The sequence below is a fragment of the Canis lupus genome, chromosome 8, assembly GCF_003254725.2.
Source record: "Canis lupus dingo isolate Sandy chromosome 8, ASM325472v2, whole genome shotgun sequence".
NCBI lineage: Eukaryota > Metazoa > Chordata > Mammalia > Carnivora > Canidae > Canis > Canis lupus.
In genome coordinates this window covers 21,167,727-21,239,815 of record NC_064250.1, presented here as the reverse complement: position 1 = coordinate 21,239,815, position 72,089 = coordinate 21,167,727, and positions in this window count along the sequence as shown.

Genomic DNA, 72,089 nt, shown 5'->3' with positions numbered 1-72,089 from the left:
GGATTAAAGACCAAAATGTGATTAAAGACATACAAATCCTAAGAGAACACACTAATTTATCTGACATTTGCTGTGGTAACATTTTTCTAGATCAGTTTTCTAAGGCAAGGGAAAAAAAAATACTTGAAACTACATCAAAATAAAAGGAGTTGTACAGCTAACAAAAACATCAACAAAACAGAAAAGCAACCTATTCAATGGGAGAAGATATTTGCAAATGATATATTTCATAAGGGATTAATATCTAAACTATATAAAGAATTGTACAATTCAACACACACACAAAAAATATTTCAGTTTAAAAACAGGCAGAGGGGACATCCGGGTGGCTTAGTGGTTGAGCATCTGCCTTTGGCTCAGGGCATGATCCCGGGATCCTAGGATAGAGTCCCACATCAGGCTTCCCGCAAGGAGCCTCCTTCTTCCTCTGCCTATGTCTCTGCTTCTCTCTCCATGTCTCTCATGAATAAATAAAAATCTTTAAGGAAAAAAAAAATCAGGTGGAAGACTTGAATAGACACTTTTCTACTGAAGACATATATATGGCCAACAGACACATGAGAAGATGCCCAATATCACTAATCATCAAAGAAATGCAAGTCAAAACCACAATAGGATATGACCTCTCACCTGTCAGATGACTAAAATAAAAAAAAAATAAGGAATAATTACTAGCAAGGATGTATAGAAAAAGGAACCTTCATGCACTTTTGGTGAAAATATAAGTTGGTGCAGCCATTGTGGAAAAGAGTATGGAAGTTCTTTTAAAAAATCAAAATAGGGACACCTGGGTAGCTCAGCAGTTAAGTATCTGCCTTTGGCTCAGGGCCTGATCCTGGAGTTCTGGGATGGAGTACTGCATCAGGCTCCCTGCATGGAGCCTGCTTCTCCCTCTGCCTATGTCCCTGCCTCTCTCTCTCTCTCTCTCTCTCTCTCTGTCTCTCTCTGTCTCTCTTGAATAGATACATAAAATCTTTTGAAATAATCAAAATACTCTAGATCCAGTAATTCCACTATTGTTATTTACCCAAAGAGAATAAAAACACTAATTTGAAAAGATATATGCATCCTTATGTTTATTACAGGATCACTTATAATAGCCAAGATATGGAAACAACCAAAGTCTATCCATTGATGAATGAATAAGGAAGATGTAATATGTGTATGTATGTATTACCCTCATATATAATAGAATACTACTAAACCACCAAAACGGATTGGATCTTGACATTGCAACAATATGGATGAACAGAAGGCATTGTGCTAAGTGAAATAAGTCAGGCTGAGGAAAATAAATACCATATGATTTCACTCACGTATGGAATCTAAAAAATAAATGAATAAGCAAAAGGCAGAATGAGATCAATAAATACAGAGAGGAAACTGGTGTTGCCTGGGTGGGGTAGGGGAGGGGAATGGGCAAAAAGGGTGAAAAGGAAAGTGAGATTCAAGATTCCAGTATGGAATGAATGTCACAGGATTAAAAGGCATAGAATAGGGAATATAGGCAATTATAACAGCGTTGTATGGTGACAGATGGTAGCTATGCTTGTAGTGACATAACACAATGTATAAAGAAGTTGAATCACAATGTTGTGCACCTGAAACTAATGTAACATTGTGTGTCAACTATACTTAAGAAATAATTCTAAAATGATTATATAACCTGTTGTCAAATTATCATCTTTTATTTAAAAGAAGATTTCATGGGAACTCTCCTTGCAAATAATTGAAAAGTGGTTGAATTTAACAAAATTTTACAACAATACCAGTAAAGTATACTGATATACCAATAGTTTTGAAATATTGTTAAGCATCAGAATAATTTGAGGACTCGGTTAAAAAAAAATCTAAGGTCTCTAACACCTGTTAAATAAATACCTCCAAACAAAAGTCCAGTACATCAATATTTTATGTAATACAAATTCCATGTGATTCTAATACCCAGTATAATTTGGAAATTACTACTATAGAAAATATATTTATCCTGCATGGATTTAGGACTATACTGAAGCTTGCCAATTGTATTATTCAAATAGCTAAACTGCATGCAAGTTATCTTTTTTTTCATGATAGCTCAGCCTTAAGTTTCATACTTTCTCTCTTTAAACTGAGCTTCTTCAGAAAATGCAGTTAGATAGGACATTTGGGTGGCTCAGTAGTTGAGCGTCTGCCTTTGGCACAGGGCATGATATCAGGGTCTGGGATCAAGTCCCACATCAGGCTCCTTGCAGGAGAGCCTGCTACTCCCTCTGCCTATGTCTCTGCATTTCTCTCTCTCTCTCTCTCTCTCTCTCTGTGTCTCATGAAAAAATAATTGAAATATTTTTAAAAAATGCAGTTAGGTAGAAATGATGTATACCACTTTTTCCTACATTGGAATAATAGGTTTTATTTTTTTAAATTTTTATTTATTTATGATAGTCACAGAGAGAGAAAGAGAGAGAGGCAGAGACATAGACAGAGGGAGAAGCAGGCTCCACGCACCGGGAGCCCGATGTGGGACTCGATCCGGGGTCTCCAGGATCGTGCCCTGGGCCAAAGGCAGGCGCCAAACCGCTGCACCACCCAGGGATCCCTGGAATAATATTGGAAGTGTTATCATCCCCATTTTTTCCCCTCTCCCTAAATCTATAGTATTTGCCATGTGACTTTTGTGGTTCCTTTCACTGGGGGTAGTGTACGTGTCTCGGCTTTACTAATTTGGGACTTGGTCATGTGATTTACTTGAGCAGATAGAATGTGGTCAGAAGCGATGGCAGGCCAATTCCCAGCCTGGGTCTTTTTAGAGACATTGTGTGTTCCACCTGTTATAGGTGCACTTCTGTCTCTTCCATGAGAAGATGTTAATCCTAGCAGATTCTGCTTCTTCAGTCTAGGCCCTAGAATGACATGTAAAGCAGAGCCACTCTAGTCAACACACAGTGCCATGAAGGTGCACAGAAGTACTGTTGTACACAACTGAGATTTTGTATGGTTCATTATGCAGCATGATAATGGCCAGAAATAATCAATGTATGTGTCTGGAATAGCATATTTAGGGGCTAATATTCACTATTTTATTCAAGAGCTGAATGATCCCACCAAGACAACTTAATTGACATTATTTACACTTTTCTAAGTGTATTAATATTGGCAAATATGTTAAATATAAACAGGGTTAGAGATCTTTATAATTTAAAATAAGTCATCTTTACCATTTCTTATTTATCCTTAATCTCTGACAACTAGCATAGGATTGGAACAAGGTTAGCAGTTAAATATGTGTAGAATTATTGTATGAAATAGACATAAATTTACATACAGTAAATATTGCATGAAATACAGACATAAGTTAATGAATTCGCCTTATATTTTATTACTGAATAGTACTAAATGTATCTATGTTTTTAAATAAAAGTTTATACTACTTATGATAATTCTTTTTTCATTCTCAGAAGTAAATATATAACAAGGTTACTTAAGATTCTACTATAACCTACTACTTTCAGAATTAAATAAGTACATGCCATTTTTAATTAAGCCTTTTTTTCTAGCATACTAAGTATTGTATTAGGATTCATAATTAATAATCACAGTAATATTTTATTTTTGTCATTTTGACAGTGAACCACAAGTTCCAGTTGAATGGCATTTGAAGTTTATGTAACAGTATACTGAATGTGATTACTTCTGTTAATGACTCACATGGACTTGAATGTAAATACCTCATAAAAACAAGATTTAGGTCTTTGTGATTCCAGGCAGGTTTTATCCACAAACCTCAATAACAATCATGTATTACTTTTTGCAGATCCTTGAATTTATTTGAGTGTGTTTGAATTTTTACTATGCCAGTGGCAAGGTTCAAATAATTGCTAGACATTATAAAATCATGATAGAATACTATGTCTTTATTAACTTTGAATGAAAAAAATAAATACATGTGTTGCATAGAAAATTGCTAAATTTTAATGGCTCTTTGTTTTGAGGTACAAAATCAAAGTCTAAATATAAAGTGTATTAAAACATGATCCTCTTATATTTAAGTTTTGGAATCATTCTCTTATAATATCTTTATCATGAACAAACTCCCTCATCACTTTGACTTTTCTATTCATATACAATTGCTCATTAATTGAATATTTTTGGTAGTTGTATTATACGTTTTGAGATGTTCTCCAAAGTAAGCCACATTTTCTTCTAATATCTTTTTAATACTTAATGGCTTTGGCAAAGGAACTGAATATGCTTTGGTTCTCTCTTCCATCAAATTCCTCTATCTTCCAATAATCCTTTTCCATGCCATTTGGGTCCTGATAACACTTTTACCATCTTTCTCACAGGGGCTGTCTACTAAACTCCAAGACACTCATCCACTTCCTTCAATGATTCGTGCTCATGGATCACAATCTTCTTATTTGAACTCATCCTTTATCATCATTTTGAAATCTTAAAAATGCAAAGATTCTTCTCATATTTTGGTTTCACCATTTTTGAAAAATTTTTGTTACAATAATCTTCACTGTATTTTAGACAACCAACAAACAACATTAAAATGTGTATTTATCAGAAATGCCCTATTTATTCTATTTTCAATTCTGAAATAATTTTCCTCACTACTTACACATCTTTCTATCCCTCTCTTTCCAATTAATTTTACTCATAGTGACTCCTGCTTAACTTATCTGTCACAGACGTGTTAGTAATCCTCAGCTTTGTTGTAGCTTCATTCATACTTTATCCAACCTAATCATAGTCTTTCACAGTAAGGTACACATAACTGTAGATATTTTTCTTTTCTTTTTCTTGTACTTCCTACTTTTCAATTACTGGACTTCAGTGAGTCCATTATCTATTATCTGCACTATCTGTTTCATCCTTTGAATCATATTATCTGAAATCAGAGCTATGTGATACAATGTGATCTAATCTCTCACCATGATTTAGCAAGTTTTAGTTATCATCTAATGTTAAGTACCATTTACTGACTAGTCATCCTCAATAAAGCAAGAATAGTTTCCTCACTCGTGTTTTGTTACATCATCGAACATACACGTAGTTTTCTAGGTCAACCAAGCAGCATATCACTTATCTGAAAAAGAGCCCTGACAGGATATCAGATCTGTGTGACTCTCACCCTGCACTTTGACCCTCACTCTTATTTTTCTCCAAATTCTGACTGTCCCAAACCAATAAGGCAAATCTAGATAGAGACATGATGAGGATGCATTTATTTCCAACACATTTAATACAGGATGAAGGTACCAGGATAGTGCTCTCCTCTGAAGGAGAAGCCCTATAGTCTGTAAGACAAGCTCAGGTGATTTTTTAAAAATCGTCAGTATGAATAGACACTGACAAATCAGAAAAAACAATTTACCATCTCTGGAGATAGCTGTGTCATTGGAACACATTTTATAAAATGTTCATTTATGAAATATTTTATAAAGTCCTCAATTTTGTTACCTCACTCTACATCTGAAATAGAGACAATATGTGTCATGTGCATTGCTTCTTCACTCGCACCTTCTTTTCTTCTTTCTTTTTCTGTTATTTTTATTTTCTTTATAATAATTATTGACTCTAAATATATTGAATTTTATTTATTTTGTCAGAGTTATACATGTATACAATTTAAGCATCAGCTGGCTTTACAAAGTATGATCTGGGATAGGCAAATGCCCTGAGAACAGCTTTAACTTTAGCTATACTCTCTGTGACTTCACATGTTGGCCCCTGAGATCATCTTTATTTTGTAGGGAACTTACTCATGCAATAAAAGGATATATATTTTTTATCATCAGTGTTTCTAGGTATTTGGTAACAAAAGAGTTTTCATTTGTTGTACAGTGTCATATTGCTAATGTTTGAATTAAATAGTCTTGCTAGAAATTCCAGGTTTAATGTGAATTCAATTTATTTGAAGTTTTTAATCTGAAAGTTGGACAGATATAAAAGTCAATTATGTTGACCAGAAATATTAATACTCATTTATTTATTTAAATACTTATGTATAATTTGGTATGTACCATGTATTCAGCCTGATTGTAATTGTGGGATGTGCAGTAATGTATAAAATAGATGAACAACAAAGACAAAGTTATCCTATTTAACTGCCATGCTAGTGATACTATGTGTATATCTGACTACATGCTGTTTGGAATCTTATATTTTCAATGCAGAATAGAACATTTTGAGACTTAATTTAAAAACATGCAGAAAAAAAACTTTATCATTATTTCAGCTAAAACACTAAAATCATTCACATTTATTCATGATTTTATTTCCGGTTGGTGATAATTTATTGGTATATGATTTATTTAAAATATTCCTATATATATTTTTATAGTATGAAAATCAATACTGAATAGATTTTCTTTCAAAAATTAATTTTAAATAATAAAACAGAAATAATGAGTGTAGATACCACTCTATTTTTAACAATAAAAACATTCAATTGTCAATATTGACATAATCATTTGGCTTTATGTTGACGTTATCTCAGTGTCATTTAGCCTGGGATATTTACTTCTTTGAATTTTGAAGTAGATGGGATGCTGGGAAGCTCAGCAGTTAAGCCTCTGCCTTCTGCTCAGGGAGTGATCCTGGAGTCCTGAGATCGAGTCCCACATTGGGCTCCATGCATGGAGCCTGCTTCTCCCTTTGCCTATGTCTCTGCCTCTCTCTCTCTCTCTCTCTCTGTCTCTCATGAATAAACAAATAAAATCTTGAAAAAAAGAATCTTGAAATAGACCTGCCTAATTCTTAAGAAAGAAAGACATTGTTTTAAAAATAATTTAATTAAGGACACCTGGGTGGCTCAGTGGTTGAGCATCTGCCTTCAGCTCAGGTCATGATCCTGGGGTCTTGGGATGGAGTTCCGCATTAGGGTCCCCGAAGGGAGCCTTCTTCTTCCACAGCCTGTGTCTCTGCCTCTCTGTCTCTCTCATGATTTAATAAATAAAATCTTAAAAATAAATCAAATTGAAATTTTTGATATTTGATTTTACTAACTGGATCTAATAATTATAACATATAATTTCATATTTAAATAAGAACTAATGAAGAATATAGTGTTTCTTTGCTTCACAGCTAACATATTGAGAAATTTAAGAATGAATGCAGTCATAGGAGAAATATATATTAATTAATCCAATATATTTCTTATATCTGAATGCTTTATTTAGACATAAAATGTTAGCTGAAAAATTTTATATTGGTACTTATGTGCTGAGACTCAAAAGTTCCTTGTTTTAATAAATAAATATTTAAATATTCTAATAAATATTTAAAATTTGACTTAAATGAGTTTTGTCAATCATTTTTTTTCCTTTTCTTAAAACTTTTTAAGACTTCATTTTTTAGAGCACCTTTAGGTTTATAGCAAAATTGAGGAGCAAGTGTCATATTCCCCCGGTCTTGTACTTGCACAACCTCTCCACTATTAACATCTGCACCAGAGTAGTACACTTGTAACATATACTGACACATCATTATCACTCAAAGTCCATTCTTTACATTAGGATTCACTGTTGGTGTTGTACAACCTATGGATTTGGACAAATGTATAATGACATATATCCACCATTACAGTATGACACAGAATAGTTTCACCATCCTATAAATCCTTTGTGCTTTGTTTATTCTTCCTTCCCTCTCTCTCCGCCCTTGCCACCCCCCCTTTTTTTTTTACTGTGTCCATAGTTTTGCCTTTTCCAGAATATCAAACAATTGGAATCATACAGTATGTAGACCTCTCACGTTAGCTTCTTCACGTAATAATATGCATTTAAAGTCCCTTCGTGTCTTTTCATGACTTGATAGCTCATTTCTGTTTAGTGCTGAATAATATTTCACTGTCTGGGTGTACCACATTTTATGTATACATTCACCTACTCAAGGGTATCCTGGTTACCTCTAAGTTTTGGCAATTATGAATGAAGTTGCCATAAACATGCATGTGCAAGTTATTGTATAAATGTTTTCAACCCATTAACTAAACAAATACCAAGTTATTGCTGCTGGATCATAGGAAAAGAGAATGTTTAATTTTGAAACTGCTAGATTGTCTTCCAGAGTAGTTGTACAACTTTGCATTCCCACCAGCATTGAATTCATGAGAGAGAATTCATGTTGCTTCATAGCCTCTCCAGTATTTGGTGTTGTCAGTGTTTTCAATTCTAATAGGTGTATAGTGGTCACTCATTTTTGTTTTAATTTACATTTTCCTAATGAGCATCTTTTTATATGCTTATTCTCCATCTATATATTTCTTTGATGAGGTATTTTTTCACATCCTTTACCCCCCCATTTTATTTATTTATTTATTTATTTATTTATTTATTTATTTATTTATTTATTCCTTTGCCCTTTTTAACTGGACCTTAATTTGGTTGTCCATTTTCTTATTTTTGAATTTTAAGATAATTATTTTTTGCATGTTTTGGATAACAGTCCTTTATTGGATATGTCTTTTGAAAATATTTTCTCCTGGTCTGTAGCTTATCTTACTCTCTTGACAGTATCTTTCACAAACAGAAGTTTTTAATTTTAATGAAGTCCAGCTTATCAATTATTTCTTTCATGGGTTGAGTTTTTGTTATTTTATCTAAGGAATCGTTGCCATACCCAAGGTCATCTAGATATTTTTTTTTCTATGTTATCCTCTAAGAATTTTACAGTGTTGTGTTTTACATTTACATATGATTCATTTCAAGTTAATATTTGTAAAGGATATAAAGACTATACATAGATTCATTATTTTGCATGAATGTCCCGTTGTTTCAGCATTAATTGTTGAAAAGACTATCTTTTCCTGATTGCAAATTCCTTTGCTACTTTGTCAAAGATCAATTGGCAATATTTATGTGAAACTATATAAATCATTCTTAACTCTGGTATTTAATACTTCCAATATTGTTTTGTAAACATTATTGGTATTCACTCCTATTACATTGTCTGAAAAAAATACATTTTTCTTTTTCATATTACCATTCCTATTTCAAATGACATTCACATTTTTAAACTAATATTCTTAGGTGAGTTATTAGAATTATTGGTTCAGGCAAGCAGTTTATATATCTTCATAGTATTAATTAACACCTTGTGACAGCTTAGGTATTTTTCAGAAAATGCAGAATACTTATAGATCACTACTAGTGATCTATTCATTTATTCCATTTTGTGAATGATTCTGATTTTAGCAAACATGATAAGGCTTTACCAAGCTTCAAAGACAAGCACGTTATTAAGTGTAGGTAAATTTTAGTTTGTGATGGTTAAAGCAAAAAGTTAATATTTTCTTTTTGAATAATGATTCATTAGATATCAGTTATTGTTTATTAGGGATATTTGGTTAGGAATACATTAATAGCAATTTTGGAAGGAGTTTCATATGGGAATCATTTATTTTCACAAAACAGACTCCAATAATACTACCATTTATATTTTCTTTTCTAGTAAAAGCGCTTATTTTATTTAATAATTTTCAAATGTCCTGTAAAAAATCATGAATAGAAATTAAGAAATGGTGTGCATATTCCATAAATATTAGAACTTCCGTTTTTAAGATTCAAAAACGTTTTTTTAATTTATGATAAAATATAATAGTCCAAAGCTTGAAGAGAAATAATATGTTTGGTTATGGTTAGAGAATTCAAAACTGCACAGGAACTACCCAGGATTAAATGATTTACTAATGGCTGCTTTTTAGCATGCAATGTAGCATATGTATTTAAAATTTTTTAAAATTTCAATATTTTTCTTCCAGGAACATGAAATAAGAAACGAAAGTATACATTTTTCACCGATAGTATGTTGAGCTTAGAGTTTTGGCATTCTGAAATTTTGTAAGTGAAGAAACTTATTTCTCAAGATGTTATATTAAATGTACTGGGAATGGGAGAGGTCCACTGTGCTGCCATGAACAATTCTGTAATTCCACCTCCTTCCACAGTCCTGGTAGGACTTTCATTGACTACCAGTTGGATGAGACAGGGCTACTATGATTCCCCTCCCTGAGAAAAGGAATAAGAACTGAAGAGAGAACATTCTTTCACCATATAAATGGACATATTACATACAAACTTGAGAGCTGTTAATCATCATATTTTCCAAAATGTGGATGGGAGAAACAGAATTCTCAAATCTAGAGTGGCAAGAAAGTAAATAAACCAAAAACAAAGGGCAAACAATGAAGTCCTGGATTTCACCTGGTTGATCTGAAAAGTAAACATGCTTTTAAGACAAAATTATGCAACAATCTCAACATTTCTTATTCTTGATAACCAAAGATTGATTTGGGTATGTATATTGCATTTATAGTTACTAATTTTCTAACACATCTTTTTCTTTTTTCTTCTAAGATTGGAAGGGAAACTTTCTACATACTTTTTCATACTCTTCACTTATTTTAGTACATAGCAATTTTCATTGCAAAAAAATGAGTATCTGCTGAAACTAGCTTAAGAAAAAAAGGTATTAATTCTAATAAATATGCAATTTACATCAAAAACAAAACAAAAGCAAACAGTGGAATTTCAAAGGCTTTTTCTCCCTCTGGCCTTTTTCTGCTTTATTCTTTGCATTATTTCAACTGTGTTAACCATTTCTATGCCTTCTTTGGAAAAGTGCCTGTTCATGTCTTCTGCCTATTTCTCAACTGGATTTTTTGATTTTTGAGTGTTGCGTTTGAGAACTCCTTTATAGATATTGGATACTAGCCCTTTATCTGATTTGGCATTTGTGAATATTTTCTCCCATTCTAGGTTGCCTTTTAGTTTTATTGATTGTTTCCTTTACTGTGCAAAAGCTTTTTATCCTGCTAAAGTCCCAATAGTCCATTTTTGCTTTTGTTTCCCTTGCCTCTGGAGACATGTCTAGCAAGAAGTTGCTACAGCTAAGGTCAAAGAAGTTGCTGCCTGTGTTCTCTTCTAGGATTCTGATGGATTCTTGTCTCATATGTAGGTCTTTCTGGTGTAAAAAAGAGGTCCAGTTTCATTCTTCTGCATGTGTCTGTCCAATTTTCCCAACACTATTTGTTGAAGAAACTGATTTTCATGCTCAGTGAAGTTTTCTAATGTCAATTGTATATAAAATATTTTACTTAAAATAACTAAAAAAACTTCAAAACAATGTATCATAATTTTGTAACACATAATATAGATTTAAGTAATACAATAATATTTTGTTTTATTTAATTTATCATCACAAAAAATAGTATTTGGGGAGTATGCTTTCTTTTTCTTCTAAAATCAATGAAATTATGTTATTATTTTAAAATATATGTCATTTGTATTTTAATTTTAAAGAATAACTTAGTGGTCACTATTCCTTGTTTATATTCTGGGTCACACTACTTCCTGAAATTGGACCAAATACATTATCCTACTGTTTATATATACTGAGCTTTGGAAAGAGAAAAGTAGAGAGGGCACTTGGGGGTACTTTCTCATCTTCCCTACCTTGACTTTATTTCCTGCTCAGTCTTCCTCTATCCCTTTCCTTCCTGTCCATCTTTCCTTCCTCCCTTCCTTTCTTTCTAACTTCCTCCCCACCTCCCCCTTTTCTTTCTTCTTTTTTTCTCTCTTTCTCATTCTCCTCCTTGCTTTTGTTCTTTCATTTGTTCCTTTGTTTGTCTTTCTTTCTGCCTCTATTCTACTTATAATTATTATGCTTGGCCCATTGAAAAATAACCTCTCCTGTAATCATTACCTCTTGCAGTCATCTTTTCTGGTCACAGAGTGCTCAGAGAGGGGCAAGGAAATCAAGAATTGGGCTACTGTAGTTCTGGTGGAAGAGAGCAAGAGAATTTTTTTTGTATCATAATTTCTACATATGCAAAGTACATTTTCACTATAAAAATGAGTCTAATGGTGACAATACATTAATTATGGAACATAACATATTTGATAGAGAAGTAGTAATTATTATTTGCTATGATAGTGATTTTGAAATAGCAAAACAGAGAAAAAATAAAAATTGTACTTGCAAGTTAGTGTGTTATTTTGAATAGTCATGAACTCTGTAAATCACGATAGTACAGAAGATAAAAAGATTCTTCAAGAAATGCTGGATAATTATGAGATTAAAAATAAGAAATCTCTTTATCTCATCCCAAATTGCAAGTAAACATAACCTGAGTTTGTATATTAGAGCTTAGATATTGCAGTTAAGAGTTTTTAGCAAAAAAATTATCATTTTAATATACCTTCAGGAAAATAATTTTATTACTATCAGACTAAATATTTCTAGACACCAAGGTATTTTGCCTATTGTAACAAGAATTGTTTTGATAATGTAATGTTTTTTAGGAATATATGTGAAAACTAAAAGGTATTGCTAATTTATGCTATGTCAAATTTAACGTTTATGTAATTTTGTTTCTCATATTGAAAGCAAAACTGTTATAATATATTTTGAGTATTTTTCTTTTATTTCCTTTATTAATCTATTTTATGTTTCCCATGCTGTGTTTTCATTGTATGAGGCTTATGCTTCTCAATTCCAGAGCTCTCTCCACATTGGAAAATAAAGTTGTATTGCATCCGGTTTTCTTTTACTCATATTTCTGCATTAGCAGGTTTCTAAAAATTAACCTTGCTCAGTCTATGGATTTCTGCTGACACATAATGGCACTGCTGCAGAAACAAAGCTAAACTAAAAAGAAATCTGCTTGTCTGTGCACTAATAGCATTTCCTACAGGGTTTTTCATAAAGACATTTCCAGAAGAAAGCTAAAAGTGAGAATATTGTTATGATAAAATAATGACAAAGGTTTCTTTGTTTCTTTTTTTTTTTCTTTTTAGGTTGTAAGCACTCCCTAAGGTCAGAGTTGGCCTTAGCAAATTTTGAAAGAAAATAAAAAAGACCAGATTTTTTTTGGATCTTCTCAGCCTTAATATCCTTTTTTTTTCTTTCTACCTGAACTTCTTTTACCAGTTGCATTTCATTTCTCTCCCTGTACTTCCTTTAACCTAGTTGTCCAGTTCTTTCCTACAAAGAGAAAAACAACTAGTAAATCCTGACACCCTCCTTCTTTGAATCTAGAAAGCTCCAGTCCTTTCACTGAGAAATGTGTTCTCAGTGCAATTTCTGAGGTTCCACAATACCTAATGTGTTAGCAGAAATCACAGTGGACATATTGGAGATCTTCCTTATAAGACAAGGTTTGCAAAACCAGGGTGGAAGTGAAACTATAACAGATATTAGAAGGTTTCTGGTGGTCAATAAAATAATACAAATGTCACACCAAATTTAATGAAAATATACTTTAGACAAAAATAATAACACCTCTCTATATAATTTCTGGGTACCCTGCCTTAATCTATAGAAAATTGTCAGCATATACTTCTACTACATTTTTGTAAGACATACGATGATAAATTTTGTTTTGTTATAGGAACTGATTTTTGTGTTTGTACCTGGTGTTCCATACAAATAAAATTTAATATTAGGAATCAAAGTTTTGACTCACATATCTTGTCTTTTTAACTTTGCAAAGTCCCCATAGTTGCAGGTTAGCATGAATGTTTGAAACTAAACAAATAAGTGAAAATTTGAAAGAGATTAAAGCTTTGGTTGCCACTTCACCAGGACCCAGGTTTTTATGGGATTATTTCTGTCTAATAAAGCCTCATGTCAAAGCACATGTCCTAAGATACTATCACATTCTGTGTCATCTGGTTTCCTTCTTTCAAATGCCACCTGAACACAATCTTTAAATCTGTGTTCACTTTTCCTATTTTTCACATTTTCCATCCATGCTTATTTGAAGGGGGGAAAAAAGCTCTAATTTATGTTACATTAGGGAATGAAACAAAGCTTAAGCTTCTAGGAGTATGATCAGATTTTGAAGGAGCGATGTTCATAATTTCATAATATTGCTCCTTAAGTCACTTAAGTGAATTTTGAACATAGACAAAAAATCCCTCCTCTCATCTCAAAACTCATAGTCATGCTTGGTTACTTGATGTACTTATTATCTTACTTAGGCAAAGAAAGGGCAAAAACTATAAAAGTTTGGTAAAAAGCACATAATGAATACTGACAATAATACTCCTTCCTTTCATTTACTCCTCAATATTAAGTCTTTATGCACAGATTTGGCTGTGCCTAGAAGTTGTAGTATAGAAAGAATGCCACTAAAACATTTTTTTTATAGGAGATAGCATTTGTATGAGTTAAATTCCAATTAAAATTGTACCCACGCCATGGGACCCCTGGGTGGCTCAGTGGTTGAGCGTCTGCCTTTGGCTCAGGGCGTGATGCTGGTTCTGGGATCAACTTCCACATCCCGCTCCCTGCGAGTAGCCTGCTTCTGACTATGGCTCTGCCTCTCTCTGTGTTTCTCATGAATGAATAAATAAATAAAATCCTTAGAAAAACAATTGTACCCATGTCATCTTGATTTTATCAAATTCGGCTTAAAAATATTATTCCATCCAAACAATATTTTTATGATTTACATCAAAGAACCCTATTCAGTAGGTGAAAATATGTCGGTGTTTTTTAAAGTTTTATATAGCTTCCAGCAACACTGAAGCTAGATTCTGCTAAAGAATTGTAAATCCATATAAACACCATGGAAATTGTTCAAAAAATTCTCTCTGCCTTTCATTAAAAACTCAGTGTTGATACAGAATTACGTATGGAAAGCAGGCCAGATTAAAGAAGGCAGGAAGAGTCTGGAGGACATTAATGAGAGAATTCAGAGAATGAGACTATTTTGCATGTGTTTGTGACACAATTAAGTTTCACACATGCTACCACATCAGCTGATGTGCATCCCAATGAGAATTTGGAAAGTTCTAAGCATCTGGCATTTTAGATGATTCATTTATTGTGGTTTTTCCTGCTTTGAGAATATCTAGGGACGTTACCATGTCCTTTGAACATGTCTGTTGGCTTCTTTCTGTGAACATGGTTTTTTGATTTTGATACCAACTCATTGGCTCATCTTTAATACATTTCTAACATTGCTGATATCCATTTCTAGGTAGTCTGCAGAGATTTGATTCTCCACCAGGGAGAGAGAGCTGCAGTATGACATATGCTATGTCCACCCTCCATAATACCACCACAAGGCCAACATGCCCTCCAGTCAGTGGGAAAAAAGACCCCTCACACAAATGAGCAAGGACTGTGAATTACATGATAGCAAATTGATCTGAATAAAAAGTCTATTTCAAATATTTATTTTGGTTCCATGCCAACACTTCCAGACTACTCTCTGCACTAAGGCTAGGTGAAAAAAAATAAAGATTTTTAGTAAGATAAAGGACTAAAAAATAAAAGACAAGGAGAAAAAAATTACTTAAAGTCAAAATAAACTTAGAAATCAATGTGGCTGACATGAGGGAGTTAGCAAAAAGACGTGAATGTATTTACTATGCCAGAAGAGTGGGAATTTTTTTAATTGAGGCCTCTGAGAGAGATTTTGGCTTATATTTCAGATGAAAATATTAGAACACTAGAGACTAATGCTCATTAAAATATACTACTTGAATATATCATTATAAGACAATGGTGTTTTCAACAATGTATTAATTACATAGAAATACATTTAAATACCCTAAACAGTTAAGCTGAATATCTTTCTGTAAAAATAACTTTGTGAAACACATAAAAATACACTGTGAGGAACTGCTTTATATCTTTAGGACAGAAGTATTTTTAATTCTTGGTGCAGTTAATTCCTAGAAATCAATAAACTGGTTCAGAGTGAAATCTTTGTTTACTACTTCTGCTGGGGATACATAGGAATTTGCCCATTTGAATTATTTTGTTCAGTTGCATTTCACCAAGCTAGTTTTAAAATTCTGCATGTACTAAAGGTAAAAAAGCTTTCTAATGGCGATTCCGGTGTATGAAATCAATTAAAGGTAACAGATGCTTTACTGTGGTCAAGACAAGATGTAAAGTTACTGGAAAAACATAAGTGTCTTGGCCATCGAAAGCTTGCGTGTTTGTTAAACTTCTCTATAATTTAATTTTACACGACAGATTTGAAAAAGAAAACCATAAATAAGTAGATAATGCTTCAGGCTGGGAAGTGGAATGAGCTTCACTTGCTATATAATTTAACTTAATTATACATTTTAATAAAACTTATTTTAACTAAATTGCCTCATAGTCTAACCTAATTATTATATTTGAGGGATGCTTTAGAAGACAGGGTGAACTAAAAAGTCTGAAATGATCTTTTTTTAATAGAAAAAATGTATTTCATTATGTACTGCAGCAAATTATCAAGGGCATAATATCTCAACTAAGAAATATATACATTATTTTTCAAAAACTTATAATTTGTTAATAATCTTTCTAAAAATTTTACTGAGTGAAATTTCCAAATCAAGAATTATTGTTCTGTTCAAAAGATTACTCAAAATTTTGCCTCATGTACTGCATGCTGTATGCATGCTTAAAAGAAAATGTTAAAGATTTAACTATTGTTAGCATACCTTAGTTATTCTGTATTTTTTGAATAAATCTGGACTATTTAAATTCTATTCATGTCATTCTTTTTATTTAAAGTTTACTTGAGGGGCAGCCCAGGTGGCGCAGCGGTTTGGCGCCACCTGCAGCCCAGGGCGTGATCCTGGAGACCCAGGATGGAGTCCCATGTTAGGCTCCTCTGCATGGAGCCTGCTTCTCCCTCTGCCTGTGTCTCTGCTTCTCTCTCTCTCTCTCAGTCTCTGTGTGTCTCTATGAATAAATAAAAAAAATCTTAAAAAAATATAAAAATAAAGTTTACTTGAAAAGATTAGCGGTTGCAAAACATGTACATTTATTTTTTTAATTTAATATCTACATGACATACTGATCAGTCACAAAGGGCTGACTTTTGTAAATATGTGATTTTAAATATGAATTACTTTCTTTAACTCTAATAATTTAAGAGTCTGATTTTTGAGAATGGTGACATTGCTGATAGATTAAAAGACTGCAAACTTTCCAGACATATATGCTTGAGTATTATTTTTTAGCTATGAAAATGTATCTTTATAACCATAACATTACTTGAAATTATGGACACAAGTACTATTTCAACTCCTCAATTTGAAAGAAAAAATATATATACTATCAAGCATGTTCAGATGACTTAGAAATCTAGAATCTGTAATCATTTTACTTTGAGTGGGTTTGGCAGGCTATAAATTCAAGTCATTTAGACTCTGAAGCTTAACAGCATCTTCTGGGCCAGTTGCATTTCTAACTATCTCAGAGGGAGGAGATAAATCACCACCTAGACCTACAGGACTTCCTCTAATCGTGTAGCTTTTGTTTTGCCTAATTAATATATTTAAGATATAAAATTATCTGTGGATTTTAAATTATTCTCATATAATTAAAATTTCCCATTTCCTTTAATTTAAGAACTTAAAAGCTTTTCCTGTCAGTCCCTCTTACTTAAAACGTACAAGCAAAGCTCAGAGAACTGGAGACATATATATTTCAAGATATTTTCTTACAAAGCCTTAACATACTTTGCTACATTTGAGAATGTTGACCTCTGCCACTTCATTGAGACTCCCATTAAACTCACACAATGTAATCACACACACACAATAGGTAAGAGGTTAAGGCAAAGTACTGGTTGAGATTTTAAGAATGGAGAATGCACAGTATTAAGAATAATATCATTAACACTTCACATGTTAAATTCAAAGAAGGCCTGGTTATTTTTATGCCCTCTCCCACAAATCCAGGTAATTAAAGATTCCAAACTGGTTTGGAAACATTATAGAAGAGAGATTTGTGGGAATGGGAGGTGTGGGTAGGAGGAGGAAGGCAAACATGAATAGAATAGGTTTTTCTCTTGGTAGTAGCATTCACTATTTGCCATAACATACTATTTTTTCCTTATTTCCTTGTCTGCGATGAGATATGGGTGCATTAGTCAACTTGTTTTTCTTCCTGAAGCCAAAGAAGGAAAGACAAAAATTTTGGTGTGGGATCTGCAAGAAGAAGAGAAAACTATTATTCTGTGCTTTAGATTACTGACAGCTTAGCCATCAGACTTGCTATCCAACTGGTGTAGAAAATGTTCCACAGAGAACTGATAAACGGATATTGGGCAGATAATTCTTACTTGCTCATAGTCTTGTTTCTAGAGAAATATGTGAGATGAAGGTATGAGATATATCACTGCTGATGGGACTCAACTGTACAAGAAATTCTGTGGTATGGACTTGGATGGGACAAAAGTAAGGCGTATGAGGAGAAGGAAACAAACAAATTCGCTGAAGATGATAGTGAGGTCAGTTTATAACTTGAGGATATGTGTAAAATGAAGTTCATATCAGCCATGCATTCTGTTGTTGCTGGCCAATAGGATAAAGACAGAAATCTTGCCACTACTTACTAGGAGCTCTTCATATTCGAACTGGTATTTAAAAGGCTAGCACTGCCAACTCACATGGAGCACATGTAAGCTACATTACCTCTTTACTATTCTCTTTTCCATTCTTTAATGCCAGATAACATAAGACACTAAGGAAAGACAGGGGGAGTGTGGGAAAGCATATTACAGAATTTCACCTCTCTAAAGGAATGGACCAATGCCATTTCTTAGTAAGTGAGGGTAGCAATTTAAATCAAATAAAGTTGAAATGTTAAGATGTATAGGTTCCTTAATAATAAATATTGACTGAAATAAAAATTTGCTATTTAGGGAACTCAACTTAGAAAGTTGTTTTAACAGCGTGCATCTGTTAGATTTACTAGGAAAGCAAAATAATTTCATTTGTCAAAGTTAGATTTTCAAAAGTTAAAAACATGTTTTTTTATAAACTATACACTAGAACAGTAGTCAAAGTTTTATATAACTCATTAAAGAATTTGAAAGATGTGAAGCTTTTAAAATATCATTTAAGAACATTTTCATAGTCATCTAAGGAATACTTGCTAAGTCAGAAAACAAATTGGTTATTGTCCTCTGGGGCAGTAAAACCACAATCTTTGGGGATGCCTTCACTATTTCAGTAGAAATCATTCACATCTCTCCTGACAAAAATTGACATCCTAACCTATAACTTGAAGAGATTACCCTGTAATCAATAGTCAATAGTAAATCAAACAAAGGCACATCCCACAGAAAATTAAATAATACTTAAAGAGGCTTTTTAAATTAGGGGTCATCATTTGTGTGTGAGAATGTGTGCATCTCCATGTGCATGTGTCTGTGTGTGTGTGTGTGAAAGGGTAAATAAATATATTTAGAATTTTTGGTCCGTACAGTCTCTAATGTAGGTAGCTATTTAAGTCCATAATTGTAGTGCAAAAGTAGAAACATACAATACAGAAAAAAGGAGCATACTATATTTAATACAATTTTGTTGATGGATGCTGCAACTGAATTTCATGTATTTTTTGTGTATCACAATTTTTTATTTTTTCAATTATTTAAAAAATGTAAAAAACAATCTTAGCCTGCTTGTCTTAAAGAAAACTGATGGTAGGCCAAATTTGGACTGCAGGCTACACTTTGCTGACTCCTTGTGCTACATAGTCTATGACTTTCAAAGAACAGCAGTCTTACTTTATTTTCAAGTTTTCTTAATACGTGTTTATACATCATTGAGATGAATCTTTTCACATCTGTTTTACTACAACTGGATGTTCTCAGTTTAAAATAATTTAAGGTTGGGACACATGGGTGGCTCAGTGGGTTAGCGCCTGACTTTGGCCAGAACATGGGGCCAAAGGATGGAGTCCCAGGATGGAGTCCCACATAGGGTTCCCTGCATGGAGCCTGCTTCTCCCTCTGCCAATGTCTCTGCCTCTCTCCCTCTCTCTCTCTTATGAATAAATAAATAAATAAATAAATAAATAAATAAATAAATAAATAAAATCTTTTAAAAAATAAAATAAAATAAAATAAAATAAATAAAATGAAATAATTAAAGGATATTGGACCTTAACCAGAAACACAATGGATCATAATGCACATTGAAAAATAGTTTTTCTAGTTTAAAGCTTATATAATCTTAGACAGATATGTGACTTAGATTCTTTGGGCCTGTCATAGCCCAGATATACATGGGCTAAATTATTTCTAAGATTATTCTTAAGTATAAGACCATAGGTACAGGTAAACCTAAAACAGATGAAAATTATTTGAAACATTTTCTCTACATATTTTTCACACTTAGAAATTTATGTCAAGTGAGACTTGTATTCTCAACTTCAAACAAATGTCAACATTATCCACATTTTATAGAGTTTAGTGTGTAAAGGGATTTGCATTTAGAGTGACATATGTTTCTCTTCATGTGGATTCAGACCAACAGGAATATGAGCCCTAGAAGCATTTTGAAAAATAAGAAGTATTGGGAGAAAAGTACAATCAAAACGAAGTTGTGTGAAATATTGGCAATTACCATTTTATTACAGAATTCTGGATGTTGAATCCCTAGTAAGAAGGAAAAAGGCTTTCAAGTCTAAATGAGCTATTCAAAATAAATCCTAGTTCTATAAAAATTTCATAATCAAGATTATTTCAAAGAGGAGAAGCTAGATCAATTAGAGTTTAATATAAAAATTATAAACAAACAAATCCTTCAAACACATTTGAGGCGTTAAAAATGGCACTTATCGCCAATTCTGCCATCTGAAACTCTTTAGAATTATACATATTCCAAAGAAGAAATGGATTTTGAGGTTATGGATAAGTTTGTTTCTTAAATGTAGAAATGATCTCTATTAAAAAGAAAGAGGAAATATTCAATTTCATTACTCTTAACCAGTTTGGTGACACTATCCTAGAAGATTCTGTACTGTGATAGTTGACAAGGTATTTCTATCTCTTTTTATCACATTGCTTCATAGAAGGAGATAACTAGCCTGAAAGTTACCTTTGTGTTTTTGTTTTTAAGATTTTATTTATTTATTCATGAGAGACACAGAGAGAGAGAGGCAGAGACACAGGCAGAGGGAGAAGCAGGCTCCATGTAGGGAGCCTGATGTGGGACTAGATCCTCGGACCCCAGGATCATGCCCCCAGCCCAAGGAAGACACTCAACCACTGAGCCACCCAGTCGTCCCTGAAAGTTACCTTTTGAATGGCTTGTAAGAGTTCCGTTGCTAAGTGTTTAGGGACAGAAAGGAATGACTTAAATAATCTAAATATTTATTCAAAGTAAAAGTTTGCATCAGAAGTTTGTTATTCACAAAAAAAAAAGTTTGTTATTCAAAGGCATTTTTTCTCCAAATTACCTTTCTCTTCTCTCTTATCTATTTAACTAAACCAATGCTCAGTTAAATAAAAGTGGCCTACTCTGCATAAAAGTTTAATGGCCTTACTCTTTGTGGAAATATAAAATGAATGCAAAACCTTTCTTTTGCTTTTACTTTTTAAATGATTGTATGTCACATATAGCAGAGAAAGGTAAACTTAATAAAAATGATAAGTAGAGTAGGAAAATGTTTAACACATATTACTATAAAGCAGTTAGTGTAAAAATAACAGAACCTTCCCTGATTACGGCAGCTCCTGTTAATTGCATCTTCACCTGGTTTAAGTCCCTTTAAGACTCATCTTCATTACGTACCTACCATGTTTCAAAAACTGTACTATATAAAAACTTCTTGTTTGTTCATTTTTTATAACAAAAGAAGAGAGACAGATGGGGAGACTATTTTTGAATGGAGAGATTATAGTCAAATGTTCAACAATTAATGTTATAGGACAGGTCAAGAGATAAAAGGAAGATGGAATCATAGAAAATGTTTTTTATTATAATACAAAGTAAGAATTTTCTTGTGCTTATTATATTGGAAATAATTTATATTAAAATCTTTGGAGTATTGGTAAGGCATGTCATATAAGTAAACCTACATTTTAATAAAAAAACATGCTAAAGTAGAACAATAGAGTACAAATAATATTAAAACTAATAATTCTAATTTTTTGTTTTAAATATTTATAAATGCCAGGATTAAAGAAATATATGACTTAAAATTCATAGGGCTGAGAATCATTAAATTTTAGATTAAAAAATATAATTTTATTTTAAATGGTACAATAAAATAATGGTAATATATCGGATTATTATGGATTATACAGATAATATTTAGTATATATTTTTAAGGGTTTTTCCTTTATATATATTTTTAAAGATTGTATTTATTTATTCATGAGAGACACAGAGAGAGAGAGAGGCAGAGACACAGGCTGAGGGAGAAGCAGGCTCCTTGCAGGGAGCCCGATGTGGGACTTGCTCTCAAACCCCAGGATCACGCCCTAAGCCCAAGGCAGATGCTCAACCACTGAGCCACCCAGGAGTCCCATATATTTTTATATAAATTCCTTTCATGTTAATTCATCTTTCTTTATAAGTTTTATGTATTATAAAGTCCATGTACCTTATAGGTGTATCAATAGAAATTGCTTTTGATCATAGGTGAGTGTGTTCTGCTTATGGGTATATCTACCAATGAATACTTTTCCAAATCAGCTATGTAATTTGAATACAAACATATCTTAGTTTTCACAAATTGTTTATAAAGATTGACATATAGTGACAGTGAACAATTGAATATATATGAATTTTAATAACTTTAATAACTTTAATAACCTATTACTACTGATGCATCCATGACATTAGCAAAGAATTTATAAGAAACTTTGAAAGGTAATGCATATGTTTTTTAAAGGTACTTATAAAAATCAACCTACATAAGTTCATTGCACACCACATGTATTCCCATGGTCTCTGGTAATTTCAATGTGAAATTTTATTGGGATTATTTTGTAAAGAACATCCCAATTTGGAGAATTATAGAAATACATTTTTATATACACATATTTATTAATAGATATATTTTATATACAAATGTATATATATTTACTAATATCCATGCACATATTTACTAATATATACAAAATACAAATTGTAAAAAGTGAACATCTTCAAAGAATATTCTAAAAATAAATATACAAAGAAGTCTACATCCTTTGGAATACTTTGCCTCCTCTCATAACTCTTGAGGCTAGTACTGTAGCTCAATAATTCACAGTTTAAGGATGGGGGGAAATGGATTTTCTTCTATACAGGTAATATATACCAGGATTTTGGGATTGGTGGTAGGATATATGTTTTTAAAAAAGGTCAAAAACCACTAGTCTGGAAGAATAAACTGACAAAATCTGAATCCTACAGATTTTTTTCTCTGTTGTGTATCTAAGAATGGTTTCCTACTAATCTTTTTTCAAGAAATGAAAAGAAGTGAAGGGAATTGGAGAAGATTCAAATCTGAATCCAATGACAAAGATAGTCTAGTAATTAGGTATTCAGAGCAAAGTGCAATCCCTAAAGCAACTAAAGCCCACATTCACATTTGTAATTTGTCAATAATAAAATTTAAAACAATAATTATTATTTTGCTCATTAATTCATCTGTTAGCTAACATTCATAGGAATGGTGTGGGTTCTTCTCAAACTATACAATAATTTACAAGAAGCAGAAGCCAAGAGTAATGGAAATGTATTGTTGTAAATAACCACGGAAGAAATGCATTTAACTGGCACTACTATTATCATGCTATTACAATATCAAATTCAACTTTCAGATATCAATTGTACTATTCAAATGTTCATAATTATTTCAAATTATTCATCAAATTGAATTGGTTTTATTTTCTAAATATACGTGTTCTGGGCATTTCAATACATAAAATGTAAATCAATGAGCCTGATATAAATGATCAGATTGATTAAAACTCTAATCCTTCATCATCTTAATACATAGCTAATGACTTTCATTTCTGCCTTAGATTATTGGCTAAATAAGGTAGAGGTGAAAAGGCTATGTGTATAAGAAAACTGAGCAATTTGACTTTCCATTAAAGTCAAGGATTGTCTCTTTATAGGGTATCTGTCCACATGGCAGAGAACAAATTCCCTTAGGTAAAGTTGTATTTATCAAGACTATATTCACTATCATAAGAAAAAAATCTTTTTAAAAAGATTTTATTTATTTATTCATGAGAGAAACAAGAGAGAGTCAGAGACATAGGTAGAGGGAGAAGCAGGCTCCCAACGGAGAGCCCAAGGTGGGACTCCATCCCTGAACACTGAGATCTTGCCCTGAGTTGAATGCAGATGCTCAACCACTGAGCCACCCAGGCACCCCAAGAAAAAAAAGTCTTAAGAAAAAATTCACTATCTTAAGTGGCTACAGTGACACACTTACTTATTTATTTTAATTCAGGCTAAGAGGCTAAATGTTATAATTAACATAATGGTCTTCTTACCTCCTATTTATATATAACACACCCACCAGGGTCTGAAAAGTGGGTTGCAGTAACTAACTCTTTCTTGACTGGGATGAATCGCTCATTAATTTTCTAAGCAGTAGAGCTCAAAGCATACTTTCTTTTTTCAAGTTTTAGAAAGTAGGTTTGCAAGTCCTATGGGGTTTTCTTTACTATTCTAGGTCAAGCATCAGATTCTTTATAGAGAATGAATGTCACTTTTGAAAACTGCTTGTGAGAAAAGACTTCATGTCTTTTAGAAATGTTGGGCTTCTGTTTACTAGATTATCTCCAATCCTACCCTCCTCTTTGTCCAATAATATGTATATCCTAACAACAAAACTATGAAGTAGCCACAAAGAATTGAAAGATATTTCTTCTCTAGTAGTAAAAGAGTCCCTGTGCAATATGGAATAAAGTTGGAATACTTTCGTTGAAGCATAGTTTACCTGAGTTCCTCCTTAGTTCACTCACAATCTATTATTTAAGCAGACAGAAGGCTGAAGAGAAAAATGAATAAATAAATACATACATAGTGTTGAACAAGTCTTTAACTTCATAGTGTTATAAAAATAGTACAGTGACATAAGGGATCAGCAATAATAAGCAGTTCCAAGCTGGCCACTGAATCATTTACTTTATAAATATATCCCTTATGTAAATTTGAAGGAAGATTAAATTAAAAGGATCAAAGATGATAAATTGCATTTATGTTTTTTTTTAATTTAAAACAATTTTGAGAGAGGAAATATAACATGCACTTTATAAATCTGATATATATAATGGAGACTACTTGAATATACCCCTAATGGCTTTTATGACCTCCAATAATGCATGAGACCTAGAAATGGTTTCAATTTCCCAATTTTGTGAACTGACATACTCCAAAGCGCTCCGAATTTTCTATGAATTTGTAAAGGCTTCCTTGATAGTAGCAACCAATACCACTTTTAACACTAGTTTTTTTTTGGGGGGAAGCAAAACAAAACAAAACTCTAATTCATCTCATGATTAGTTTTGTAGCCAATGTCTGTGCTTGTCACAAATATTATTTTTCCTTTCTGGAAAAGGGCTTTTCTATTTGCAGTTTGCACTAGATTTAGTGCAACTTTAGCCCAGAATCAATAGAGTTATTTTTCCCTCCCTGACTCCTTCAGTATAAAAAAATCCTACTTCCCTTAAACTTGGTGTCTCTGCTACCTATACTGCATTACTGCTCATCCTTTCTAAGATACACTAAATTCTTTAATTCAGATACTGACAAGGCACCTCACCATTTTTCTCATTCTTCATTTATAACAAAGGCTGATAACCAGACACTCTTTGAACTGTGATCCAACTATCTGCTTCTCCCCTTTTTCCAATAGCAGATGAAAGATAAGTGGATGGTATCCCTTCTGCACTTGAACCAGTCCACACCCTGACTGTGGCACTGACCTGAAAATACCAGCCTTGTCCCATACTCAAAAGCACTATCATGGAAATGCTTTCTATCTTATTCTATGAAAATTTGCCTTTAGAAAATATTCAGTTTTATAACTGCAGATAATTACATAGCCCAAGGTGAGACTTAGAAAAGGTGTTATTATATAAATGGATGTGACATAAATAAACTTTAAAAAAACCACTTACTTAAAAAAAATATTTCTTTATTTGAGAGAGGAGAGAGAGAGAGAGAGTAAAATTGGGTAGAGAAACAGGGGAGAATGGGAGAAGCAGACTCCGGACTGAGCAGGGAGCTTGAGGCAGGGCCCAGTTCCAGGACCCCAAGATCACGACCTGAGTCTAAGAAGGATGCTTAACTGACTGAGCCACACAAGCACTCCAAAACTTATTTTTTGACTCAATTAAGTTGTAAGAACAAAAGACGTGATAAAGGAGGCAGATGTAAACAGTGAAGGGATAAAAGATTGTTGGTTCTCTTAAGCTTAAACGTTCATGCAGTAGTGCGTTGTGTTTTTTTTTTTTTTAAGATTTTATTTATTTATTTGAGAGAAAGAGAGCATGAGCGGGGGGTGGAGGGGCAACAGGAGTGGAAGAAGAAGATTCCCCACTGAGCATGGAGCCCTGTGCAGGGCTAAATCTCAGGGCTCTGAGATCCTTACTGGAGCCAAAGGCACACGCTTAACTGATGGAGCCACTCAGATGCTCCCACACAATAGTGTTTTTAGTAAATTCTCTAATTGGCAAATGGTAAAATGGTTGCTATGAATATCTGGTGTTCTGCTTTTAAAATTCTAGTTGGTTGTTCACACACTTATTCAACATGTTGGCACTCTTTAGCCTTAAGATTGGTCAAAAGCATTTGCCGCCAAACAGTCCTGAATTTTATGACTTTTGTTTAGAAATTATACTGAATTGTTGTTCAAAGCTAAAAAGAACCCTGGGAAGCATTGAGTTTAGTGATAATTTTTATTTTTCAAATAGAAAGGTACATATTTCAGAATAAAATGTAAGTAATATAAATATTTTCTAAATAGTTTTATTTTCAACAATAATAATGAGTTTGGAAATTTTTCATGATATAATGTGATGACCAAAACTTCAGGGTTGAAATGAATGTGCCATGGCTATGGATTTTTACATGAGAAAATTTACAATATGGGAATTTATTTGAATTAGGCAAAATGTGTGATGAGAATTAAAATACACATTCTAATCTGCCTAATTAAAGTAGGGCAGGATTATTCTTCTATAATTATGAAATTAAAGAATATATTGAGGAAAGATTACTTGAGTTTTACTTTTAATTTTTATTACTGGCCATATGACTTTAAGCTTATTACTTTATATTTCTATGTTTTGGCTTCCTCCAGGTTTGAGCTTGAGATGAAAATTGTTTTTGTTTGCCTCCTGGGTTGATGTAAGGATATTATATATATATAATATATTAATTCTAATACTCTTTATATAAATAAGATATCTCTATATAAGATAAGAGTTAGGGAGAGTTAGGGATGCCTGGGTGGCTCAGTGTTTGAGCATCTGCCTTTAGCCCAGGGCATGATCCCGGGGTCCTGGAATTGAGTCCCACATCAGGTTCCCTGTAGGAACCCTGCTTCTCCCTCTGCCTGTGTCTCTGCTTCTCTCTTTGTCTCTCATGAATAAATAAATCAAATCTTAAAAAAAAAGATAAGAGTTAGTGAAGTGACCCAATGAGATGGATGGAAAAGGACAAACTCATTCTTGGTAGAGCATAATAAGACAAGAAATAATATACAAAACAACCATCTGTAAATGTCCGTGCCACATGGCCCATGTCACAGATATGCCAATTGAGTTGATAAAAGTTTCAACTTAGCCACTCCCAAATGGACTGGATCTAAATTCTCTAAGAAGCATTTTTTCCTGTCTGTCCAATTACCTTCTACCTCCTGAATTGTTGGTGTACTTTTTATAATCTTATAAAAAACACTTCACTTGTCAATTCATAGTCCTATTGATCTCTCTCTGTCTCTTTCTCTCATTCCTTGTCTGTTTCTTTTGTTTCTTTGGGATTATATTATGTTAAAGACTTTGAAATATCATCATATTAGTGAGAAATATCAATGGGCACCTTTGACATAATATTCTGCTCTGAATCATAAAAACTATGATTTAATAGTAAGCCACCTTATTCCCCCCAAATTTTGATCTAGAGTAGAAACTAAAAACAGTATGAAACAATGCTAAAAGAAAAACTCAAAATAATTATCTACTTATTTTTATTTTTATGGTAAGATACAGCACATGTGCTGCTTTTGGATTTCATCAAGGGCATGAATCTTACAGAAGTGTAAAACAATCCCAGTTATAACAAGTCTGTAAAACATTCTCAGATTGCAAAATAATTAAAAGAGAGTGAGAATTTGCTTGTAATGATTCAAGTTCCTTTAAACATATTGTAGTATAGTCTATTCCAGATACAGATACTTCCATTATTTTCAAATGCTGAGAAAATTGAACAAAACTTATTATATAAGTTTATAATATAGTTTGTAATTATAGTTTGTAATTAATAATAAAGGTAATATTTTAACTTACTTAAGTTTTCTGTTTTAGTCTAATAGAAGAATTCTCATAAATCTTGTAGATGTTTCAGTTAAAATGTACATTAAAATATTATACCATGGGGATCCCTGTGTAGCTCAGCGTTTAGCGCCTGCCTTCGGCCCAGGGCGCAATCCTGGAGTCCTGAATCGAGTCTCGCATTGGGCTCCCTACAGGGGGCCTGCTTCTCCTTCTGCCTGTGTCTCTGCCCCTCTCTCTCTATGTCTATCATGAATAAATAAATAAAATCTTTTAAAAAAATTATAGTGTATAATACTTAACTTTGTTTTTCAATTTAATGAAAACCTTAAGATCAATATTATACCTATGGAATAGCTAGTAAAATGGAAAAAAGGGGAAATCAAGCAATAAAACAATGAATGCACTTTATCTGAGTTGTTTTTAAGATTTATTACTATTGATTTAAGATCTATTCAATTAATGATAAACATTATCCAAAGCTGTATTGAAACTTTTTTATTTTATCCATAGCCAAATAAGTTATTGTTAATAGTCACAAAAGGAGAAAATAGCAACAGCAATTAATTGAGGATTAAAATGTGTTCGTTGGGGCACCTGTGTGGCTCAGCGGTTGAGCATCTGCCTTTGGCTCAGGGCATGATCCCAGGTTCTGGGGATTGAGTCCTGCATCACGCTCCCTACAAGGAGCCTGCTTCTCCCTCTGCCTATTCTCTCTCTCTCTCTCTCTCTCTCTCTCTCTCTGTGTCTCTCATGAATAAATAAATAAATAAATAAATAAATAAATAAATAAATAAAATCTTTTTTAAAAAATAAAATAAAATGTTTGTTACACTTTATAGGTATCACCAGTAAAACATCTCATTTAAAACTAGTTTACACATTAAAAACTGAGATAGCCAAGAAGTTATGAAATGTTCCAAGACCTGAGCATCATAGTAATGGAAGGATATACAAATGATATAGATGTTTAAGAAACATAAGTTAAAATTAAAAATATTGGGGTTTTCTTAGTAGAAAAATGTGTGTGAAAAACATTAAAAACAATCCAAGGATTTCAGGGTTGATAATAATTATGCTAACGACCAGAATAATTAAAATTTATGCAATATTTTATAATTAATAAAGATCCTTTATAGATGGTGGAGCATAGTGAGAGCCCGACAATATCATAATTAAGACTACATGCTCTTAAATCCAACTTTATGGGTTTAAATCATGACCTTTTTTTCTATAAAATGTCAATTAAAATACCATTTATGTCATAGTTTGCTTGAGAACTAAGTAAATAAATAACATAATATTTACAATAGTAGTTAGCTCATGCTTATCCATAATTAAGTAAATGTCAACTAGTAGAATTATAATTACATAAATTATCATATTTTCAATACCTTGGGTAACATAGATATATTAGGCACAAACCTTGTGCACTTATTTATATTCCCTTGATCATTTCCTTCTTTTCACTGGCACTGTCCACCTTTTGGCCAGTGTGACCGTAGCTTTGCTAGTGTACTTGCCAACCTCCTCATACACCCTGGAGTTAGAGTTGAAGTTTTAGCTGTTCAGGGCTGCCACATTACCCATGCCAGCATTCCAGTTCACTTTTCCACTTCCATATTGGGATGAAATATCATACTTCTGGATATAGAATATGATTTCCTAAGCCAACACAGTAGAGCCAAGTGACAGAACCTTGAACCTTCCATGTAGTAACCTTAAACTATGGTTAGGGTTGCCTGAGTTTGCTTAGGGCCATCTTGTTTTGCACCCTTGTCATATGTAATTATTAATAGTAAACCACTGTACTCCAAAACTCTGACAATAAACCACATGGCTATCCTAATCATGAGAAACCAGAAAGAGCTGGTTTGGTATTGAAAGCACGATCTGTTAGAAAAATAAACTTTATCAAAATTTAAAATTGTTCTCCAAAAGACACAAAGATACTGTTAAGAGAATATTTGGCAGGCTATGGCCTGGGAGAAATTATTTACAAATCATATATCTGATAAATGATTTGAGTCTAGAAGATAAAAAGAAATCATAAGCTTATAAGAAAATACTCTACATAAAAAGAAAGCAAAAGGTCTGACCACACCATGAAAGAACAGAGGGCCACTTAGTTCATGAAGGTGTCTCAACATGAATATCTATTAAGGGAATAAAATTTAAAACAAAATAAGATACAATACACCAATGCTATTGTGTCAAAATTGCCAAGTGCAGTGAGGATATGGAGCTACTTGAAATCTCAAACATTACTAATCAGTAGCCACTTGGGAAAATGGCACGGCACTTTCTTATAAAGTTAAACATATACTTACCACATGACTCAGCAGTTACCCTCCTAAGTATTTACTCAAAGGAAATAAAAACATGTTCATATAAAAACTTATATAAATACAGAGAATAGGGGGCATCTGGATGACTCAGTTGCTTGAGCATCTGCCTTAGGCTCAGGTCATGGTCCCAGGGTCCTGTATCCAGCCCCATGTCAGGCTCCCTGCTCAGTGGAGAGTCTGCTTATCCCTCTGCCTCTCCTTCCTCCACAGTGCTCTCTCTCTCTGTCTCAAATAAATAAATAAAATCTTTAAAAAAAATACAGAGAACAATCAGATGGTTACAGAGGGAAGGAGGTTGGGGAATGGGCAACTTGGGTGAAAAAGAGTAGGAGATACAGGCTTGCAGTTACAGAATGAATAAATTGTGGGAATAAAATGCACAACATAGGGAATAGTGTCAATGATATTGTAATAATATTGTATAGTGACAGATGGTAGCTACCCTTGTGGCAAGCATAGCATAAGGTATAGAGAAGTTGAATCATAATGTATACCTGAAACTAATGTAAATTTCCATGTCATCTGTACTCAAATTTAAAAAAATTAAAAATAAAATAAAATCCTATATACAAATATTTATTTATAAATAAATAAATTTATTTTGTGTGATTATAATCACAAAAACTTTTTTTTTCAACTTGGAGATATCTATATAATGGAATAATACTCAGCAATAAAAAGGAACAAACTATGCATCAAGATTTTGGAGTCTCAAGTGCTAAATGAAAGATGACAGACTCAAAAATCTACAAAGTGAATTATTCCATTTATTTGACATTTCAATCAAGCAAAACTATTGTGACAAAAAAAAAAAAAAAAAAAGATCAATAGTTACCAGAGTCTAGGGAGAAGAGGCTACCAAGATACCAAAAGGAATTTTTAGTGATAATAGAACTGAGTTTTGTTTTGATTACAAGGTTACAAAGCTAGGTGAATTTTATCAAAACTCATAAAACCACATAAATAATGGGTTTTACTTTGTGAAATTTATACTTTAAAAAAAAGTTAGAAAAAACAAAATAGTAGGATGAACATTCAAAGGATTTCTTACTAAGAAAAGAGAATTAAAGACAGAAATTTGTGAGGCACCTGAGTGGCTAAGTCAGTTAAGCATTTGACTCTGGAATTTGGCTCAGGTCATGATCTCAGAGTCATGAGACTGAGTCCTGCATTGGCTCCAGACTGGACATGGAGCCTGCCTAAGATTCTCTCTCTCTCCCTGTCTCTCCACCTACCCACTTCACAAAAAATACAAATAATTGAAGCGCAGTTATTGTTGAGAGGAAAATATCTGTGAATACTTCAAATAGCACGAAGTTTTCCATTCAATTATTTTCATGTAATAAATCTAGTAATTAAAAAACATAAAATATATGTAGATAAGAAACACAATTCAGAAAGTCATATCAATAAAATATCATATTCCATTCCTTTTGATAATCTGTAAAACTAATTTTAGGGTGAATTGATACCATAAATTATATTTTTTAAGGCTAATTTGAGGCCTGGGAGTTGATGATAAACAGAAGACAAAACAACGTAACAGGTTTCAGAGAGTAAAAATGTCTTTTTGTTTAATATTTCCTAATAATTTGTTTCATTCAAGACCAAAAGAGAATTTAACTTTCTAATTATATATTCTTCTATGTTTAGATATGAAGATTGAATGAAAATTCATACTTGTAATTTTAACTTTATAATTTTTCATAGAGATGTAATATGCAGACTGTATTTGATGCCAAAAAATGAGTGAGAATTATAGGAAGTACTAGATTTGCTTCAGGATTTAGTAGTTTGCAATATGAATAATCAAGTCAACTGAATTAGGTATGAATTATAATGGTTTATATTTTAATAAATAAATCTTAACAAAATATTTAACTATATACTATATTAGAAGAGTTAATAAACATATAGTATGAGTGGTCCATATTTATTCCAGGTTTTGATGCCATATAGCTGCACCAAACTGAGTAAGTGGACCAAACAAGTTGGCCTTGTTTCCTTGTTTCTTAAAATGAGATAGTTTATTTAGTTCATTTCTAGTGCCAATTGCAGCATTAAAACTCACACTAATAACACTTTCCTTTATCTTCAAGTATATTGAATAACTATGTTTTATGTTATTATTTAAGAATATCACAGCTTATGATCATGTTTGCCTGTGTTCAGTAGGGTGACATACTTATGGAGAAAACAAAAATTGTCAGTTCCAGTTACTATCATATGGACAAGTATCAAATGTGCAAAATGTTTTTCTTTTTTTTTTTACCAATGGATAAGTGAATGAAAAGGAAATAACATAAATTACTTATATATATATATATATATATTATTTATGATAGTCACAGAGAGAGAGAGAGAGAGAGAGAGAGGCAGAGCCACAGACAGAGGGAGAAGCAGGCTCCATGCACTGGGAGCCCGATGTGGGACTCCATCCTGGGTCTCCAGGATCGCGCCCTGGATCAAAGGCAGGCACCAAACCGCTGCGCCACCCAGGGATCCCACATAAATTACTTTTAATTATACATTAGGGTAGTGTAGCCTTGAATTAAAACTCTAGCCCAGAAAATACATTGGATCATGTGGTCTATTTTAAGGGTAATAAAAAGGATAACAAAATAAATGTTAAAACGTGAATATGTGATTTCTATAAAAAGCAAACACGCAAAACAACCCACAGTTGATCTTCTTACATTTATGTGATTACAAATTCTTAAATAAAATGTGATTTGTGTCCCACTGGTATAATATTTTAAATATAATTAATGTTTTATAAATGTGGAGATATATTCTCATATTTAGTCTTCCCTAACAAAATTTTAAAGCAAGATATTTTGAAATATCCAAAATGTCATTCTTTTACTTAAAAATTTCTCTCTTTTTTTTTTTTTTTTTTTTTTTAAGATTTTATTCATTCATGAGAGACACAGAGAGAAAGGCAGAGACATAGGCAGAGGGAGATGCAGAACTCTATCTTAGGACCCCGGGATCATGACCTGAGCCAAAGGTGAGCTTAACCACTGAGCCACCCAGGTGCCCATATTTTCAAATTTCTAAGTCTTTTTTTTTTTTTTTGAGACAGAGAGTGAGAAAGCACTGGAGAGGAGCATAACTGCATTTTTTAAAAGATTTTATTTGTTGGAGAGAGAGAGCAGGTTGGGGGGTGGCAGAGGGAAAATTAGATCTCCTGATGAGGAGGGAGCCTGACTTGGGGTTCCATTCAAGGATCCCCTCCTTTTCCCCCCACCCTCTCACAAGATCATTATCTGAGCCAAAGGCAGCCCCTTAACAACTGAGCCACCCAGGTGCCCTTGTATTTTTTTTTTCTATGTTGATTTTATTATATTCTCTCCCTGTGCCTGTCTTTTTCTTTCTCTTAGTGAAAAGGTTTCATAACTTTTCTCCCATATAATCTTAACTTCTTTTTCTTGATTACTCTGCACATTTAAGATTAATCTGAATTTTAATATTATAGTGAATTTTATATATTTTCTCCTTCCTCATCCAGTTTCTGCTTAATTTTCTCTGTCTCAGCCAGATTTTTGGAAATTATAATTTCTTGTCATGTAATCTCACTTTTCATGGTTTATTAGTTTACATATTTTTTATTTTATTGAGAGGCAAAAATGATCTTCTTCTTCATTTTATTCTGTTTCCTAGAGTAAATTGTTTTCAAAGAAATACTTTCTCTTTCTGAATATAGCAAACGGCTTTAGAAGACCAATCTAGTGTCTTCCTCTGAAACAAAGGGCAGGAATGCTTTGTTCCCATTTTAAAATATCAGGTTTCCTAAGCTCACACTTACTCTCTTCAAACACAAGACTGTGTGTGCAAGTGTTACCTGGCCCTCTTTTTGTAAGTTTATGGGAAGTAAGACTTGGGGAACCAGCACAAGAAAATGCTGAATTTCTGGCTATTGCTATAGCTGTCAGTAATAAATTCTTTGGCCTGTGACCCAAGGTTCTTGCTCTACCAGCATTCCTGGAGGCTTTCTGGAAAAAGGAAGAGAAAAGATGTTATTCCAGCCAATTAACAGGATTTTGTGAACTGACTAAATTGCTTAGTCCACTGGGCAATGAATGATTGTACACGTTATTGTTAATATGGATGAGTAGGGGAAAGGGTTGCTTGCTGAGTATTAAGAAGTATGTTCAGAAAGTATCCTATTTTTTGCTCTCTCTCCCCTCTGCATAGGGAAAACTTCATTGTTAATCTGGTGATCAGCTTCTGGTACACTTTATTGTAACACCTAGTAATAAGATTTACCCTGGATGGGCAGAAGATCCTGGCCCACAAGCCAGCAAGTCTTGATTGTAGAAAATAAATGGCATGTGTGACAGATATGGCAGTTTGATCCCAATGGTATCTTGACTATACATGAGAAAGTAAGTAAAGTGACAACTATCCTTTGACATATCTTTATCCCCCACTTTGACATCTGGAGCAAAGTCAGTTGCTCATTGAGATCTTCCAGTCACAGATATTCCCATAAGTGCTTAACCTTGGTCTAGTGATGGTTCAGCTAAACTGAAAACAGATGCTATCTATTGTACTGGTATGACAGTTCAAATGCAATGTCAGCCTTGCAGAACTGAAAAATGGATGTAAATGCTCTGCTTATTGAGCAAAACTCAAGGGATCATTGCTCTGGCCAATGTTCCTTGATAAACCTTGTTTAATTTTACTAATTCTTGAGTTATTACCCATGGCTTAGTGTGCCACTTGGAAAACTGCAGATTAGCATATTAAAGATACTCTTGTTTGGGGCCACACACTGGGGAAGCAAGTCACAGCTGTTGATCTAATCATTTGGGTCACTCATGTAGAGATCTGGTTCAGGCCCACTCTCTGATGAGGCCATCTGGATTCTATCTGCTGATTGAGTCTGTACGTGGCAGATTGCAAGAATTTCTGCCTGAATCCATCATCACCCAAATTTGGCAATGCATCCACTGTCATAAATGACATAAAATAAAGGACTCAGTTTCTGATTCAGAGGCTTCAACTGTATGAAAGTCTTATGACCAATGTCAAATGTCACTTTTTTTCCCCTGGTGGTGAAGAAGCATGATACCTTACTGGCAGACTACATTGAAACCTTAAACCAGTCTTGGGGTTATCAAAGAGGCATACTGTTCTTAATACTTGTTCAAGTTATTGTGTGGCTATTATCATCCAGTTAGTTGATTCTAGCCACATACTGTTGGTTCTTGAAATTATTCTATATATGTTTCCAGCTTTCCAGACAATCTTGACTTTGTTCATAGTGTGACTTTTATAACAAATACCACTCATTACTAGGCTGAAAGTCAAGGTATTTGGTAGACTTTCCTACCATCTATAGCCTTCTGCTATTGTCGAGTGTTAGAACGACCTCCTAAATATTTGACACAATAAATTTTGTCAACATAGCTTCCTCACCTCCTCCGTTTGGAGGAGTCACCCGTTTGGTCACCAAATGCAGCTGTCCTAAAAAAGAGATCATTTCTTCTTGACCAATTCCTGGATAAAGATTGAGATGGAAGGAGTGTGAAATGACATAGACCTATTTTGAAAATTTGAGATTGCACTCAAATTGGCATAATTCTGATTTTATTCTGTTTGCAACTCAATTCTACCTGAATTATATAATATTCTGAGTGACAGGTCAAAAAGGATCTTAGATTCAAACCTAATTCTGGTTTGCAGTCACCTTGGTCCCCTTGTTGGAATGACATAGCCCTATATAGAAAAGACAATGATGTAGAGTACACTGGTGAGCCACCTCACAGTGGCTCATTGGTTCGCGTAGACCAAGTAGAGAGCACATTATTTCTCTGTAAATTTTCTAAAACTTTTCTTCTCCCTCAAATAGATAATGCTTATGGAAAAAAAATATTCAAGTAGAGTATGATTGGAAAAGTAGTGAATTTTTAGCTATCAGAATGGAAACTCTATAGTGCGGAAGAAAGAGCAATAATCCAAACACCTAGGAGAGCCAGGGGCAGAGGGGATATTAATGTTGTCTGTATTTTTCAGATATATGGAATACATTGGTGTACATAGACTGATGTAAGTCCTACATGGGAGGCCCCAACATTTATAAGCAACACTTTCTTCATGACACACTTGTACCCCAAACTGTACTTACTGAGTAGAAGCTAGGCATGAACTTGACTCCCTCTCAAATATAATACTTGCACTTTAGGGGTGATTGTAAGAGAGCTCCAAGTGTTTAAGAATATACCACCAGCAGATCACACACCCTTCCAAAGCCTGGTGATGCCTTCAAATTGAGTCTACCCTTGCTTACTTACAGAAACTCCTTAGAAGAATATGTAAGTTTTTTTTATACACAAGCAGTGGCCAATTATCCTAATAAAGGGAGTCACCCAGTTAGAAACTGTAATTTGAAATTTGTTCTTGACTTTAGCAAAAGTGATCAGTGAAGTGACATCAACTCTGCCCTGAAAGACACTCAGGTAAGCTTCAACTCATAGGCCAATATTATAATGGATGACAGAACTCTCCTTGTGGACAAAGCAGAGTCTGTACAATCACTAGGAAATCCAGCTTTACCTGAATTAATGCCTTGGACTCAGAGGAAGAGTCAAATAGGAGAAAGTGTCAGAGCATTATATGATAACTCTCTGATGACTTATGAAAAAATTTTCAGCTAACAGGTCCTGTTCTCTTGGAAGCATTATTGATGTCAATACTGCAATGTTCACTCAGCCAGAATGAAGGGACTTCCTCCCAGCCTTTATTGATCAGAGTGCTGGTGAAATGGCAGGCTCATAGGAAACTATACCAGAAACCAAGATTCTGTAAGACTGAGGAGTATGTATTGTTAGGAAATGAGTCTTGATGGATATCTTCTTGCATTTCTGCACATCTGGCAAGCAAAGACACTGTCTTTGTTCTGAATATTTTTTTAGGAATGTTTGCTTAGCAAACATTGTTGGAGAAGCAGATTGTGTATAGGTGGGGGAAGGCCAGAAATAATTACAGACTTGAAAGAGAGGCGGTATCTCCCTTTGAAGCAAAGAACAGGTATACATAATATCCATTGTAAAAAATATTTTGAGTTTTCTGAGCTGAAAGTTCCTGTCTTATAATGAAACCCGCTGCATTTTCAGGTGTCGCATGAATGTCTTTCCATTGCCTGTGGGAATAGCATCTGGTAGAACCAAAATTATGATACTCTGGCCAGTGATATTACTATGCTAATAAACTGTGGTCCTCTGACCCAAGAGTCTAATGTCTTCTATCAGCATCCATGGAGCTATGGCAAACTACAATATTAGGAATCGCAGCAAATTGTTAGGAAGTCTCAGATCTTTCACTGTTCTTGACTGTTTATACAATAACTATAATAGATATTCTTATACTTAAAACTGCATCATTACAGGCCACTTGGTTGAGTACTTCATTTCTTTTTTTTTTTTTTTTTTCTTTTTTGGCTTTTATTTCATTCTAATTGTATAGTGTACCTAATCTCAAAACACTCAAGCCTGCTTCTTGGATTTAGTAAGGGTTTAAATTAAAAAAAAAAAAAAAAAAAAGGAAATGTTCACAGAGATAAATATAAAAAGATAAATCTTTTTTTTTGCCTTTATCATATTTCTTAATATTTCCAAAAAGTGTATTTTATTTCTCCTTTTCCAAATAGGAAAAAGTGATGACATTATGACAGAATGAGAAATAAGAAAGAAAGAAAAAAACAGAATGAGAATCTGTTTATGACTTTTGGCCTGAGTGTCATGGGTATGGGATGGTGTGGTAATACAGCAGAAGGTTTAGAATTGGCCTTATGAAGTTAAATTAGATTATTTTATGTGTGGAGGTAGAAATCCTTAAGAGGTAAATCTTGCGTGCATTGAAAGTAGAATATGTGACTTGTAAGAGGGATCAAAGAGATTTTAATTATCTGAGAGATATATATCACTGTTTGCTTGCTATTTATTATTTATTAGGGTCCAGTTTTTATAAAATTACATGTGATGTTGCAGTTTTCATTTAGGAGAAAAGATAACTCTAATGATTATGTTTTATTATGATTTGCTCCATAATATTTGAACAGAACCTTTCCCCCATTCTTTGACTTGCTTTATCTAATGCCTTTCATCAGCAGATCAGTGAATTAAAAATGGTAAATCTTGTTCTGTCCTGGCATGAATGGAGAAGCATTGCTACTTACCTATAACTGAGACATTTGTAGATCCTCTTTACCTCAAGCTCCATGTACTTGTCTCCTCCATATTAACACCACCACAGCAAGCTCTGTCATTTGGAGCACAGCCTGTAGCTATCCAGCTCTGCTGTTATCACTGAGTGAGTTTAAATATTTTGGGGCAAGAATGAGATAGGAACAGGAATTATTATTGGCATTGGCTAATATAACTAGTTTGCTTTATATTCTTATGTCTTCTCAATTGGTTTAGAATCTAGAGCGGAGAAAGATTACAAAAAAAATTATCAAATACTTAGACATACGGAAAAAAGGACGATTGTCTTTTGAATATCATACTGTAGCATTTTCTAATAAGCATACCCAAAGAGATTTTAATCCTTTAGGAGATACATCACTGTTTTACTTGATATTTATATTTATTAAGGCCTAGTCTCCATGAGGTTAGATGTTAACATAGATTTTCATCCAGTAGAAAAGATAATCACAATGCTTATTATTTAATTTATATGAGCTTGTCTTTTTTAAAGATTTTATTTATTTATTCATGAGAGACATAGAGAGAGAGGCAGAGACATAGGCAGAGGGAGAAGCAAGTTCCCCACAGGGAACCCAATGCAGGACTCAATCCCAGGACCCTGGGATCATGCCTGGAGTGGAAGGCAGACACTCAACCACTGAGCCACCCAGGTGTCCATATATGAGCTTGTCTTATAACTAAACTCATTCCAACATTCTTTGTCAGCATCAATAAATATGGTTTCTCAAATACTTACTGAACCAGTTTTACCACTTCAATAGTTTTCACATTCATGAGATAAAAAAATCTTTGATACCTTTCCATTATCTATTTGTTTTATCATTATCTTCACTGGAAATTATACTTTGAAAGAAATGTAATTAATTTGTACCCTAAACTAATAAAATACTAAGCTCAACAGAACAAAGCTAAACTGAAACACAGTAGCTGGTACTACACTGAGTGAGATACAGGACCAATGCCTAATGGGAAAACACCAACAAAAAAGAACAGGGAAAATTGACAATCATTCAAAGACAGGCCAAAATGGTTTGCAAGTGGGAAAATAAAATGTTTTAGTGGCGCACGGGCTGGCTTAGTCGGTTCAGCATTTGACTTTTGGTTTAGGCTCAGGTCAAGATCTCAGGGTCATGAGATTGAGCCCTGCATCCAGGTCTGCTCTCAACACAGAGTCTGCTTCAAATTCTCTCTCCTTCTCCCTCCTGCCTACTCTCTCCCTCTCTCTCTCTTTCTGTCTCTCAAATGAATAAATAAATAAAATCTTAAAAAATATTTTAGTAATAGATAGCTGAACAAGTAGTTGGATGTGGAATAAATTCAAAAGAAATGCCTCTAAAATTCACAGATACCCAACCTGAAATAAGTCTAAGACAATGCCTTAGCTATTCTTTATTTTTGAGTAGAAATTTGTTACTATCTCTCTTGATAACATTGAACAAGTTCTGAATGGATTGACTTTTAATTGCAGGTTAGAAAAATTTGAAAACAGAATTATATAAAATCTGATTGAACCCAGGCTACTTAATGGTAAACAAAATAAAACACACACACACACACACACACAATCAAGTGTGTAATTTGTTACTTAAACTTTACACTCAGTTTAGCTATTATATATAAATCACAAAGAACAAAGAAACTTCTAATTTTTTTGTTTGTTTCAGAATAGTTTATAACATGCCTTTGAGGCTGAAGTAATAAATTTTAATATCAAGTTCTGAAATCATATTACAGAAGCTGGTTAAAAAATGCTCAAATAGAAAACATATTCTATAGGGAAGAAACAGAAAAATGTTGATAAGTATTCTTTTAACTAAAAGAAAAGAAAGTGATCTCAAGTGGGAAACAATAAACCAAAAGTAACTCAAAAAGAAACAAAAGCAGAATGTATTTTATAGACCTACAGAAATAAACAAGAACACGGAAAAATAAATCATTGGAAAAATGGAAATATAAAGGAATAAAGTAAAAAATAAAACTATAGAAATAAAAATACAATGAAATTAAAAGTTAAAGTCCAAGAGATGGTGACAGTGATAATGACACCAACAAAGACGAATAGTTATATTTAAACTTTTAAGTACTTTTGTACTAATGAGGCAAATTGAAGTTGAAAATGATCTCCTATTAAAATCACTAGATTGCTTGAAAGAGGCTGCCAGGACTATTACTTACATTTAAACATGTTTTAGGGTTTTGTTTTTTACTTTTTTCTCAATGTTTATTTTGTGAAAAAACTTTCAGTGTACTCTAAAATGTTAGAGCAAAAAAAAGTCACATGAGTGACAAAATCTTCATGACCATAATCGGAGAAAATTTTTCCAATATCCTTCTAAGTGATCAAGTAATCAATTAAAACCAAAACCAGGGCAGCCGGGTGGCTGAGTGGTTTAGTGTCGCCTTCAGCCCAGGGCCTGATACCGGAGACCAGGGATCCAGTCCCACATTGGGTTCCCTGCATGGAGCCTGCTTCTCCTTCTGCCTGTGTCTCTGCCTCTCTCTCTCTCTCTCTCTCTCTCATAAATAAATAAAATCTTAAAAACAAACAAACAAACAAACAAAACATTCTTTTAAAATCACACATATGTCCTAAAACATCCTACTGACAGAGAGGACATAGCAAAGAAAATATTGAGATATAAAAGAGTCTGGGCTACTCTCATAGTCTCATAGTTAAGATAAAGGTAAGGGGACCCCTGGGTGGCTCAGCAGTTTAGCGCCTGCTTTCAGCCCAGGGCATGATCCTGGAGTCCCCAGATAGAGTCCCACGTCAAGCTCCCTGCATGAAGCCTGCTTCTCCCTCTGCCTGTGTCTCTACCTCTCTCTCTCTCTCTCTGTCTCTCATGAATAAATAAATAAAATCTTTAAAAAATATATAAAGGTAAGAACAGAAAGGGGAAAGGCCTTTCCTTTGTGTGGTTCAGCATATGCTATAATATTCAGATGATGCAAAATCTGATGATTGTAGTCTTTAAAGTTCTACAAAATCTGAATTATCTGTCCCCTTTTGTAGAAATTAGCAGGAGTCCTAGATGGATATATCTTGCTTTTGGCTTATTGTTTTTTTTTTTTTTTTTTTTTTTACTCTTCTCAGATCAAATGTACTTTGTTAATACTCATTTAGATGATTGCCGTGATTGTATGCAACCATAAGCATGCATTCTTCTTAAATGATCTACAGATGTATATATAAGTAGAGTCAAAGTATTTTATTTTATTTTTTTAAGATTTTATTTATTATTCATGAGAGACACAGAGAGAGAGAGAGAGGCAGAGACACAGGCAGAGGGAGAAGCAGGCTCCCTGTAGGGAGCCCGACGTGGGACCTGATCCCGGGTCTCCAGGATTACACCCTCGGCCGAAGGCGGCGCTAAACCGCTGAGCCACCAGGGCTGCCCAGAGTCAAAGTATTGTGAAGTAATGCGGTATTCCCTTTATTTCTCCTTTCTCCCTGGATGGGTCTCAGAATACTTCAGTTTGGAAAGTGATAATGGTTTAAGTTCAAATTCTCTTAGGGAACATTTTATATTTTATAGAGTGCCTTCAGGAGAAATAACAGTCATGGTAAGAATTCCAACCCTTGCAATGAAAGAAATATGGTGAAGACACTTGTGATGTTAACATTTGAAGACCTTTGGATGAGAATTGATTACCCTAAATAACCTTGCTTAGGATATGTCCTACATTCACAAAGCAAAATGTAGAATTTCCACGTAGCTTATGAATTTACCCTGGTGAGTCAGTGATTGAGGCCCTGCCTTATATAGTTCATTTGGGGGCAGAGCAAATAGACTAGGAATTAGAACATCTTAGTGCAAAATAAAAATGGTTCCAAGTAGTTTTTCCTTTGTTTAGAAGACCATCTTAATGGTGTTTATTTACAATGTTTGGATGACCCAGGAAAGAGTTTGGGGCTTAGGGAAGAAACTGAAACTCTTTTATACATAAAATGTCTGGCTCAGCTGGTGGCTTGTCCTTGGTCATCAAGCATGTCAATTATCTGGTATTGAGATGCTGCACGGTGTGCACAACTTGAAATGAGTGTGAGCCATACCAATAATTTATATTGAAAATCTTAAATTTGGGTGGTCATAAATCCTTTTGAAAATCTTATGGGTGCCACTGATACCTTTCAAAGTAAAGAGAACGCATACAGAGACATATAACATTTTTCATTGAATTTTATGGCATTCACGATCTCTCTAGGGGATTTATGATACAAAGTTAAGAATTCTTGCTATAGAATTTCATTTTCAAAAAGCAAAAATAAATATAGCTAAACAGAAAAAAAAAATGTGTGAGAGTTGAAGCCTTGATGAATGAGAGAGGAAACAAAGGATCTTGTGAGGTATTTGGGCCAGGGAGTGGAACAGAGCTGAGGTGATAAAGAGAGTCTGTAAGAGACAAAGAGAAAGTGACAGACTGATGCAGAAGTTAGACATACACAGCCAGTTGAAAGGTCTTCATGGTGAGAACTTGTAAGACATAGATATGTAATATTCAGTTTCAAGTTGGAACCTGTATTATAAAATGTTTCGATTCTCTGGAGTTTCTCAAAACATGAACAACAAACATAAATTAAATTTATTGATTAAATAAAGCAGAAGGAGACAAGAGGTAAAACTGGGAAAATGATGCATTTATAAGAAGCGAGACTAAAATGGAGATGTAGAATTCTGTGGAAACAGGGCATGGGGTATAATAGGTCTGTGGGAAACAAATTTTCTTAGGATCTGTGTATATAAGATGCAGAATGGTTCTCTCTCACTAATAGGATGTTCTTAAAGGGCTGAAGATATTGTCCTTCAGTATTAATGAAATGATGACTATAGTATTCTGAAAGACTCAGGTAATATGGGCTCTAGTGAAAGTCAAGATTTAAACAAGGTGAATATAAATTTGAAAATTCCCTTTTTAATACTCTTTATTTTTTGTGGCTATTTATATTTAGCTGCTTTGTGTTGCTTGACATATGGTCTGTTTTGTAGTATTATTTAATTTTCAATCATGTTCTCTATGACCTCAACAAAACTCCTAGACACAAAGTAAATATTTGTGGTGGGATAGAAGTAACAATCCAATAATCCAATATTTTTAGAAATAAATACTCGCTACTTTAAAAAAAATCCAGGTTTATCACACATATCTAGAGAGGCTCAGGTATAGCATAGGTGCATAAAAATATAATTAATAACTTTTATTTTAGGATAATTATTTGTAATTTCTCCAGACACTACTGTTTATTTCAATTCTCTAGAAAAGCTTACTGATTTCACATGTGATGGGGCTATTGTATAATTTATTAAAATTGAGAGACTGGTTAAAAAATAATCTTTCTTAAAAGTTCAATTCTTCCATTTTTTCAATTAGTAATCCTTGTTGTCTGATTTGAATAATGAGACAAGTCCAAAGCTTGGCAATACTTAGTGCAAAATGCTTTCACCTTATGTTGCAAGAGTAATGAAATATAGGAAAAAAATCATTTAGCTTTTGTGAAATATCCTTGCATGACTTTTACTACTGCAAAATTTCATTCTATTTTTAACCACATCCCTCCCCACACTACACTATGGAAAAATGACAGGACAAAGGAAAACAAATTATGGAGCAAATTGGAGTAAAAATTTAAACTTCCTTTTAATTTTGGAGAACAAAGACAGATGGGATCTAGGTATCTAGCAACTCTTAGGATTTGGGTTTATAATTTCTCATTGACCATTTGCTGAAATCCATGCTCTTACCTTAGATGCTTAGGAGAATAATGGCTTCCTCATTTCAAAATCTTTTGTGAATACCTCTCATTGATTAGGAAGAACTAGAATCCTACTAGAAACCAAATCTGTGTGATAAACATCAAAAATTTATTTTCCTGTAGTAGATATTATCACATATCAAAAAGTAATATCTGGCTAATTGAGCAAAAAGATGCTTTGATAAATTTGTGGTACATTTTGAAGATCAGGAAATAATTATAAAAGTTACAATAAATACTCTTGTGAAATTGAGTCTGAGGCAGTAGTATTTAAAAGATAGTTTGCAAAAAGGCAACATTAGTAACATCTGGGAAGTTCTTGGAAATGAAAGTGACTAATCTTCACCCCAGAATTACGGAATCCAAATTTCTAGAGGTGGGATTTAGGATCTGTATTTGACGAGCTCTATGAGTGATATTTATGCACCGTGGCCAAAGAAAACATATTCATACATAATGGGCAAATCTTATTCTTTAAGGATGGTACCAATTTACAATTTTTCAGTAATATATTCCCCACATAATTCAAGGTGTTATCAAACTTTGGGATTTTTACCAAGTTGATAAGTGGAAGATAGTGTCATAGTATCATTTTAACTTTTATTTGTACTATATTGAGGGTGGGCATCTTTTCATATCTTTAAAAGACACTTATTTTTCTTTCTGTATTCTAAGAGCATAGATTCATTTGCTTGTTTGTTTGCTTTATTTATTTGTTTCAAGTTTTTATTTAAATTCCAGTATGGTTAACATACAGTGTTATATTAGTTGAATCACACATATATGTGTATAATATACACATAAGTGTATAGTATTATGATTCAACACTTCCATACATATCCTGTGCTCATCACAAGTGCATTCCTTAATCCTCATCATCTGTTTCACCTATCCCCCCCACCCCCGCCACATCTCCCCTTTGGTAAATCATCAGTTTGTTCTCTATAATTAAGAATTTGTTTCTTGGTTTTCCTCTCTTTTTTTTCCTCTATATTCATTTGTTTTGTTTCTTAATGAACATGTTAGGTGCAATCATATGGTATTTTGTCTTTCTCTTGCTAACTTATTTCACAATGATCTCTAGTTCTATCCATGTTTTTGCAAATGGCAAGATTTCATTCTTTTTTATGACTGAATAATATTCCATTGTATATACATACCACATCTTTATCCATTCATGAGTCCATTGACATAGGCTCTTTCCATTATTTGGCTATTTTTGATTATGCTGCTATGAACATCGGCTGCATGTACCCCTTCAAACCTGTATTTTTGCATCTTTGGGGTAAATATCTACTAGTGCAATTGCTGGATTCTAGAGTAGTTCTATTTTTAACTTTTTGAGGAACTTCCATACTGTGTTCCATGGTGGCTTCACCAATTTGCACTCCCACCAACAGTGCAAAAGTGTTCCTTTTTTTCTGCATCCTCACCAACACCTATCGTTCCTGTGTTGTTAATTTTAGGACTTCTGACTGGTGTGAGGTGATATCTCATTGTAGTTTTGATTTGTATTCCCTTGGAGATCAGTGATAAGCATCTTTTCACAAGTCTGTTGTCGATCTGTATGTCTTCTTTGGAAAAATACTATTCATGTCTCCTGTTCATTTTTAACTGGATTGTTTTCTGGGTGTTGAGGTTTATAAGGTCTCTACAGATGTTGGATACTAACTCTTTATCAGACACAACATTTGCAAATATATTTTCCCATTCTGTAGGTTGCCTTTTAGTTTTGTTGATTGATTGTTTCCTTCACTGTGCAGAAGCTTTTTATTTTGATGAAGTCCCAATAGTTATTTTTGCTTTTGTTTCCTTTGCCTCAGGAGACATATCTAAAAAGAAGTTGCTATGGCAGATGTCAAAGAAATTACTGCCTGTGTTCTCCTCTGGGATTTTAATAGTTTCCTGTCTCATATTTAGTTCTTTAATCCATTTTGAATTTATTTTTGTTTATGATGTAGAAAGTGGTCCAGTTTCATTCTTCTGTATGCTGCTGTTCAGTTTTCCCAGCACCATTTGTTGAGGAGAATGTCTTTTTCTTTTCATTGTATATTCTTTCCTGTTTTGTCAAAGATTATTTGACCATATATTTGTCAGTAATGGCATAGATTTATTTGTGCTTAATATAAATGGAATTATACCTTATGCACACATTTATGTCTGACTTATTTTGTTCAACATAATATTTGTGAGAATCATCCATATTGTGTGTATGGCTGTAGATCATTGAATCTCATTTATCTAAACAACATGAATGTTCCAGTTATCTATTTAACCATTCAAATGCTGAATGTTTTAAAGGTACCTGGAAGTTTGGTGTTATTTTAAGTGGTGTAGCTAGGCACATTTTATTATCTGTCTTCTGGTAAATATATGATAACGGTCTCTTGGTAAATATATGATGACAGTTCTATTGGGTATATATCTTAGATTGGAACTGTGGAGTTATTCAGTATATGTGCATTTACCCAACATTAGTAGATATTGTCAGATAATATTTCAAAGTAGTTCTACAAATTTACTCTCACATCTACAGTGTATGATTTTTCAATTACTCTACATAAGTAAAAACACTTAGTCTGTCAGCATTTTAAATTTTAGGCAGTCTTATGTGTACTGGTATACTGGTATCTCATTGTAAGTTTAATTGCACTTACCCTATGACTAATAAAGTTGAGCACCTATTCATGTTTAATATTCTTTTAGTGACATATCCCTTCTACAGGGAAATCCTATATCCAATGACTGGCTAATATGTAACTTCACTATCTCAAATCAGAGACAACTCTGAGAGGACATTACAGTTCCAGAACGCTCCATAAGATTGAAAAAGGCCTATGTTGCAGTTGCTTCCTGGTTTAATTTATATCTCTGACTAATCTCCTTTTTCTCAATCTCTTGTAGTTGTCTTTAAGAGTATTTCTCAATTATACTGTCTACATGAAAGTTTTATCTGAGACCCTCTTTTACAAGATCCCCAATCTATTACTAGTTGGTGCCATGAATGACCCTTGGAAGCAGACTTAAATTTTATTTTAGATTTTAGAACAGGTCACCTATTGGTTAGCTATCAATAAGGACCACATAACTGGTGTTGGTGGAATACTAATAGTAGCAATAAAGCTGTAGTGGGGCAATTGTTAAAGCTTTCACTGGAGTTCAACAATGAGATACCAATGGGAAAAATGCACTGGTAGAACTGTATCTCAACATTTTTGAGGTGCTTTGGAAGTAAATATGAATACTTTTGAGTTATATGGTGTACTTTGTAACAATGTACTAAAGAAATCCAATGGCCAATGGCAGGCAAAGGCTGAGGGTGATAACCCACCAATATAACAAGAATGAAAGTTAAAGGCTCTCCTTAGAAGCCTATTAAAAAAAAAATATCTTCTCTGCTTTAGTTAGAGGAGAGAGAAAACTAAGGACATGGTCCAAGATTTAAGCATTAGCGTATCAGAGAACCATATAAGTTTATATTCTAAATCTGGGAAATTTCCTGGAGCTAGGTCTAGCCTAGATTGGAAGGAATTAGATCCTAAGACATGGGATACAGAAATATGGATCAATGCATTTAATATCTTTGAAACTCCAGATATTTCTGTATTCTCTGAGCCTACACAAGTTTCTCTCCCCTTCTTTTACATGCTAGCCCTCCATGCTTGAAGATGATATAGAAACTTCATCCTTGTAAGCCCAAGTATCTTCCTCCAAGAATCTAGTCTACATTCTCACCTCCCAGCACTGAAACCCTTATTTAAGCCAGGTCATGACATAACACAACTATGGAAGATCTCTGCTTACTAAGGGAAAAAAAGAAGCTATAAGTCTTGAAGTATCCTTTTTTTAAATTTTAATTCAATTTGCCAACATATAGTATAATATCCAGTGCTTATCACATCACATGCCCTTCTTAATGGATACCTGTCATCCAGTTACCCCATCCCCCAACTCCCCTTCAGTAACCCTCAGTTTGTTTCCAAGAGTTAAGAGTCTTTCATGGTTGGTCTTCCTTTCTGATTTTTCCCATTTAATTTTCCATCCTTTGCTTATAGTCCTTTGCACTTTTTCTTGTATTCCACATATGGATAAAACTATATGATAATTGTCTTTCTCTGGTTGATTTATTTCACTGAGCTTATACCCTCCAGTTCCATCCACATCAATGTAAATGGCAGGTATTCATCTTTTCTGATGACTGAGTAATATTCATATATATATATATATATATATATATATATATATATATATATATATATTCTTTATCCATTAATCTGTATAGGACTAGCCAAAAAGGTCTACCAGGAGCTAAGAGAGTATGCATGGGTTTAAGGTGCTAATTCAGAGGGGTAAAATATAAGGTTGAATCAAGGAACATTTATCAGAATGGAAATACTCTCTTGTTTTAATATCTTAGCAATATCTTTAGAAAAGAGTGTTGTGATGGTTAATTTTATGTATCAGTTTCATTGAGCTACAAGGTGCCCAGATGTTAAACATTATTCTGGGTTTCTGTGAGGGTATTTCTGGATGAGATTAACATTCAAGTTAGTAGACGGAGTAAAGGTCGCACTACCCCTGCCCACTATCAGGACCTCCTTCAATCTATTAAAGGCCAGTATAAAATAAAAAACACTAAGGAAGAAAGAATTCATTGTCTTTCACCACCAGACTCTCTTTGAATTGGGACATCAATCTTCTGCTTTTGGATTCAGACTAGAACTTATACTATTGGCTCTCCTGCTTCTGAGGCCTTCAGACTTGGGACTAGAGAAAACTATAACATCAACTCTCTTGAGTCTCCAGCCTATAGATTACAGAAATGAGACTTTTCAACCTCCATAATAGTGTGAGACAATTCCTTGAAATAAACAAACATGCATACATACATAAAATCTTCTACTGGGTCTTTTTCTCTGGATAACCTTGTAATGGTCCACACTAAATGAAGAAAAGGAAGAAGGAGGTGGGGAAGAAAGAAATGGAGCAAAAAAAAAAAAAAAAAAAAGAAAGAAATGGAGCAAGAAAGGTAGCTCATTAAAAGATATAGAAATACCATAACTGCAATAGCAGAGAATTAGAGGAAGAGATAAAAAAAAAGACTTAGGTAATCAAGCCTATCAGTATGACTACATTACTTAGAACTGGAAACCACCACTAGAAAATGTCTTTGGAAGGGCACAGAGGACTCACTATTTATCAAAGATAAGGAATATGCAAATGAGGGGGCTCCAGGACCGGTAAGAATCTCAGTAGTAACTGTGCTGTGTAGGCCAAGGAAGATGATCAGGGGTGATGCTATTATACAACTAGGCTCCCTTTTAGTAATGGGGATAATGAGATCCCGAAGTAATAGAGGTCAAAACATGGTGCTCAATCATCAGAAGGTATGAAGGAGTAATTATAATGGGTTTCAAGTTCAAAGTGGCTGTCAAAGGAGGCTGAGCTCAGAGAATTATGAAGATGGTTAATATACATGATAAATTTTGGAAAAGAATAGATTGGCATCCAACAGGGCTATTATTTAATTTACAAAATTAAAAATTAAAAAAATGGATGATTAGCCAACTTAGGACAGTCATACCATTAAAGTTATCATCCTATACTTTGTTTCTGTGGTTTAACCAGTTTATGGACCTGCAAATCTTTGACTGAAGAGGAAGTCTTATTTATATTATAAAAGCCTTTGTATATGATTATGGTATCTCTAATTATTTAAAGCCATTTATTTGGGAGAGAATACTCCCAAAAGAATACTCTGAAATTCTGAGAATTACCAGAGATAGGTTTTTAGTTGACACTAATACCCATGAATCTAAAGTATCATAACATCCTTCCCTCCATAACAATGAGGATATATGATATGGAGATCAAAAGATAGTTGGAGCCTTGGCACAGTTCATAGACTCACACATTGGTAATTTCTTTGGTTTGAAAATTTAATATTAGAATGTACATATTTATTAGTTGGTAAAAACTTCATATTTGTTCTTGGCATCTGGAATTAAAACTAGTATAGTGGAGAAAGTCAAATAGAAGCTTCTGATTTTGATCTTCATTCTGACCAAGATAGTAAATCCATAAAAGTCACATCCCAGGTTATGGCAGAGAACGTTGCCACCATTAAGGGATGCAAGCATGGTAGTTCCATTATAACCTCATTTAATTCCATAATGTACTAGAGCCAAATGATTAGAAAAGTTTAATATTAAGTATTATATTAGCTCTGATTGCTTCTATAACATATTATCACAAATTTTGTGTCTTAACAGAAAAATGCTCTTTTTAAGTTCTGGAAGTTCTAGAATTCAATTTCACTAGGCTAAAGTCAAGGCATTGACAAGGCTAGTTCCTTCTGGATGATCCAGAGGAGAGCCCATTCCTGGCCTCTCTTAGTTTCTGGAGGCTATCAGCATTACTTGATTTGTGATTGCATTATTCCAATCTCTGTCTCCCTAATCTCATTCCCTGGTCTTATCCTGTTCTGTAATCAAATAGTAATCAAATATCCCTTGCCTACCTCTTATAAGGATGCTCGTGATTACATTTAGGACCCACTAGAATAATCCAGGATAATCCCTCTCTCAAGGTTCTTAACTTAATGACATCTGCTGAGTCCCTTTTGATGTCTGAGATAATACACTCACAGGTTGCAGGGATTAGAATGCAACTATCTTTGGGGTCTTTTATTCAATTTACCACAACTATTATCTGGAAGTTATTGACTCATAAGAGAAAAAGAAAAGCCTAAAGAATACAAGTGTAGTAGATATAGGCAGCTGCCACCACTCTAGGACTGAGAAAGAGTACACATACACACACAAAAGACCCCAGGGTTGAAATAAAGACCTAATTGGAAAAGGCACATCCATAGCTCAATGTATAGCAAAGATATTTCCTGAGGTTTTACCTTGGTAGAAGTCATTGGAAATTTTCTTACTGGATTGTTCAGAGTAGCTATCACAGTCATGTGTTCTTGTGGTAGCACTTTGCTACAAAATTGCCTAAGAAGTTTCCTGGAGAAGCCTGTCACAGGGAAGTTCCTCACCAGTGATACTGCTACAAAGTCACCTAGGTAGGCCATACTGAGAGATATCAGTCATAAAGACCTGTTCTATCACACTCTACTACAATGCTGTCTTAGTGGGTGTTGAAAGAGACCACATTTTTCTTAAAGTGACAAATTCTCTCAGCTGCAGGTTTCTGAAGAAAACAAACAAAACCACTACCTGATAGGAGGAGCCCATCATAACAAGGGAGAGGAATCATCTTGTTTCCTATAGTCGTCCTTCAGTGTCCTCTGTTGATAAAATTTTAACATCTTGCCAACTAGCCAAGTAGAAATATTTATAGCTCCATTCATCTTTTTTTTTTTTCAGATTGAGCAATGTAAGAAGAATTTGAATTTGAAGATCAATAAGTTGATAAATGACTCTGTCCACCTATTTGGATATTCAGCTTCTGCCATGTACTTCTCTACATACTTTTGAGCTTCTGTACATTAATATGATATCTTTATATTTACACAACAATCTTTATATTTCATCCTTCTAATGAGTGAAGAAGTTCTCAATATCTGTCCCAATGAGGAGATTCACAATTCCAACAGCCATTGTAGCCATTGCTGTTTATACTAATCCTGCATTCATTATAATCCCAAATACTGTGTTACCTAAAGACTAAACTTCCAACAACTTATATATTTATAAAGGGGGAAAAAGAATAGAAAAGAATAAAGTGTCACAGGGTGTAATTGATGTATATAGCTTCCTTCTACTAGTTATTTGATATTTTTCTACTCTCAGCCAACACCTCCAATGGTCAATTCTTTTACTTGTTAGAGTGACCCAAAGCCATTGATTCCTCAATTCTTCTTCTTCTTTTTTTCTTTTTTTTTTAAGATTTAGTTTCCCATTGGCTCTTGGCTATGAAAGTACTAAAGGTTGCCTCATAGAATTCACTGAGATTCAGAAATAGTCCTGCATGCTCACACTTTGTAAGAGTAACCTAATTTCCTTTGATAGCTGAGATCAGTCAAACCTATAGAATAACCCCTGTTACTGCCTATTGGTTTAGTGGCACAAAAAGCATAAATGGCCAGGTGGGGGTAGTCTCATCTTCTGATTCAATGGAACTGATGCTCTGCTCACTTGTTAAAACATTACCACCTCGGAGATTAAGAACTCCAAACCATCAGAGTTCAATTTTGGTAGAATGAGAAACAAAATTTCTGTGAGTAATTGATTTTAATAGGAGAGGAGCTGCTTCTACTTTCATTCCTTAATTCCTGGACCCATATGTTATGGTTATTAGGGAGATACTATTATGTAATAGTCACTGATTCAAAGCATATACTCTATCTTATAAAATATATGTCTTTCTTTTAAGGATGTTTTCTCTGCCAACATACCAGAATCTTCAGTAAGCCATATTTTAATTAGATCAGGGGCTAACTGCTTCAATAACTTTGCTGTGAAATGAGCTCCTTCTCAGACGGTATTGGTATGGCAGTTACCATGATGATAGATTAACAGGAGCAATAAAGGCAGGGAAGACAAATCCATATACATAATATGTGCCAATCCACATGAAGAAGAATTTATTCCCCTCTGTGATGAAATAGGCCTGATGAAGGCCCCAGGGAGGTGCTAGTCTCCCAAGTGAATGGTTCCATATTAGAGCTCAGTGCTGATCTCTGCTTTTGATAGCATAGCCACTTAACAGTATAAGATTAGCAAGGTCAGCATTCGTAAAAGGACGTTCATTTTGTTGAGATGTATATAGCCTTTATCCCCATCACTATGGTACAATTAAGCAATATGAATTGTTGGCTCAGAACCACTAGTGCTCCTTGGGACACTTCCCTCAGGCCATGCATATAGTTGCAAAGGTGGTGCTTTATGACAAATTGATGACAGAAGAAAAAGGCTAAGTTCAATGTGTAGGTAAATCAACTAATTTTCTTACAAATATATAATATGTATATACATAATAAATATACAATATATAGCACATATATATTATATATATAATTGCATCTAGCAACAGAATTTAGATTCTTTTCAAATGCATGTAGAACAGTCACTGAAATACTTATAGGGTAGTCTGTAAGAGGAGATTTCTATAAATTTAATAACTTTGAAATTATCCAGAGAATGTTCTCTGACCATAATTAAATGAACCTTGAAACACATTTTAAAAATAAAAAGGAAATCTCTAACTGTATAGAAACAAATCAGTTCTAAAAAATCCACATTTCAAGGAGGATATTCTTGCATAAATTTAAAAATGTCATTAAGTAACTATAGAAATTACATGTCAGAATCTTTGGGAAGATGCTAAAATAATATCTAGATAGAAATGTTTAAACATAAATCCTATGTTAGAAGAGTAGAAAATCTGAAAGCTAAAATCAGTGATTTAATTTTCCTTCTAATAATATTAGTAAAAGAACAGAATGTGGGACCCAAAGAATTTAACAAAAACCCCCTGCCCCTGGACAAGCAGAGCAGGACTAACTCCATTCTGTGCTATTCCTGCCACCTCATGTATAACCCCCACATGACCTGCTTATTGCTTAAGGCCCTCCCCAACCCTAGTCAAGCTGCTGAGCAGACCCTTACCAGAAACCAGACCATATAGGAATGTGGAACCCCTAACCACCAAAGAATGTAAATCCTGCCTTTTGCCCGCCAAACCCGTGCGCCAATTCTGACCAGAGTGATAGGCTAGTTCAAATGGTCACTATAGGGTAAATTATAATTCAATTGGCCACCTGCGTGTGGACCCACATGACTATGCAACTTTCTGCGTGTGTCACAATCTCATTGGCCACTGGCCCCTATAAAACTGCTATGCCTCTTAACCTTGGGGTCCAAGTCCCTGCTCCGCTGTGGGATATACTTGGACCCAAGCTGGAGCTTGCAAATAAACCCTGTGCGCTTGCATCGATGTGCAATCTTGGGCACAACAAGAAAAGCTTAAAGAAAGTAAAACAAACAAACAAACAAAACAAAACGGCAGGGGCACCTACGTGGCTCAGTTGCTTAAGAATTCACCTCTTGATTTGGGCTCACATCATGATCTCAGGGTTGTGAGGTGGAACCCCACATTGAGCCCTGCATTGGGCTCTGTGCTGGGCATGGGGTCTGTTAAAGATTCTCTTCTTCTCCCTCATCCCCTTCCAGTACTGTCTCTCAAAAAAGAAAAAAAAAAAGCAGAAAAATGTAAAATAGAAAAATCAAGACACCTAGTTAAAATCTACAAAGACAAAAATTAATGAAATTGTAAGCATGTAATAATAATCAGAAAAATACACATTAATTGCCAGTATTTAAAATTTTAAAAGGATATATTACTACAAGTACTATAGATGTCAAAGAGGAGATAATGATATTCTTAAAACCTTTTCACCAATAAGTTAAATACTTTTGTATAAAATTTAAAAAATACTTAAGTATACAAGTGAAGAGTTAGAAAAGGACAAAAAAACTGATAACCTGGATACTTGGATAGCTATTTTATTTTTTTCTTTAAGATTTTATTTTTAAGTAATCCTTATATGCAACGTGGGGCTCTAAGTCACAACCCAAGATCAAGAGTCATAGGCTCTACTGACTGACCTAGCCAGGCATCCCTGGGTACCTATTTTAGAGAAAATCTAGGTGCACATGGCCTCACCAATGAACTCTCCAAATTATTTTAGACAGAAATAATTCAGTTCAGGAATATATAAAGAAGGTTCCATGTTACATGGATTTTTGTCTCTACTTCTCTATTACCTATTGAGAGAAATTTATTAAAAATTACCATCTCTGTTGCAGGATTTTCCATTTTTACTCTTCCTTTTGCAACTTGCTCTGTATCTATTGAAACTTCTACTTTCCTGGGCATAACAATAGGTTTTTTTAAGCATGAGTTTTGTTTTGTTTTTCTAATTCAGTTTATTAATCTTATCATTTTACATGTATATTTGTTATATTTGCCCTTAGAGTAATAGTTGACAGAGTTTATTTTGTGTCCACCTTTTCAGGTTTCCTATTTGGACCAACTAACTTGTACTCCTTTAAGAAAGAAAAAGAATCAATTCCTTTGGACTGATAAAGATATTTCACTTATTTATCCATTTATTAATTTCCATATATTCCATAAATATTCCATCCCATTCCTTTCTGGTCGGAGTCATTTCTTTGGTGAGGTACCTTTCAGTTTTATTGTTGTTCCTTTGAAGATAATGTGTCTTTATTCTCTGCATGACTTGGCATTTTTTACTTTAGGTTTCCTACTATGATACTTAGAGGTGAGGCTTTCTTTCTGTTTATCTTTCTCGATGTTTATGGTAATACTTGCATCTGCATCTTGAAGTCTGGTTTCAGTGTTTCAAAATCCTTGGTCATTATCTCTTCAAGAATTGCTTTTTTTCCTATTCTCTTTCACCTATCCTGAGGCTTCCCTAGTTTATGAAAAATTTTAAATTTTGCCCTATATGACTCGTTTTCTCTGTCCTGTATTTTTATCCATTTTTCCCTTCCTGCTTCAATCTGGCAGTGGCTATATTTCAGTTTATGAATTCTTTCTCTGAGCCAAAGTTGTTTATTATTCTAATTTCTTAAATTCTTATTGAGATACATTTTCTTAGTTCTATAATTTCCATTTGATATGTTAAATTCTAGTTATCAGATGAAATGGAAAAACTTGCTATCTATTCTATTATTTTAAAGTCCATGTTAAAAATCTTATCTATATCACCTTTAATTCCATTTCTATTTATGTCTCTTATACTTGCCTCCATATATGCTTTACAATTTCTTATTGAATGCTAGACACTGTATTAAAATTTGTAAAAGCTCTGCTTGATGTTATCTTCCCACACTGTGTGTTGTTCTTCTACCTTAGGCATTCAGAGTAAGGGAAGATAAAATAAATTTAGCATGAGATTTGAGATGCTTTAAAACTAAACCTTTTTCTATTTTATTTATTTATTTATTTATTTATAGAACTAAACTTCTTTATAAAAGTTATTTTAGTACCAATTAGCCATTACTCCTGTAGTACGGTATTTGAGGAACCCCAACTGAAAGCCTGAGTTCTATGAGAGTCATTGACACTCTCTTTTGAATACCTTAAAATCCAAGTTCTGCCACTCCACTATTAGATCATCAAAAGCTCTGGTTGGCTTCACAATATTTAACCAGTTGCTTACAAGTAATCAGATGTCTCAGGGGAAACACATACACTGACTGTTGAGATCGCTTCTTTTTGCTTCTTCTCCTCCCTCAGTATTGGCCTTGCATGGCTTGAGATTTACCAGTTTTGATTTCTGTGTCTCTACCTCCAATAGGTGACCAAAATCACCATAGCTTCCAGACCTTTAGCCAGGTTTTTGCTTAGCTTCTCAACTTCTAGGCAGCTGTCTTTGAATCAGAAAATATAGGGAAAAAAAGACTTAGACCTTGTAGGACCCAATAAACACTGTGTGCTTTCTTTTTCTTCAGTTCCTTTGGTCAATTAAGTCCTACCTTCTTGGTAATTCTCAAATGGCTTCAGAGAGATGCTTTTTTCTGTGTTTACTCCAGTCTTTTTTCTTTGTGGATAGTATATCTGATAAAGGTTTGTAACTAATAGCCAGAGCTTTGCCTTATCGCTGGTGTATATATATGATTCTGCTATTGTTGAACTATTCATCCATGAGCTTTCTCATTGGGTGTATTCTCTCCACTTCTTCCTATCATCACTGCTTTAATTTGAGCTGCACTTGATAGCTTTAGATATATTTTGGCATCCTAGGATCATATTTTTCTCTTAGAGGTCCTGAAAATGGAATGTATTTTTTTCCCCTGCTTTTGTTAACTTCCAGGTAGTAATAAATGCAATTAAGCAGCTATCATTCTAGAAGTCCAAGCTGTAGTTTCTATAGTGGTTTGTATATGCCTTTAGAGGTGGTAATTTTAACTGATGTATTTTATGAGAAAAAGAGATAGCATGCTAATACATAAATACTTAATATATTTTTGCTTAGATTGAAAAAAAGTCATAAAAATGTGCCACAAATATCTTATCTGTTATGTATATGCTATTTTCCAGAATCTGAAAACAAATATGAGTGAACACTGCCTTAAAGGGGCACAATGTGAGAAATACATAAATGTAAACATATTTACATTAAGTGTGTGCGGTGGGATATGTGCTGATTGGCAACAAAACCAATATGGTTTGTGGTTTCTAGCATAGAGATTTTACTTCAGAAATATCTGATTTCGGCACTAATGATGTCACATGCTAGTCTTGTAAGTTTGATCTCTATATTTTCCAGAAACCAGAATTCTATCATCTGAAAAATGGAATTTTTATGATTATTTATTCAAATAATGTATATAACATTTTTACCACAGTAAATTCACAGTTTTAGAGCCAAGTAATGTATTTTATCAGCACTGTCATTATAAAATGTTCCTGCGACAGAAGGTATTCTAAATAATTCTTATCATGATTTGGAGAAGATGCATAGAAAGGATGGGGGGATTGAGCTGAAATCTGAACAATGCACAAATATTCTCCACCTATAAAAACAAGTATTGGGAGAATAATATAAATAGAAGGGACAGAATATACCAATCTTACATGTGCTGAGCTAATCAAGCATTCAGAGCCCTCTTCAATATGACTAGCATGGAAGCTTTATTATGAAAATGACAGGAGTAGAAATGGGCATGAGATAGGATCAGACCATGAAAAGCTTCATGTATCATTTTAATGTATTTGCATTTTATGTGTTTGTTGATAGGGACATATTAAAATGTTTTAGATTGAGCAGTTAATCAGATTTTTGTTTAAGAAAAAAATATCTTGCTGGGACTCCTGGTGGCTCAGTGGTTGAGCATCTTCCTTCGGCTCAGGACGTGATCCTGGAGTTCCGGGATCGGGTCCATGTCAGGATTCTGCATGGAGCTTCTCTCTCTGCCTATGTCTCTGCCTCTCTCTGTGTCTTTCATGAATAAATAGTCTTTAAAAAAAAAAAGAAAAAAAGATCTTGTTGAAATTTAAATGATGAAGTTTGTGGATATCAGTACTGTTTGAGCAAAATTCTAAATATTATTGCTTGGAAGTACATAATAGGCTGAATTTTAGCCAAATTCTTTTACTAATCATATTAGGTTTAGCATAATTATAACACTATTAGAACTAATAATTGCGCAGCCCGGGTGGCTCAGCGGTTTAGCGCCGCCTTCAGCCCAGGACGTGATCCTGGAGACCTGGGATCGAGTCCCACGTCGGGCTCCCTGCATGAAGCCTGCTTCTCCCTCTGCCTGTTTCTCTGCCTCTGGCTCTCTGTATCTCATGAATAAATAAAGTCTTAAAAAAAGAAAGAACTAATAATCACTTTTCAGAATTATGCTAAAATGCCAAAGCGAATGTTTATTACTTTACTCAATAAATAGGCACTACATTTTTTGAGACTTTCATAGAAATATTCAATAATCTAGCCAAATCTTTGATACATATGATTTTTTCCAAAGTTTGTATAAACCATTCTCACATTCACTAGTTGCTTTATCATTGCTACCACAGCCAGCCTTTGCTGTGTGACCCTGAAGTCCTTTGATTACATTGCAAATGTTAAACAATCATTTGATTAAGTGATTTCAATTTGTAGTGATTCATATTTACATTACTGATATAGTGACCTAGAAATAATACATAGTCAAGTATATTTTAGCTAATACATAGAGATTGTAATATTTTAGTAATGAAAACTAGATATTTTAATGTATCTAGTAATTGTCCACTTACGAATAGATTGGAACAATTAATTAGCTAGAGACAAAGTCATGAGTTTTAAAAGCAATTAAGTATACCCGAAAAAGTAAAGGATAGAATGATTCCTATTGAATACCCCATACTACTTAAATATGAAATTCATCATTAATGCTGGAACTTCTAAAAGACTACCACTTGTTTACAATAGTGATATATTAACCACTTGAATGAAATACTGAAGTATCATGCCACACCATATTATCCTATGAAAGACAGTTTATATATTCATAGTAAAAACTCCAGGACCCACAATTATTTTTTCCTCTTACCTTTTGGCTGGATTTTATATTTAAGACTAAAGGATACACCTTTTCTTCATTAATTCACAGTCTGAATATCATGAAATCATCTCATTCTCTAAAAGAAGCAAATTTATCTCAGATTAAAAATAGGTTTAAGCAAAATTTCAGAATTATGTTCTTATTTTGCATAAGTCAAGAAACCATTGAAGCTATCTAATTTTATAAAATATATAAGCATATATATATTTAACTAAAGAACTACAATTGATTGTAGTAAGTAGAGGAACTACTTTAAAGTAATAGAAGCTCATATTAATAATTTATAAACTTAATCTCTGTATAATGATTTATTATTCTGGAGATTCTTAGGGTTTAACTTCTAGTTTCAAATAGTATTTAAGCTGCACAAAAGTATAATACCATTTGATTACAAGACATTTGCTTTACTTTACACATCTTATAAAAATGCAATTTGAAATAATGAAAACTCCATATAAAAACTGAAACAGTTTAGTATTCTTGAAACTACCTCAAAACAATTCTACAGCTGTACAGAGTGATAAAAGTAGTCAACCATGTAAGGAAGACATTCTGGATTAAATGTCTATGTTATACAAAATAATTTTATGTTTTAAGCCCTTGAGCTCAGGTGGATGATCAAATTAAAACAGAACAAAATTACTGAGCAATTATGATAATGTGAAATTAGCTCAATGATCTGCTTTTATTTTCATCAAATATTATCCAATGTGAATATTTTATGACTAAATAGACTTTGAAATCTTCAAGATGGTTACTAACTCATTTAAGCCCTTACGTGGTGTGTGTGAATAAATATGACAACTTAGGGCTTGAGTTCAGGTGTTATGGAGTGAAGCCAAGAGGGTATGCACAGAAAGAGGTAAGCGGAGGAAGAACAAACAAAGTAAACACAGAAGTTGTGGTTTGAGGTAAGCTTATATAAATATTTCCAAACTGAGAAGTCCCAGCTGAACTCTCAGTATTCTTTCAACTCCATAGCTCTTCATCATGCTATATATGTTTTTTTTTGTGTGTGTATGTGTGTGTATTTGTTGTCGTAATAACAAAATCTCCCAGAAAATGTTGTTGCAGAGGTGAGGATGTATACTCGTGATACTCCTGTTACCGCTAGCACCTACGCACATTCTTCTGCAAACTCATAAAGTTGTTAAGTGTGCATGATAGAGTATCATTCTAACCATTTAGAAATGATCACATATGGAATACCTGGGTGGCTCAGAGGTTGAGCATCTGCCTTTGACTCAGGGCGTTATCCTGAGGTCCAGGATTGGGTCCCACATTGGAATCCTGCAAAGAGCCTGCTTTTCCCTCTGCCTGTGTCTCTGCCTCTCTCTCTCTCCCTGTCTCTCATGAATAAATAAAATCTTTAAAAATTAATAAAGAAGAAATGATCACATATTATGAATAGTTATGTTTTAAAAACTTTTTTTTTGAATCTCTGCAATAGCAGCTACCTCTGATTGAAGTAATTGTAGTTACATCATTTACCAGGAAAATATAAGTTTTGATTGACATAAGACTTAGTCATATTATAAATGCAGGTTAAAAATTCTCCAAGATAACCATGAAAATGTTAAAAGAAATGCAGTAAAAGGGATGAGTCCAAAGAGTAAAGAAAAGGATGAAGAAACAACAAAATAAACTTGAAAAAATTCAATATAGGATCCTATTCACAATTTTTATCAGTGAATACGGTCTCATTTTGGATAAAACATGTAGTAATTAAGTATAAAATCCAGCTGCCGGGGATCCCTGGGTGGCTCAGCAGTTGAGCGCCTGCTTTTGGCTCAGGGCGTGATTCTGAAGTCCCGGGATCAAGTCCCACATCAGGCTCCCTGCATGGAGCCTGCTTCTCCCTCTTCCTCTCTATGTCTCTCATGAATAAATAAATAAAATCTTAAAAGAAGAATCCAGTTGCTGCGTGCTCTTTGTAAGAATAACATAGGCAAGCTCCTACACCAAATTATACAACTTTGGATAAGGTAATACATTATTGAAAATTGAGTTTGGTGTAATTTTTATTTTTGATAAATGAATATAAAAGGCAGATAGTTAGCAAAATATTGAGGAATTGAACCATATTATCGAAAAGTCACATATATAGAAACCTGAACCTATATTCATATTTTATAAAACACACGTGAAATATTCATTATTGATTATATACTAGGCAGGAAAACTCAAAGAGTCTGAATCTTTGAATAGCTGAACCAAAGCGAGGAAGTGATCCTTTTAATCTTCTTGTCTTATAAAGAAAATGAACAATATTGATCTATAAGCCATTGTTAATTGGATTTTCTGATATTTTCAGCCAAACTATTCCTAAAATAAATGTACCAAATTCAGGATAAGACATATTCTTTTGTGGGATGCCTGGGTAGCTCAGCAGTTGAGTGTCTGCTTTAGACTCAGGGTGTGATCCTAGAGTTCTGGGATTGAGTCCCACATCAGGCTCCTTGCATGGAGCCTGCTTCTCCCTCTGCCTGTGTCTCTACCTCTCTCTGTGTGTCTCTCATAAATAAATAAATAAAATTTTAAGAAAAATTTTAAAAAGACATATTCTTTTGCTACAGCACATGCTTCTCTAAGTTTTATAGCAATATCTATAGGTATTTAATATGTCTTTCTAAATATGTTAATATTATAGTAAGCTTATTATTTTTTGCCTTTGGTTATAAATGTTTTGAGTGATTTTAAGTACACATTTGTCATTAGTTTATTTAGTGGCTGTTATAAAACAAATACGCCTGTGTGCATGTGCATGTATATGTGTGTGGTGTTATAGTAGGGACATATATGTAATATGAGAAGGAAAGAAACTGAAAAGGATCAAAGAGAGTTTCAACCTTCTAGGTAACAGTTTTAAGTGACCGGTTATTATTATTTTTTAAGATTTTATTTATTTATTCATGAGAGACACATAGAGAGAGGCAGAGACACAGTCAGAGAGAGAAGCAGGATCCCTGTGGGGAGCCTGATTTGGACTTGATCCCAGAACTCTGGGATCACTCCCTGAGCGAAGGCAGAGACTCAACCACTGAGCCACCCAGGTGTCCCACAGCCTTTTTTTTTTTTTTTTTTAAGGATATAATGAAAACTGTCGTAGTACATAACTGTAGTGTTATGTAAAGCCATGACTATAGTTATGTTATTCTCCAAATGTTTTCTTTTTAAAAATTGAAGAATTTTATTAAAATTCAAAAAGTTTTGTTATGACTTCTGACATTATAATTAGAAAACATGAGAATTCCAACCATTCCGCCAAACCTATAGACTCTTGATATTTAAACTATTTCTAATTTGTGGAATGACAGATTCTCTAACCACGGAAGATTGTAACTATCCGAATTGGAATAATGGTGTAAGGATGAATTTCATCTCTTTCATTCTTCATTCTTTGAAGTTTCTACCTCAGACAGAGGAAATGCTTCCTTTTACTTGCCTTATTTTCTTGGAAATCAAATACTGCATTTGTAAGCATTCATGAAGAAGGAGAAGTGGTAGTTTTGGGTGAGAAAGGAGTATTGTATAAAAGTAGCAAACATGGCTATAAAATAACAATGTTCATCTAATAAAACAGTGTGCTGCTTTTGCTTGCAATGCATACTTGTAATTTTCTGCTTAATTGTTAATTACCAGACAGAGAGAATAACCGAACATGCTTGGCTACAAGGTGAGTGCATGATGAATCTTCTAAAGAATAATGAAATGACTATGACATTGACAAGTGACACATCATGTCATTTGATGATGTGAAGTTTTGACAGTTTGAAACTTTTTAAATGTTTTTAAATTTTATTTATTTACTTGAGAGAGAGAGAAAGAGAGAGAGAGAGAATGAGTGGGGGAAAGCAGCACAGGCAGAGGAAGATGCAGACTCCCCACTGAACAGGGAACCAACACCCCAGGATTATGACCTGAGCTGAGGAAGGCAGACTCTTAGCTGACTGAGCCACCCAAGCACCCCTTGACTGCTTAAGTTATAGCAGCTATATCTATGCATTGTTTTTTGAGACTCCAGGTAATTATTTACCATCTGTGTTCATATATAAACAGATTTAATTTTATGCTGGGGGTACAGAAAACATAATTCTTTTATTATCACATAAAATAATTCTATTTCCCTCAGGTGAGTGGCTTTATTTTTTATAGAATGGCATGTATTCATTTACCATATATAATAATTGTGTGTAATGTTTTGTTATTTGTGTATCCTTTTTAAAATATATGGTAGATCACGTATATTTTCACTTTTATTTCTTTAAAGTTTTGAAACATTGAGAAAAATGAATAGGCTAATAAGACACATGTAATTTGAATGGAACGTTTTTGTTTGGCACTGGTTGGTGGTTTTCTTTATTCTCTTTTAAATCTGAGCACAGTGCCACTATATTTTTTAATACTTCAGGACATGAATAAATAAATACATACATACATACATACATAAATACTTCAGGACATGGAGTAGCAGGATAATTGTGTTACAGAACTACTCACATTATTTCCTATGTATTATTTCTAAATTTAACTTGTCAGATACTTTTTTTTTTCATTTTATTTAGACATTTTTTTAACATGAAGGAGAGTCATTGATACAGTTCCCAGATATGAGGATCTGCTCAGACTTTTAATTTTTTCACTTTCAAATACTGACTTATTAAGATATAATTCACAAAAAGTATGATTCATCCATTTTTATTATACAATTACAGTGGATTTTAGTGTATTCACAGGGTTATGCAATCACTACTATCTAATTTCTGATATTTTTTTCTCCTCAAAAAGAAGCACCAGGCTCATTAGTAGTCCCTCAAATTCTGCTGGCAACTGCCAATGTATTCTCTTTTTCTATGAATTTTCCTATTCTGGATATTTCATATTAATGGGATCATACAATATGTGGACTTTGTGACTGGCTTTCAATTAGCATAATGTTTTCAAGATTCATCCTTGATGTGTCATGTATCAGTACTTAATTCCTTTTTATTACCAAATAGTATTCCCATGCATGGATATGCCACATTTTTTTAAACTGTTTTTTGTTTGTTTGTTTGTTTGTTTGTTTGCTATTTTTTAACTGTTTTTAATTTAAGGACAATTGGTTTGCATTTTTTGACTACTATGAATAATAACTGTATGGGCATTTATATACACCTTTTTGTGTGAATATGCTTTTAATTATCCTGAATATATACATACCTAGGAGTATAATTCCTGGATCATATGGCTATTGCGTATTTAACATTTTGAGGTACTGCCAAATTGTTTTCCAAAGTGACTGTTATTTTGAAACTTCAAAGCCAATATATGAGAGTTCTAATTTCTCTACATCCTTGCCAACACTTATTATTTACCTTTTAGAGATTAGCTACTCTGGTGAGTATGAAGTAATACGTCATTGTGGTTTTGATTTTTATTGTTCTAGTGACTAATAATGGTAAGTATCTTTCCATGGGCTTTTTTTTTGCCATTTACATATCTTCTTTGAATATTTAAATTATTTCCCATTTTTGTTTACCTATATTTTTGCCTTCCTATTGTTGAGTTGTAAGAGTTCTTTATATATTTTGGAACTATATCCTAATCAGATTTGCAAAAATTTTCTTTCATTTTTGAGTTATTTTTTTTCCTCTTTTTCGATAATGTTTTAGAGTTTTAGATCCTACTTAATTATGTTTTAGATCCTACTTAATTATGATTAATTACAATTTATATGTGTTTTCTTTTGTTGCTTTTACTTTTGTTGTCATATCTAATAAAATACTGTCAAATCCGAGGTCTTGAAAAATTTACTCCTAAGTTTTCTTTTAAGATTAGCTCTTACATTTAGAAATTTGATCCACTTGGCATAATTCTTGCATAAGGTCTAATGTAGAAGTCTAATTTATTTTATCTGGATATCTTCTTTGTAAAACTCTTAAATTTTCTTTGTGAAACCTATTTCTAATTATTTTACTCTTTTTAATGTTACTGGACAGAGTTGCTTTTATAAATTTATTTTCAGATTGCTCATTGCCAGTGTATAGAAATATAACTGATTTGTCCACTGATTGTATAAAATTTTACATCACATTTATACTCTAATTAAAAATAGTTTATATCATCCCCAAATTTTAACATCAAGTTCTCATGTGTACAAAGTAAAGTCTTGTGATAAATAATTTATTTTACACTTTTGATGTCTGAATTTTTCACTGCATATTTCCAGGTTTCTTTCTGTTAACTTTTGAACCACTAAGGAAATTTCAACAAGCTGTGAGTGACTCAGCCCCTCTCCTCCCAACAAGGTGGCTCAGGTAAAATAATCATGTACATCTGACCTTTAAAATGTAATACTCCAGTGATTGCCAAAAGGCCAGTTCGGTGTTTTACTGCGCTGCTGCACTTTCACAAGTAATACTCATGAGTTGACATTTATAAAAATGCTGGTGCACTCTGGAAACATCCTGATAGCTAAGTTGTTATATGAGTCTATCTTTATCATGATAATGGATATGTAAGTGTGTTAGAGAATAACACTTTTGAAATCTTTGGAAAGAAAAGAGACATTTTATCATTTACTTGATTGGATAACTTAAGAATAAATACAATTTCATAAAGTTGTTATTTGCTATAAATATACAAATTTATATTCATTTTACTCAAGGTAATTAAGTAAATCAATAACAATATTATACAAAAATATCAAAGGCAAATGTCAAATACCTTTTTAATAATCCACCTCTGTTACTGTTTTTTTTTTTCACTTTTCCTATATAATATAACTTATATAATGCTTATTTGGCAATAATTTTTCTCAAAGAAGGCAACTGGGAGATATTCCATGTGCAGCTAAAGCAACCAAACAAAAACCTTCCCAAATGATTGTGGGCTTCATTGAGAAAAATTATTTCTAACATGTTCTTATATATTAATAAAGTCAAGTGAGAAAAAAGTGATTATTATATAAAATATAATGAATACTTTTTGCTAGAATATCCAGCATAGGACATTTCAGTCATCAAATACACATGCAAAGGGTTCAACCATCCTTGTGAATTTATTCAAAATTACAATTAAACAGAATTTTATCTATTTTATCTATATATCTAAAATATGCATTTTATCTATTATTTATATCATATTTAATGTGTTCTTTAAAAATTATAATACCTGTATCCAATTATTTACATTATTAGTTCCACTGTAGTTCTCATTTTTAAATTTTGATGCACTTATAACTAATATAAATCATATTTTCAATCAGAAGATTGTAAAAATATACAATTAATAGAAATTATATTTTCATTTATGAGTCTTCAACTCAGTATCCATATAATATTTATAATTCCTTTTATTGTTTTAATTAATATACATTCAGAAAATATGCAAGATTACATTATATTGAATTTAAAAATTGGTAAAACTTGTTGGTACTGCCATAGAATATATGAAAAATTTGGCTTTCCTTACTCTTTCTACAACAAATTAACCAATGATATATTTTGAATAGACACCCACAGAGGCACACTTACAGATAAATACAATTAAAAATGAACTCAGGAGGCATCTGGGTGTCTCAGTCAGTTAAGCATCTGCCTTCAACTCAGGTGATGATCCCAGGGTCTTGGGATTAAGTCCTGCATCGGGCTCCCTGCTTAGAGGGGAGTCTGCTTCTCCCACTCCTTCTGTCCTTCATCCTTGTTCATACTCTCTCTCTCTGGTCTCTCTTTCAAATAAATAAATAGGGGATCCCTGGGTGGCGCAGCAGTTTGGCGCCTGCCTTTGGCCCAGGGCGCGATCCTGGAGACCCAGGATCGAGTCCTGCATCGGGCTCCCGGTGCATGGGGCCTGCTTCTCCCTCTTCCTGTGTCTCTGCCTCTCTCTCTCTCTGTGACTATCATAAATAAATAAATTAAAAAAAAAAGAATTGCTAAATAAATAAATAAAATATTTTTTAGAAATCTAGAAAATGAATACAAATTGTATTTTAGACCTAAAAGTAAGAGCTAAAACTGCAAAAACTTCTAGAGGATGATATGAAAAAAATTTGCATGTTGTTAGTTTATTTATAGCATAAGTCATAAAATATAAAATTGATAAATTAGCCTTTATTGACATTAAAAATGTAAGAAAATGCAAGTGCAAGCACAGACTAGAAGGAAATATATCTAAATGAACTACCTTATAAGTAACTTATGTACAGAATATATAAAGAACACTCAAAACTCAGGATTAAATAGAAAACTAGTCCAATTAAAAATTGATCAGATACTTTACTAGAGAAGAAATATATATGGCAAATAATCATATTAAAAGATGTTCAACATCATTATGCATTAATGAAATTCAAACTAAACACACTTATTAAAATGACTAAAAATACAGGCAATACTAAGTACTGGTAAAGGATTTGGGGGCAATTAGAGCTCTCATATTGTTGAGGAAATGCAAAATTGTACATCCCTTTTGTAATAGTTCTGCAGTTGCTGATAAAGGGAAACATACACTCATCTTATGATCCAGTAATCACACTTACAGAAATGTGACCAAGTAGTATAAAAACCTGTGTTCACACAGACCTGTACATGAATGTGTATAGAGGCTTTATTAATAATTACTAAAAAATTTGGGATCAAACTACATGTCCCTCAATTACAATACATCCAAATCCCAATAATGGAATACTAGTCTTCCAAAATAAGGAATGGACTATAGACTATGGGCTATGGATATGTGACAATAGGATGAATCTCAACTATATTTTGCTAAACAAAAGAATCCAGATTCAAAAAGCTACATATTGTATAATTTCATTTATATAACATTCTTTCAAAGACAGACTTTACTTTAAAAAAATATTTATTTATTTATTTATTTACTTATTTACTTATTTATTTGAGAGCCCAAGTTGGTGGAGGAGTAGAAGGAGAAGCAAACTCCCCACTGAGCAGGGAGCTAGATGTGGGGCTTAATCCTGGGGACCATGTCCTGAGCTGAAGGCAGACACTTCATCCACTGAGCCACCCAGGAGCCCCTCAAAGACAAGCTTTAGAAACAGGTAACAGATCAATGTTTGCCAGAATCTGGAAGAAAGTGGAAGGATTGACTATAAGGAGATATGAGAAATATTTTAAAGTGATGTACCTCTTTAATTCTGATTATATTGCTTAGCTATAAGACTGGTAAGGATTGACACAACTGAACACTTAATAAGGTGAATTGTACTCTTATGTAGATTATGGCTTAAATTTTACAATTAAAAAATCTATATTCAGCACTTCATACAAAGCCCAGTATGTGGTAAGTGCTCAATCGATATGACCTAATAATATAATCATTATTGATTGTGCAAAAATATATAAAAATAAATAAAGATGTAAAGATTACAAAATAGTGAAGTATTATCAAACAATTCCAATAAAAGTTACTTTGCTGTCCTTCACTCTTTCCTCACAAACTTTCTTTCTGAAAGCAATCTCTAAAATTGAAAAAGGATGTTTCTCTGATGTGCATTTTAATTCACCATTTGAATAAAACAAAATTATACCTCGCCCCAGGCATGTAATCTGTCATCACATAAAACTGATTTAAAATATATCTAAATAGAATGTGAATATACAGCTTTTGCAGTTACCTTTATTCACAGGTTTTCTTTTGCCTTCTTAATATTCTTGTAATATCATCTTCATTGTTAAATCAAAATACCATTAGAAGAATTAACTTGTGAGTTAAATCTAAAAATAATTGAATGTTCTTTAAAATCTCTTCTTAAGAAACATTTTGTATCTTTTAGGCTTTAAATGAAAGCTGAAGCTATTATTAAGGTACATGATTTTTTAAAGTATGGTACAAATGCTAAAAGTGATATTGGATGTTTTTACTCAAAGTTTCCAAATTTTTTAATTAAAATGTACAAAACCTCAAGACAGATGTTCTATAGCAGTAGAAGTTTACTATGTAGTAATTTTAATTTTTCTGACTGTGTAATCTATAGAGATAATAGAGAAATTGTAGCATCAAACCTTAAATATTAAAGGCATTTTGAACTGGAAGATTCTTTAGTTTTTTAAAATAGTATTATTATGACATATTTTCTCTTTTTTAGTTTTGACTCATCTATGCCATATATAAAATGAATTTCTTCCAAATTTAACAATACATTAAAAAAATCACCAAAAATAAATAAATAAATAAATAAATAAATAAATAAATAAATAAATAAACAATCACTCACCACAATCAAGTGGGATTTATTCCTAGGCTACAAAAGTGGTTCAATATTAGCAAATCAATAAATCTAATGTATTACATTAATAAAAGAAAGAAGAACCACATACATGGTCATTTCAATAGATGCAGAAAAAGCACTTGACAAAGAACAACATCCGTTCATGATAAAAATCTTCAACAAAGTAGGTTTAGAAAGAACATGCCTCAACATGATAAAGGCCATATATGAAAAACCCACAGTGAATATCGTGCTAAATAGAAACAAAAACAAAACCTGAGAGCTTTATCTCTATGGCCAAGAACAAGACAGCGATGACCATTCTGACCATTTTTATTTAATAGAGTAGTGAAAGCCTTAGTCACAGGAATCAGACAACACTAAGACATATAAGGCATCCAAATCAGTAAAGAAGACAAACTTTTACTATTTGCAGATGTTATGATACTATATATAAAAAAACCTGAAAGACTTCTCCAAAAAACTGCTACAACTGATAAACGAGTTCAGTAAACTCACAAGATATAAAATCAAAGTATGGAGATCTGTTGTATTTCTATACACCAATAATGAGGCAGCAGAAAGAGAATTAAAGAATCAAACTGGGGGAGTTAACCAGAAGATAGCGGACCCCAAGTCACCTGTCCCCACCAACTTACCTAGATCACTTTCAAATCATCCTGAAAACCTACGAAATCGACCTGAGACTTAAAGAGAGAACAGCTGGAATGCTACAGAGAGAAGAGTTTGTACTTCTAACAAGGTAGGAAAATGTAAAATAAATAAATAAAAAAGAATCCAGTGGGAGAGGGGACCCCACGAAGAGCCAGGTTAAGCCTGGGCATCGAGAGCCTCCAGGACAGGCAAGCCCAGCCCCAGGGAAGCAGGAACTTTACCAATCTTCCCAGAAAGAAAGGTGCTCTCAAGGAACTTGGGTAGGATCCTAGGAAGGGCAGTGGAGCCCCCAGGTTCCCGGGGTCAGTAACAGAGGAGGTGCGCCCGGGGGAGAGCTCGCCCCCTACTGCAGGCCGAGCACGGTAAAGGGCAGGAGCGCGCCCGGCGGGGCCTCAGGGAGAAGCCGGTGGGTCAGGCGGGGGCTCCGCGCGGAGGGGGCTGCGCGGCCGGGGGCACGATTCCAGCGGCGCAGGCCCCGGAGCCCAGGGCGCCAGGGGACACAGCTCAGGATCCTGTGCTCCCCTTGGGACAGGCGGAGGCGGGGAGGGCACAGGACAGCGAGGATGCTCCTGCCGCTGGGCAACCCCGAGCTGTGCAGGTCAGCGCCCCTTGCCGTCCCGGGAGCATCCAGGCCAGCGCGGACTGGGAGCTGCGGTAGTTACTGTGGGAGCTGACTCCAGGGCTGGAGAGCTACCCACTGACAGTGGTGGTGTTCCTCCTGGTGTCACCCTGTGTCTGGGAGGGGCGGGGACCCAGGGAACAGAGGCCTCACAGGTAACAGCTCCCACTGAGCCTGGCACCTGGCCAGGGGCGGGGCAGCTTCCCCAGCAAGACCCATCTATTTGCTGTCAACAAGAGACTCATTTTAGACCTAAGTACACCTACAGCCTCGAAATAAAAGGTCGGAGAACCATTTACCATTCAAATGGTCCTCAAAAGAAAGCAGGGGTAGCAATCCTCATATCAAATATATTAAAGTTTATCCCAAAGACTGTAGTAAGAGATGAAGAGGGACACTATATCATACTTAAAGGGTCTATCCAACAAGAGGACCTAACAATCATGAATATTTATGCCCCTAATGTGGGAGCTGCCAAGTATATCAATCAATTAATAACCAAAGTTAGGACACACTTAGATAATAATACACTTATACTGGGAGACTTCAACACGGCACTTTCTGTAAATGACAGATCTTCTAAGCACAACATCTCCAAAGAAACAAGAGCTTTAAATGATACACTGGACCAGATGGATTTCACAGATATTTATAGAACTTTACATCCAAACACAACTGAATACACATTCTTCTCAAGTACACAAGGAACTTTCTCCAGAATAGACCACATAATGGGTCACAAATCATGTCTTAACTGATGCCAAAGATTGGGATTGTCCCCTGAATATTTTCAGACCACAATGCTTTGAAACTTGAACTCAATCACAAGAAGAAATCTGGAAGAAATTCAGACACGTGGAGGTTAAAGAGCATCCTGCTAAAAGATGAAAGAATCAACCAGGAAATTAGAGAAGAATTCAAAAGA